The sequence below is a fragment of the Cherax quadricarinatus genome, unplaced genomic scaffold, assembly GCF_038502225.1.
Source record: "Cherax quadricarinatus isolate ZL_2023a unplaced genomic scaffold, ASM3850222v1 Contig1263, whole genome shotgun sequence".
Classification (NCBI taxonomy): Eukaryota; Metazoa; Arthropoda; class Malacostraca; order Decapoda; family Parastacidae; genus Cherax; species Cherax quadricarinatus.
The window spans coordinates 1-72,089 of NW_027196289.1; the positions used below are offsets into that span (position 1 = coordinate 1).

The following is a 72,089-nucleotide window of genomic DNA, read 5'->3' on the forward strand; positions in this document are numbered from 1 at the left end:
GATGACAATCTTTTGTACTCTCCTAGGTAGCATCCTAATGCTCTGTCTATATGATCTTATTGTGATGTCTCAGGATGCATCTCGTAAAACTTGAACAGGTACTGGAAAAATTAGCCAAGACTATTTGCAAAGTCAAGCTCTCTAAATGTCAGTTCCTTAAGAAATAAATAAGATTTCTGGGCCATGTAGTGACAGAACAGCAGTAAGACAGACGGGTCTATACTCTTGGTTGTTCAGAAATTCCCAAGACTTATTATGGCAGATGCTGTTCGTTTCTTCATAGGCCTAGACCAGATTCTACAGCACTTTTTTAGCCAGATTTTCCACCATAGCTACACCTCTGACCCGGTTTCAAAAAAAAGACGTGCCCTTTGATGGATTTGTTATCTGGAAAGAGCCTTTGTTACCTTAAAGAACAAGTTAACATGGATCCTGTTCTTAAATTTCCTGATTTCACCAAGGGGTTTACCTAGAGGATGGATGCCAGCAAAACTGGACTCGCAAGAGTCCATTGGTAAGCAACAGCCAATAGCTTATGCTAGCTGTGGTCTTACCAGATCTGTGATTAATTGCTAAGTGACAGAGCTATGGGCTTTGAGCCATTTCCGAAACATTATTTACCAGTATCCTATCAAGATGTACATAGATCACTTGCTGTTATTGTTTCTCTTTACAAGTAAGAATCTCTTAGGAAAGCAAGCTCAGTGGTCTCTCACTTTCAACGACTCTAGACCAGAAATCTGTTGTGTTCCAAGAAAGCAAAATGTCGTTGCTAATGTCTTGTCGAGGCATATTGCTTTTGTTAGTACAGACTACTCGTTCTCCATTGAGGATCTAGAGAGCCCAATGCCACAAGACCTTCGATTCCTGACCAAAGAGGCTGCTGACTTGCAGGTTAAATCACCTGTACTACTGAGGGACTTAGTTGTCAACTAAGTAGTGCTGTGTCGTGTGACCAAGCTGGTTGATCCTGGCACGACATACCAGGTAAAGTGCATCCAGGTAAATACCGCAGTATCACACAGGCAAGAATGAAATCCTTCTGGTCTAAGATGGCAGCGGAAATGGCAAAGAACATGCATAAAAGTGTGTTGTATGCCTCCAGCACAAAGGTACCGCCACCGATCCAAATCTCATTCTCAAGTATCCCATTACAAAAGAGCCTTGGGAAAGAACTTCTGTCGACCTGCTGACGACCTTCTTGACCTCAAAAAAAGGTAATAAATACCTGCTTGTAATGATGGACAAGTTGACATGGTACTGTGAGCTAGTACCCATTCCTGATAAAACCGCTAAGACTTGCTAATGTCAGACAATGGGTTGGAGTTCATAAATGCCACAATGCAGGCTCTTTACTCTAGATTTGCCATACATCAAGCGCCAGTACCTCCACACCATCTCGTGAGCAACGGCCTTGCAGAGCTTATAAATCACAAAATCCTAAAGGTGCTCAGAGTGACTATCAGTCAGAGTTGTACCACATAGGATGAGTTCATTCCAGATATGCAGAGTACTCTAAACTCTTCGCACAACAACTCGAACACACCCCACTTCGCACTGTATGGCTATGACAAGTGTTTGCCTAATGAAATTCTGTTTGTTCTGCTTCAGCCTGTATATGACACTGACAATGTAACCATCAGCAAGATGCGGACTTCACAGCTTGTCTTTCAGAGAGAACGAGAAAATCTCAAGAAAACAACGGACAAGTTTTCATCTAATCGTAATACTATTGCTAAGGAGAGTAAGGTTGTACAAGATTGCAAAATCTTACGTAAACCCCTCGCATGCATAAGATAGTCCCTAAATTTGTTGGTCCTTACCATGTCCTTAGACAGCTCCATGGCAACAAGTTCGAGGCGAGAGAGATTGCCACAGGAATGATTAAGGAAGATCACCTTGACCACATGAAGTACACTGACGTTGTTAAAGCTGAGGCTGAGCTGAAGGATCGTGCATTGCAACAATGCAACCAGACTAACACTAGAGACAACTCATCTGCAGAAGTTTGTGGTTATAGGAGGGTGGGGGCAGGAGGAAAGAGGAGTGATTGGTGGAATGATGAAGTAAAGGGTGTGATAAAAGAGAAAAAGGTAGCTTACGAGAGGTTTTTACAAAGCAGAAGTGTTATAAGAAGAGCAGAGTATATGGAGAGTAAAAGAAAGGTGAAGAGAGTGGTGAGAGAGTGCAAAAGGAGAGCAGATGAAAGAGTGGGAGAGGCACTGTCAAGAAATTTTAATGAAAATAAGAAAAAATTTTGGAGTGAGTTAAACAAGTTAAGAAAGCCTAGGGAAAGTATGGATTTGTCAGTTAAAAACAGAGTAGGGGAGTTAGTAGATGGGGAGAGGGAGGTATTAGGTAGATGGCGAGAATATTTTGAGGAACTTTTAAATGTTGAGGAAGAAAGGGAGGCGGTAATTTCATGCACTGGCCAGGGAGGTATACCATCTTTTAGGAGTGAAGAAGAGCAGAATGTAAGTGTGGTGGAGGTACGTGAGGCATTACGTAGAATGAAAGGGGGTAAAGCAGCTGGAACTGATGGGATCATGACAGAAATGTTAAAAGCAGGGGGGGATATAGTGTTGGAGTGGTTGGTACTTTTGTTTAATAAATGTATGAAAGAGGGGAAGGTACCTAGGGATTGGCGGAGAGCATGTATAGTCCCTTTATATAAAGGGAAAGGGGACAAAAGAGATTGTAAAAATTATAGAGGAATAAGTTTACTGAGTATACCAGGAAAAGTATACGGTAGGGTTATAATTGAAAGAATTAGAGGTAAGACAGAATGTAGAATTGCGGATGAGCAAGGAGGCTTCAGAGTGGGTAGGGGATGTGTAGATCAAGTGTTTACATTGAAGCATATATGTGAACAGTATTTAGATAAAGGTAGGGAAGTTTTTATTGCATTTATGGATTTAGAAAAGGCATATGATAGAGTGGATAGAGGAGCAATGTGGCAGATGTTGCAAGTATATGGAATAGGTGGTAAGTTACTAAATGCTGTAAAGAGCTTTTATGAGGATAGTGAGGCTCAGGTTAGGGTGTGTAGAAGAGAGGGAGAATACTTCCCGGTAAAAGTAGGTCTTAGACAGGGATGTGTAATGTCACCATGGTTGTTTAATATATTTATAGATGGGGTTGTAAAAGAAGTAAATGCTAGGGTGTTCGGGAGAGGGGTGGGATTAAATTATGGGGAATCAAATTCAAAATGGGAATTGACACAGTTACTTTTTGCTGATGATACTGTGCTTATGGGAGATTCTAAAGAAAAATTGCAAAGGTTAGTGGATGAGTTTGAGAATGTGTGTAAAGGTAGAAAGTTGAAAGTGAACATAGAAAAGAGTAAGGTGATGAGGGTATCAAATGATTTAGATAAAGAAAAATTGGATATCAAATTGGGGAGGAGGAGTATGGAAGAAGTGAATGTTTTCAGATACTTGGGAGTTGACGTGTCGGCGGATGGATTTATGAAGGATGAGGTTAATCATAGAATTGATGAGGGAAAAAAGGTGAGTGGTGCGTTGAGGTATATGTGGAGTCAAAAAACGTTATCTATGGAGGCAAAGAAGGGAATGTATGAAAGTATAGTAGTACCAACACTCTTATATGGATGTGAAGCTTGGGTGGTAAATGCAGCAGCGAGGAGACGGTTGGAGGCAGTGGAGATGTCCTGTCTAAGGGCAATGTGTGGTGTAAATATTATGCAGAAAATTCGGAGTGTGGAAATTAGGAGAAGGTGTGGAGTTAATAAAAGCATTAGTCAGAGGGCAGAAGAGGGGTTGTTGAGGTGGTTTGGTCATTTAGAGAGAATGGATCAAAGTAGAATGACATGGAAAGCATATAAATCTATAGGGGAAGGAAAGAGGGGTAGGGGTCGTCCTCGAAAGGGTTGGAAAGAGGGGGTAAAGGAGGTTTTGTGGGCGAGGGGCTTGGACTTCCAGCAAGCGTGCATGAGCGTGTTAGATAGGAGTGAATGGAGACGAATGATACTTGGGACCTGACGATCTGTTGGAGTGTGAGCAGGGTAATATTTAGTGAAGGGATTCAGGGAAACCGGTTATTTTCATATAGTCGGACTTGAGTCCTGGAAATGGGAAGTACAATGCCTGCACTTTAAAGGAGGGGTTTGGGATATTGGCAGTTTGGAGGGATATGTTGTGTATCTTTATACGTATATGCTTCTAAACTGTTGTATTCTGAGCACCTCTGCAAAAGCAGTGATAATGTGTGAGTGTGGTGAAAGTGTTGAATGATGATGAAAGTATTTTCTTTTTGGGGATTTTCTTTCTTTTTTGGGTCACCCTGCCTCGGTGGGAGACGGCCGACTTGTTGAAATATATATATATATATATATATATATATATATATATATATATATATATATATATATATATATATATATATATATATATATATATATATATATATGTCGTGCCGAATATGTAAAACTGGTCAATTAGCAAGAACTCATTTAAAATTAAGTCCTTTCTAAAATTTTCTCTTATACGTTTAAAGATATATTTTTTTCATTAATGTTGATGTACAAATTTATAATTTTGCACCAAAAGGAATCTTAGAAAACTTACCTAACCTTATTATAACAAGAACAATTTATTTTAGCCTAACCCAACTAAATATATTTTAGATTTGTTTACAATAATTTAATACTAAACAAACACAGTGAAATATATTTTTTTCGTTAGGTTCAGAATGATTTTGGCGAAATTATTGCATACACAAATTTTCACTTGTCCTATATGGCAAGATGAGCGTTGCTATTTAAGCCAAGATCGCAAGTTCTGCCTATTCGGCAACCTCACGGACTGGAAAATAATTTATTATGGGTGAATATAATTATCCCAAGAGGGTACTAAGTCAGCATATCTCAGAAACTGATTGCTGACTGGAATACTCACGTGTGTGGGCTAAAAACCCCGCTCATCACCGAGGTATATGATAATCTGTTCAGCGTACAGAGTTCTTAACTGCGCAGTCAATGGAATCATCACACACTAAACAGACTTACCTGGGTTTGTGTATCGGACCCTTACTCCCGGGTATCGGTGTCTTGATTGAAGAATAATGTTCTTTGAATAATGTCATGCTATACTCTGTTAAGATCGCAACCCTCATTGTTACACTGTTCATCAAGTTTTATTCACTATAATGTCACTAAAGAAGTTGATCACACTTAGCTGTGACTTGATATGATCTTCGAGATACTTTTATGCGAAAAACGCGCGGATCAGTGGTCTTTGTTAGTTATCCCAGCATCAATGTGTCCCCCAACAGGGTCAAAAGCAATCTAACCTCAGACGTCTCCTGCTCCACCTTGCTTGCCCTCTACCATAAAGGAAAAGCTGACTTAGCATATTTCCCCTCCTTGCCAAACTTCCACTATGAAGAAATGCAGAATGCTTGATTCTTGCTATCTTAAGCACAGACAACAATGTACATCTTTAATATGGTAATAAAGTGGGAGCAGCATTTCTTTAATTGTCCTGCTAAGGAAAGAGAATGATTGTCTCTTATTTAAACTACATTAATTGCAACAACGTTCTCTGGCAAAGAGCCACATAACCATATCACATGCCCCTACTGCATCTGGAATCAATTATTTAATGTAGCAGTAAGCAAGATGCTTGCCCCTTCTGAGAGGGCTGGGCCCCTCTGGGCTGAAAGGGAATGAAGGGGGCTGATAACCCCCTCCTGGAGAAAATTTCTCCACAAAATCAAAGTGATGTAAGTCACAGTGATGTAAGTAGAGGTGACGTTCCTCTCATCTCAATGATGTACCTCTCAGCACGTCTCAGTAATGTACCTCTCAGTGATATACCTCTCATTGTACCTCTCAGTGTTGTACCTCTCAGTGGTGTATCTCTCAGTGGTGTATCTCTCAGTGGTGTACCTATCAGTGGTGTATCTCTCAGTGGTGTATCTCTCAGTGGTGTACCTATCAGTGGTGTATCTCTCAGTGGTGTATCTCTCAGTGGTGTACCTATCAGTGGTGTACCTCGAAATGGTGTACCTCTCTATGATGTACCTCTCACAGATGTACCTATTAGTGCTACCTGAACAACAGTGACATACCTATAGGGTTATACATCAATTTGATGTTCTTCTCAGTGATGTACCTCTCAGTGATGCACCTCTCAGTGATGTACCTTTCAGTATTGTACTTATCAGTGATGTACCTCTCAGTGTTGTACCTATCAGTGATGTATCTCTCAGTGTTGTACCTCTCACTGATGTACCTCTCAGTGATGTGCCTCAGTGATGTGCCTCAGTGATGCGCCTCTCAGTGATGCACCTCTCAGTGATGTACCTCTCAGTGATGTACCATCAGTGATCTACCACTAAGTGATGTACTTCTCAGTGATGTACCTCTCAGTGATATGCCATCAGTGATCTACCACTAAGTGATGTACCACTAAGTGATGTTCCTCTCAGTGATGTACCTTTCAGTGATGTACCACTAAGTGATGTACCACTAAATGAATCTTTCCATGATGTACCTCTCAGTGATGTATCTCTAATGCAGCATCAGTGATGTGCCTCTCAGTGTTGTACCATTAAGTGATGTACATCTCAGTGATGTACTTCTCAGTGATGTACCTCTCAGAAATGTGCAAAGTGATGTACACAGTAATGTACCTGTCTTTGATGCATGTCACAGTGATGTACCTGTCAGTGTTGTGCCTGTCAGTGATGTGCCTGTCAGTGATATACCTCTCAGTGATGTACCTCTCAGTGATGTACCTCTCAGTGATGTACCTCTCAGTGATGTACCTCTCAGTGATGTACCTCTCAGTGATGTACCTCTCAGTGATGTACCTCTCAGTGATGTACCTCTCAGTGATGTGCCTCTCAGTGACGTACCTTTCAGTGATGTACCTCTCAGTGATGTACCATCACTTATCTACCACTAAGTCATGTACCTCTCAGTGATGTATCTCATGGTGAAGTACCACCAGTGATGTATCTCACGGTGAAGTACCACCAGTGATGTACCACTATGTGAAGTTCCTCTCATTGATGTATTGCTCAGTGATGTACCACAAAATGTATCTTTCCATGATGAACCTCTAAGTGATGTATCTCTGAGTGATGTAACATCAGTGTACCTCTCAGTGATGTAACTCTCAGTGATATACTACTATGTACCACACAGTAATGTACCTTTCAGTTATGTACCTATCACTGAAGTATCTCTTAGTGATGTACCTCTCAGTGATGTGCTTCTCAGCGATGTACCTTTCAATGATGTACCTCTCAGTGATATACCATAAGTGATCTACCACTAAGTGATATACCTCTCAGTGATGTACCATAACTTATCTACCATTAAGTGATGTGCCTCTCAGTGATGTATCTCTCAGTGAAGTACCAACAGTGATGTACCACTATGTGATGTTCCTCAGTGATATATTGCTCAGTGATGTACCATTAAGTGATGTACCACAAAATGCATCTTTCCATGATGTACCTCTCATTGATGTATCTCTCAATGATGTAACATCAGTTGTGTACCTCTCAGTGATGTAACTCTCAGTGGTCTACCTCACACTGATCTACCTCTCTGTGATATACTACGAAGTGATGTACCACACAGTAATGTACCTCTCAGTGATGTACCTATCATTGATGTATATCTTAGTGATGTACCTCTCAGTGATGTACCTCTGACAGATGTATGTCACAGTCATATAATTAGAGGTGATATTCCTCTCATCTCAATGACGTATGTTTCAGTGATGGACCTCTCAGTGATGTACATGTCAGTGATGTACCTCTCAGTGATGTACATCTCAGTGATGTACATCTCAGTGATGTACATCAGAGTTGCATACCACTCAGTGATGTACATCTCGGTGATATACATGATGGTGATGTAACTAGATGTGTTGTACCCTAGAGTGATGAATCTGAGTGCCACATTATCTACAGTGATGTGCCTCTGAGAGATGTATGTCACAGAGATGTAACTCATAGTGATGAACCTTACAGAGATATAACCAGAGGTGATGAACATCAAAGTGATGTAACTAGAGGTGATGTTACTCTTATCTCATTGATGTACCTCTCAGTTGTGTACCTCTCAGTGATATACCATCAATGATCCACCACTAAGTGATGTACCACTAAGTGATGTATATCTCAGTGATGTATGTCACAGTGATGTATGTCACAGTGATGTATGTCACAGTGCTATACCTCTTAGCGATGTACCTCTCAGTGATGTTTCTCTCAGTGATGTACCTCTCAGTGATGTGCCTTTCAGGGATGTACCTCTTAGTGACATACAATCAGTGATCTAACACTAAGTGATGTACCTCTCAATGATGTACCACTAAGTAATGTACCTCTCAGTGATGTACCATCAGTGATGTGCCTCTCAGTGTTGTACATCTCAGTAATGTACCTCACAGTGATATACCATCAGTGATGTACCTCTTAGTGATGTGCCTTCAGTGATCTGCCACTAAGTGATGTAACTCTCAGTGATGTATCTCTGAGTGAAGTACCATCAGTGATGTACCACTAAGTGATGTTCTTCTCAGTGATGTACCTCTAAGTGATGTACCTCTAAGTGATGTACCTCTAAGTGATGTACCACTAAATGTACCTTTCCATCATTTTCCATCATATACCTCTCAGTGATGTAACACCAGTGATGTACCTCTCAGTGATGCACCTCTCACTGATCTACCTCTTGGTGATATACCATTAAGTGATATACATCACAGTGATGTACCTCTCAGTGTTGCATGTCACTGTGATGTACCTCTCAGTGATGTACCTCTGATAGATGTATGTCACAGTGATGTCACTAGACGTGATGTTCCTCTCAATGATGTACATCTCAGTGATATTCAATTCAGTGATGTACATCATAGTGATATATCTCATGGCACTGTAACTAGATGTGATGTACCTCAAAGTTATGCACCTGTGAGTGCCACATTATCTACAGTGATGTACCTCTCATCTCAATGATGTATGTCTCAGTGATGTGCCACTCAGTGATATACATCACAGTGATGTACCTCTCAGTAATGTAACTAGAGATGATGTACATCAGAGTTGTATACCACTCAGTGATGTACATCATAGTGATATATCTCATGGCACTGTAACTAGATGTGATGTACCTCAAAGTTATGCACCTGTGAGTGCCACATTATCTACAGTGATGTACCTCTCATCTCAATGATGTATGTCTCAGTGATGTGCCACTCAGTGATATACATCACAGTGATGTACCTCTCAGTAATGTAACTAGAGATGATGTACATCAGAGTTGTATACCACTCAGTGATGTACATCATAGTGATATATCTCATGGCACTGTAACTAGATGTGATGTACCTCAAAGTTATGCACCTGTGAGTGCCACATTATCTACAGTGATGTACCTCTCAGTGATGCACCTTTAAGAGATGTATGTGAGAGTCAAATAACTAATAGTGATGAACCTTAAAGAGATGTAACTAGAGGTGTTGAACATCAAAGTGATGTAAGTCACAGTGATATAAGTAAGGTGATGTTCCTCTCATCTCAGTGATGTACCTCTCAAATGTGTGCGTCTCAGTGATGTACCTATCAGTGGTGTACCTCTCAATTGTGTACATCTCTATGAAGTACCTCTCAGTGATATGCCTCTCAGTGATGTACCTCTCAGTGATGTACCTCTCAGTGATGTACCTCTCAGTGATGTACCTCTCAATGCTGCACCTCTCTGTGATATCACTCTCAGTGATGTCTCTCTCAGTGCTACCTGAGCTACAGTGATGTACATCACATTGATGTTCCTCTCAGTGATATACCTCTCTGATATACCTCACATGTTCATCTCAGTGATGTACCTGGAAGTGATGAACCTCTTAATGATGTTCCTCTTGGTGATATAACTGTTGGTGCCTTATGTTCAACAGTGATGTAACTCACAGTTCTTGATGTACTTCACGGTGTTGTACCTCTCTGTGCCACATGATGTACAGTGATGTACTTTGTGATGCACCTCTCAGTGTTATATGATGAAAGTGATGGTCATCTCAGTGCCACAAGATCAGTGATGTACCTCTCAGGTATGTACTTAGCAGTGATGTACCTCTCAGGTATGTACTTAGCAGTGATGTACCTCTCAGGTATGTACTTAGCAGTGATGCACCTCTCCATGAAGTACCTTAATAATATACATCTATGTGTTGTACCTCACAGTGATGTAACTCTGTGATGTACTTCAAATTAAAGTATATGTCACTTATGTAAATCACAGTAATGTAACCAGAGGTGATGTACCTCACAGTGATGTAACTAGAGGTGATGTACCTCACAGTGGTGCAACTAGATGTCAAGTACTTCTCAATCATGTATCTCTCAGTGATGTGCCTCTCAGTGATATACCTCTCAGTGATGTACCTCTCAGTGATGTACCTCAGTGATATACGTCTCGGTGATGCACCTCTTAGTGATGTATCTCTGCGTTATGTATCTCTTTTATGTACATCACAGTGATATACCTCAGAGTGTTATAATTAGAGGTGATATACCTCACATTGTTGTACCTCTCAGTAATGTACCTGTCAGTGATACATGTGTCAGTCATATACATCTCAGTGATGTACCTCTCAGTGATGTACATCTCAGTGATGTACCTCTCACTGAAGTACCTCTAAGTCATGTTCCTCTCAGTGATGAACACTCAGTGATATACCTCTCAGTGTTACATGATCGACAGTGAAGTACCTCTACGTGATGTACCTCTCAGCACTGTACCTCACAGTGATGCATTCCTCAGTGAAGTGCATCTCAGATGTAACTGACAGTGCCACATGTTCTACATTGAGGAATCTCAGTGATGCAACTTTAAGAGATGTACCTCATAGTTATGTACCTCACATTGCATCATGATGTAGGGTGATGTACCTCTCAGTGATGAACCTGTCAGTGATGTATATTACAGTGATGTACCTCACAGTGATGTACCTGTCAGTGATGTATCTCAAGATGATGAACATCAGAGTGATGTACATCTCAGTGAATTCTCTAAGTGATGTACCACTAAGTGATATAATCTCAGTAATGTACTCTAAGTGATGTACATCTCATTGATGTACCTCTCAATGATACACCTCTCAGTGATGTACCTCTCAGTGATATACCCCTCAGTGATATACATATTCATGTACTCTCAGTCATGTACTCCTCAGTCATGTACTTCCCAGTGATGTACCTCTCTATGATGTAAATCTCTGATGTACCTGCAACAGATGTATCTCTCAGTGTAACATAATCTGCAGTTGACAAAGACACAATGGTTGTCCATCTGTCCTCTGTATCGTCAGTTTTCTACCCAAAGCAAACACTGCAAATTAAAAAAAATATTAAGAGAATATATATATATATATATATATATATATATATATATATATATATATATATATACATATATATACATATATACACGTTACTATACGGAATGTAAGATAAAATCTTTATGAATATACTGTTACAGTTGTCATAGCAAGTTTATGAAGAGTGGATGGAAGTTGTTTCACAAAGGCTGTTGGTAATGGTGTGTCAGTTGTTGTTGGTAGAAATGTTACAATGGCTGTTGGTAATAGTGTTACATTGGTTGTTGGTAATAGTTTCACAGTGCATGCTGGTAGCTGTGTCACAGTGGGTGTTAGTAGTAGTGTCAGTTTACGATGGTAGTAGTGTTGTTGTCAGTGGTCAGTGGTGACGAGAACTCATCTCTCTCCTGAGCTGTCTCGGATGATTAGTATGGAGTGTAACAGAGCACCATGACTTGCTTCTGTAGTGTCTTAGAATCTGAGTTCAAGGTGTTGTAGGAGGAGATTCGTCCACTCTAGGAAAATAAGAAACGGAAAATTCGCTGGGAAAAGTATAACAATGTATGTGAGGTGGTTGGAGTTAGTGAAGAGAAACAAGTTACCAGCAGTAAGGAACTGAGAGGCAACTGTTACAAGTAGGGAGAAGTTTTCAGAAAAAGGAGGAAACATCAAAGCGAAGGTTTAATGAGCAGATATGATGGTATGAGGTGTGAGATTCACTGGTAATATATAAAGAGGGTACTTTCTGTAACAGTGATAGGAAGGTGAGACAGAGCATGTGTTTCCCAGAAACTAATGTTCGTGACATAGTCAACAGGTTGGATAATATGTCAGGTAATGGGATCAAGCCCATTATCTGCATCATACTGATGGATGGTAGCAGTGACACAGTGATGGTAGTAATGACACAGTCATTGTAGAAGAGACAAAGTGATGGTAGTAGTGACAGTGATTGTAGTAGTCAAACAGTGAAGTATGGAAGTGATGACAAACGTAATGGTAGTAGTTACACAATGATGCTTGTAGTGACACAGTGATGGTAGTAATAACAGCATAATGGATGGTAGTAGTGACAAGGATGGTGGTAATGACACAGTGTTGGTAGTGGTGTCACAGTGTTGGTAGTGGTGTCACAGTGATGATAGTAGAGACACAGTGATGATAGTAGTGACACAGTGATGGTAGTAGTGACACAGTGATGGTAGTAGTGACACAGTGATGGTAGTAGTGACACAGTGATGGTAGTAGTGACACAGTGATGGTAGTAGTGACACAGTGATGGTAGTAGTGACACAGTGATGGTAGTAGTGACACTGTGATGGTAGTAGTGACACAGTGAAGGTAGTAGTGACACAGTGAAGGTAGTAGTGACACAGTGAAGGTAGTAGTGACACAGTGAAGGTAGTAGTGACACAGTGATGGTAGTAGTGACACAGTGATGGTAGTAGTAACACAGTGATGGTAGTAGTGACACAGTGATGGTAGTAGTGACACAGTGATGGTAGTAGTGTCACAGTGATGGTAGTAGTGTTGCAATGATGGTAGTAGTGACACAGTGATTGTAATAGTCAAACAGTGAAGTATGGAAGTAGTGACAAACGGAATGGTAGTAGTGACACAGTGATGGTAGTAATAACAGCATAATGGAGGTAGTAGTGACAGTGATGGCAGTAGTGACACAGGGATGGTAGTAATGACACAGTGATGGTAGTGGTGTCACAGTGATGGTAGTAGTGACAGTGAAGGTAGTAGTGTCACAGTGATGGTAGTAGTGACACAGTGATGGTAGTAGTGACACAGTGGAGGGTATTAGTGACACAGTGATAGTAGTCATGACACAGTGATGGTAGTAGTGACACAGTTATGGTAGTAGTAGTGACGCAGTGATGGTAGTCATGACACAGTGATGGTAGTCATGACACAGTTATCTTAGTAGTGATACAGTGATGGTAGTAGTGACACAGTGATATATGTTAGTAGTGTTACTATGACTGATGGTAACAGTGACACAGGAGTAGAGGACAGAAGTGTGACATTAGTAGAGGACAGTATTGTGACAGTTGTATGGGATAGTAGTGTGACAGTACAGGACAGTAGTGTCACAGTGGTGTAGAATAGAAGTGCTAAAATTGTGGATAACAGCAGTGCCTCGGTGGTTGAAAGTAGCAGCGTTACAGTGGTTACTGTCAACAGAGATACACTGATTACTTGGAGCAGTGCCTCAGTAGTTACTATCAGCAGTGCCACTGTTGCCATTGAAGTATACTTACTATTAAAAGTCTGGACGGTGTACGGCTTCGGATTATTACTGAGAGCAGCCACTAGAGGATCAGATGATGTCATTGTTGGTCCAAGCTGTCAACACAATAAATTACAGTTATCTTACATGGCAATTTGACTAAACTTCCATAATATTCTGTAAATAAGAAGAGAAATTAAGTTGTCTGACGAAATATTGTAGAATGATAGCTCTAGGCCTTTCGTGTTGCAATCAACACATCATCAGGAGCTTGCAAAATTGCAGAAAAGAGGAGGGTTTCCACGCCAATACGTTCCCAGGGGACCGCGTTCACTGGAGTGAGAGAGGGAGAGAGAAGGAACCAGAAGTGCCCACAGGCACAACAGCCAGAAGGATGAATATTATAGCATAAGAAAAATCCTACAAACATTTATATTGTAACCTAAACGAAATTAACGTAGCAATAATAAATTCAGTCATATTTCTCTATGGCAACAATAACTTTAAATACGTATATATGTCTGTGACATAGGAGTCACTGGCAATTATATACCCTCCACAGGACATCGTGTCCTTTAAATGACGAGAGAAAACCCTAACGTATAGACGGGAGACTGTATATTTATGTAAAGGAAACAGGGCTCATTAACATAAACTCGTTTAAACTGAGGGGAGGCATCTGCAATGACAAGATGGCCACCGATATTCATCCCACACAATCCAGAGGCAAACACTGGCTCAACCTTCAGAAACTGCAGGAAAGACGCCATAATTCCTCGGTGTGGCACATTTAAGACAGTCTGATGCATACGTATAAGAGCCCAATTTTAGACTGTATACTATTGCCTCAACTAAAAATGCATCTAATTTGAACAGCCCATCACTAATATTGTATAATGACTGCCTATCATGCTTAATAATTGCCGATTCTACAATATTCCTTTCAAGCCAGGAGGAACAAGGAGAGATGACTCTTGCTTCCAGCCAATTTTCAGGGTTATTACAAGTTCTAATATAGTTGAAAATCGCGTTCGACTCCTGTGCTATACGCATGGAATAACGGTGATGGGACATTCTCACCTCCAATAACTTTCCAGTTTGTCCCAAATAGGAGAAGCTGCAACCGTTGCAACCAACTCTGTAGACACCACCAACACGTTGTTGTGGTGCACTCTTTATCAGGATGCTTCTAACAGTCCGTGATTTTTAAAAACTACGTGTATATTAAATCTTCTAAGAGAATTCGGTAGGATAGATAAGTTCTCTTTATATGGGAGATCCAGCACATTCTTGGTCTTAGGTGTTATTTTAGGTTCTGTCCTATAATAAGTTTTCTTAGCTGCCAGCAAGGTAGATTCCATAAACATCTTAGGATATCGCAGTTTCATGCCAATGTCAAATATTTTCCTAATTTCTTCATCTAGGTCCTAGGAACTCCGGACTGCACACTCTAGGCTCTCAAAAACATAGTAAGAAATACACTCCTTTTGACTCTAGTCTCATGGGTGGAATAATAGTGAATGTATGAGCACATATTGGTAGCCTTCTTATATACTGTAAACTTAAACTTTCTATCAACCTGGTGTATCAACACATCTAAGAATGGAAGTTTACAGTCCCCCTCTTTCTCCACGGTATCATGACAAACGTACCTTTTCTAAAATAAACCTTATCTTCATGCTAAAAAAAAATAAGTTTCATAACTTTTTTGTCATATTGGATGATGTCGGTCTTGTTATTATTATTATAATCAAAAAGAAGCGCTAAGCCACAAGGACTATACAGTGTCGGTCTTGTTGCCCATATAAATCTAAAAATATTTGGGATAGTTCAGAAAGGTACGTTTGGTCGTGTAAATCAATCATTCTCCTATGTTTGTTGTGAAAATCAAGTCAATTCATTCATAAATAAGGATGCATTCGCCCTAAATAGGTAAATAAGTTACTTTCGAGATATAGGCCGAAGCGCGCGGCACCCCCGCTGCCCGGGAAATAATTTTTTTTTTTTCTTTTTTTTTTTTTTTTTTTTTTTTTTTTCTTCCCCGAAAAATTCGCCTTATTTTACACTTTTTCCGCGACCTACGAGTGTTCATTACAGTTAACCATTGTAAATCCGTTTTCTCTCATCACTGATAATGGCGGTGGCCCGGTGGCCTGGTGGCTAAAGCTCCCGCTTCACACACGGAGGGCCCGGGTTCGATTCCCGGCGGGTGGAAACATTTCGACACGTTTCCTTACACCTGTTGTCCTGTTCACCTAGCAGCAAATAGGTACCTGGGTGTTAGTCGACTGGTGTGGGTCGCATCCTGGGGGACAAGATTAAGGACCCCAATGGAAATAAGTTAGACAGTCCTCGATGACGCACTGACTTTCTTGGGTTATCCTGGGTGGCTAACCCTCCGGGGTTAAAAATCCGAACGAAATCTTATCTTATCTTATCTGGAGGTGTCGGGCATGTTATGCAATATACCCAGGGTAGCTTGATTGGTTACTTGATCATATTAGCTCCGCCCACTCTGGCATGATCTCAGATGGTGAATTTGTATTATATTAGACATAAAGATATAAGAAAACGATAAAAATAACACGGGGAAAAACGTAACAAAAACGTCAACAAAGCTGAGTCAGCGCTTCTTACGCACTATGTCGCGTCAGCACTGTCACCATGCCTGTTATAAATGGCTGTAATTCCTTTTAGAAACATCGTACAAGGATAATAATTATACCAGAGTGTAGCCAGAAAGTTCAGCTATTTTTTGGTAACAATAACTCCATTTTCATATTATTTCGATTTTTTTTTGCACCGCGCGCGTGAACCTGACTGCTCCCTTAATTTCTACATGGCAGGATATCTTTCAACAGTCTAGCCTCGAAAAATTCCATATACAGATTCCTCAATAAAGGGGATAACGGATTACTCATCGGTATTCCTTGTTTTTGAGCACAGTATTTCCCCTCAAACTCAAGCTTGCAATCAACTACACAAAGCTTAATCAATTCAATAATTGTATTTTTATCAAAAAACTAAGAACTCATCTAATTCTTCTTCCAAATATCCTAGCAAGTCGGGAACAGGGACTCTCGTGAACAACGCACTGACATCAACACTCACAAGTGTAAAATCATTAGACGTGTTGATATTTTTCAATTTGTCGATGAGATCAACATTGTTTTTTAAATGGGCGTCAGAAATGTTGCCAAGCAAAGGAGTTAATATTTTTACCAACCATTTTGACAAGAACTATTTATAAGTCTGGCAGGAAAACAGGACTTCTGGGTTTTAATCAAACTGTACATGTAAGGAAATGTCGCATATCTCTGATAATTGTTTAATTCCTCATTACCTCTCAGTAAGGTTCTAAGTTGTTTAATAAATTTACTATTAACCTGGTTCAAAGAGTTCTTATTAAGGAGTACGTAAGTATCCCTGTGTTCTAATAATCTAATTCTATAATCTACCTTGTCCATAATAACCATCACATTTGCAATGTCCGCTTTCGTAAGATGAAGTCGAGCATCTTTCTTTATTTCATGGTAAGACTTAATAAATCTTTGAGGACAGTTCGGTTCCATAGGTCTGAGCACAGCTCCATATACCATGCCTTTGCAGATATTAAAAGTTTCAGGGGATAGGTCCCCTTGTTTTTCCAAATTGCAAAAGGGTTTGGCAAGCTCAACATAATTAGTGCCCCCACTAGTAGGCGCGAAACTTAGTTAACCCATATCCCAATGTTGTCTGCTGGTCACGAGTAAGTTCAACATTCGACAGGTTAATAGCAAACTCCGGGTTAGCATGTTGAGACCAGCCACTTTGTGCTATGAGATTGTTTAGTTTCCTAGTACGTCAACATTCCGTTTACCGTTTCATTATTCTCAGTCCCCTATATATGTAAATGATCTTGCCACTCAGGTGGTACTACGTTGAAATAGTTTTGTTTGGCTTTTCTAACTTCAATAAATAACATTTTCCTTTTGTGTTGAAGCAGATCAATATTCTAAGTAATTACTAACCTGTGGAGCTGATCAAATGGGGTCGACGACAGATTGACCAACCTGTTTTGTAGAAGTGATTTCCATAGTACCTATTCACTGAGGCACTTTCGTAAAAATACTAATTTTAAGGATGCTTTGTGGGCCTTAAAAAGTACAGATCTGTAAGAGGAAACAGCAAAGGAATAAGAAGGAAAAAGTCTAGAGAATTGGGGTAAGATTTGGCAAATGGTATTCATATTAAGCAAATGTCGCAAACCAAGCGATACAAGATGCAAAACAACCACGGGAGGAGTAGAATGATAGCTTTAGGCCTTTCGTGTTGCAATCAGCACATCATCAGGAGCTTACAAAATTGCAGAAAAGAGGAGGGTTCCCACGCGAATACGTTCCCAGGGGACCGCGTTCACTGGAGTGAGAGGGAGAGAGGAGAAGGTACCGGAAGTGCCCACAGGTACAGCAGCCTGAAGGATGAATATTATAGCATTAGAAAAATTATAGCATTAGAAAAATTCCACAAATATTGATATTGTAACAAACGAAATTAACGTAGCAATAGTAATAAATTCAGTCATATACGTATATAAATATTGTCTGACATAGGAGTCACTGGCAATTATATTATACCCTCCACAGGACATCGTGTCCTTTAAATGACGATAGAAAACCCTAACGTATAGAGGGGAGACTTTTATGTAAAGAAAACAGGGCTCATTAACCCAATGGACCATTCAATCCAACAAGAATCTAGCACCCAGCAAAGCTATGTGTTTTACATTGATCCGAGGACATATGGTGGTGTGGGTGCCTCTGATCTAATTTCATTCTACTTCCCATTTGGTGTACTAGCCTCCAAAAGCAGTATATACATTGTTGTAACCACAAATGAGTGCTATTGAGTGGGTTAGCGAGTCATGTGATTTTCACTCACCATGAGGGTGAGGGTTTGGGGAGGTATATTATTCCATGCCTCATGTAGAGCAGCCTCCAACTGAGGGATGGAAATGATATCCTTGTCCAGTAAAGTTCGTTTCACTATCGACCAGAGGATCTAAATGGGGTTTGGGTCTGAGGAATCGCCTGGCTTGTCATTAAAGAACCTCACTTCAGTCCTTAAGCCACTGAACTACAAATCTGACGGTATGACACTGTCCTGAATAAAAACCGTAGTCCCTTGTTTGTCAAACGCCTCAGGTAAATTATCAAACAATAACTCTAGGTAATAATTATACTGGTTCATATACTGGTTTTTGGGAAGAGCAATGAACTCACCAACACTGAGCACTGTAACACCCTCAAACAATGAGCGAATCTGGGTGTTTGGTGGTCCCACAGGTGTAGTGTGGGTCTAGCAGGTCACTACTTCTGGGCCGGAACACATGTCGACAAAGGTTGCAGGTGACAGTGAAGGTTGCTTCATCACTACAAAGTACTCCAGACCACTGTTGAGAATTCCAGTGAAGATATTTCTTTGCATAATCCAGCCAACATTTCTTTCGTGGCTTGGAGAGGATTGGTTCCTTAACCTGGCGGTGACTACTATAGCCCAGTTCTGACACACGTCTGTTAACAGTTCTTACAGACACCTCTGAGAGAAGATGTGGGCTCTTTTCTTTCAGTTCTCTAGCAGTTTATCTTAGGTGTACTCTCTAACTAAGGTACGAACAAATGTCTTCTTCGAGGGGGCCAAACTGAGGTTAGACAGACGGAAACTCGACACCGCCACCAGCCTTGAAATGCTGCACCCAGTGCCTCACTGAACTCTCACACACCAACATTCTCCACAACTTCTTTCGTCTGGTGCCTAGCTTAGTGAAGCCCTATAGCTCAAAAGCTATAGTTTCAAGTGTTACAGACTTCCTTTTACCCATGACCAAACATGTATAGCCCCAAAACAAAAGGGAACACTGGACAAAAGATGGGGTGGATGAGAAACAAAAGTGAAACACTTCTTCTCACCACGGCAGCCAAGTGAACACTGAAGAGTCACTGTCGATTGTGGCGGCAGGACGTGACGTAATGCTAATGGCTGCTACCCGGCATAATGCACTGACGAAAAAAGACATCCCACTATGGTAAGCCTTTGATTATCGTCACGGCAGTATGCCGGGGTGCTCACCCGGCATAATGCAGTGACTAGCACTGCACAACCATCACTGCACAAGATCATAGCCCACATTACAGATGCAGTGGAGTCTTCTTATTCTGGGGAGAGTAGTTCCCCTGAAGCAGGACAAGGTGGCCCTGGCTTGGATACTGAAGATTACTGTGCAGTCCTAGAAACTGCACAAATTATGAACACACCTACCAAAAATTCTTCCCAACCAAAAGCGAAATTGTGTAAATTCTATGTTTGGGGCATCTGTAAGCATGGAATATCAAGAAAAGCAAATGGGACATGCAACTTTGAGCATCCCAAAAAATGTCGTGGCTTCCTGTCTAAAGGAGTGTGTCGTTCTCATTCCTGTAAATTCTTTCACCCAGAAATGTGCCACTCTTCGGTTCTCCAAAAACAGTGCTACAACAGCAATTGCCCTGCATACGTTCTAAAAGGGACCAGGAGGTACAGACCTCATAAGACAAACAATAGTAGTTATGACAGGTGATTTTTTAGTGGCAGGAAACGTAGAAAGAAAGTGGAAGAAAATAAAATTAGTCCTCCACCTTGGAGCCTTGTTACACTGGAGGCACAGCTAGTGGCCCCCCCATGGCTCTCCAGAACCACAACAACAGATGCCCATAACAAAATACCCCCAACAAACACAGAATACAACCTCATTTATATTTGATAATACACAGGGCCGTAAGCCATCCACCAACAACAAAATACCTTTCATTATTTCACTTCTAGAGGAGTCAAATGCGATGTTTGCAGCCTTCACAGACACTCACACAAAAGATCACTTTGACAACGAAATATGGATAAATGGGTACAACCTTTTTAGATGTGACAGAAAGAACAGGCAACTAGTGGGGGGGGGGGGGGTGGCCTGTATGTCAAAGAGCCGCTCATCTGCACGGAGTTGCTGGACACCACAAATGATGTAGTTGAAATTCTAACAATAAAGATCGAGAACCAAAACCTAGTCATCGTGTCTGTATATAAGCCACCAGATGCAACCTCACAACAGTTCAAGGAACAGCTATGGAAAATTGGTTACTGTCTGGAAAGCCTTCCAGGCCCATCCCCAAACATCTTACTGCTTGGTGATCTCGATCTATATATACAGAATGGAAAAAATGTAGTATATAATGTTATAGCAGAAACAATCCCTGGAGGCAGCGCAGGTGAAAGGTCACACACTAATTCTCTGCGATAAACACACCATAAGTCAGCAGATATTGGAGCCAACAAGACTGGAAAACACACTTGACCTTATACATTCACAAATAATGAGGACCTGGTAAGAAACATAAAAATATAAAAAAACAACTAACACTGATCACAGTCTAATCGATGGTCAGGCTTACATGCGCAGGAGTCTTGATCAGCAAAATGCACGTAGCTGTGAAGGTGTCTACATCAAATACAACTTCAACATCAAGAACATCAACTGGGACCAGGTGAACCATGTCTTAAAACTTCCTGGCAGCTGAAGTATGTTCAAGACAAATTTCCCTAAGAAGAAGAGAAGAACTGGAGAGAGAAAGACGCTCCCTCTCCAGAAGACGACGAAGAATCACTGAGCTCCTCATTAATGCTAGATTATCTGATACATAGAAGGAGGCGCTGACCAGGGAAGTGGAAAGTATCGAACTTTAGTTAAAGGACTCATGCAAGATCCAAGAGAGACAGGAGTTAAAAGCGAATCGTGAAATTGAAAGATATTCGAAATATTTCTTTTCATATGCTGAAAACAAGGCAAATACCACATCTAGTATCAGGCCCTTGCTTAGACAAGATGGGACTTACACAGATGACAACAAAGAAATGAGTGAGATACTGGAATCCCAATATGGCTCTGTGTTTAGCGAGCCACTACTCAGTCTAAAGATCAACAATCCAAATGATTTTTTCGTAAATGAGCCTCAAAATTCCATCAATGTATGCTAGATTTCCGACATGCTCTAACCCTGAGAGACTTTAAGAAAGCAATTGACAACATGCCCATGGACTCAGCCACAGGCCCAGACTCGTGGAACTCAGTGTTCATTAAGTACTGCAAGAAACCACTTTCTCATGCCCTAAGTATACTATACATAAGGAGCTTAGACATGGGTGAAATTCCACAGTCACTAAAAGCAACGGATATAGCCCCACTCCATAAATGTGGCAGCAAAAATTTCCTCCCACCTACACCCACTCATGTATTTATCCAACCTATTTTTAAAGCTACACAACATCTTAGCTTTTATAACGTTACTCGGGAGTTTGTTCCACTCATTCACAACCCTATTACTAAAACAGTGCTTTTCTATACCCTTCCTGTATCTGAATTTTCCAAACTTAAAACCAATGCTGTGAGTTCTGTGTTGGCTAGATATTTTTAGAACGCTATTTACATTCCTTTATTTATTCCTCTTTTCAATTTATTCACCTCAGTCTTATTCCCCCCCAGTTCAACGCCTTTCTAGAGAGTGCAAATTCAGGGCCCTCAGTCTCTCCTCATAGGGAAGATTTTTGATACATGGGATCAACTTTGTCATCCACCTTTGAACGTTTTCCAGAGCATTTATATCAATTCTGTAATACGGTGACCAGAACTGAGCAGCATAATCTAAGTGAAGCCTAACCAAAGATACATAGAGTTGAACATTATTATTATTATAATCAAGGGGAAGCGCTAAACCCGGAGGATTATACAGCGCCTGGGGGGGGGGGGTGGAAGGCATTCAGGCTTAATTCGGAGAACTGGAGCACAGATCCAATTTCCTAAATCAAGAGCCCCTCACCAACATCAAGGAACCTTCCTTGAGGGGATAGAGTTCAACAACAACCTGACATCTCCTATTATTTATGCCAAGAATTCTGTTCGCTTTATTGCGAACACTTATGCACTGTTGTCTTGGTTTTAGATTACTGCTAACCAGAACTCCCAAATCTTTTTTGCAATCAGTAATATTAACAACTACATTATTTACTTTAAATGTGGCATGGTTATTTTCTTATCCAATGTTAAGAACTTTGCATCTGTCTATAATAATCGGTATCTGCCACTTCTCCGACAACTGCATCAGTCCATTCAAATTTTCCTGGAGTGCTCTAATATCCTTATTAGAATGAATTTGGCGACCTCTTTTGGTGTCATCAAACTTGCTTATGTCGCTATTTATTCCCTCATCAATGTCATTTATATAAATTGTGAACAACAAAGGTCCAACACTGATCTCTGCAGAACACCCCTCGTGACGCGCCCCGACTCTGATTTCTCCGCCATTGATGCAAACTCTCTGCTGTCTATCTTTCAACCACACCTCTACCCAGGTTAAAAATTTTCCTGTTCCATGTTCCTTAATTTTCCTAAATAGTCTCTGATATGGAGCTCTATCAAAAGCCTTACTGAAGTCCATATACACGATATCATATTCAGTGCCATTATCTACCTCCTCAGTTACCTTAGTGGAAAAAAATTAGTAAATTCGTCAGGCAGGAACGCCCCTTTGTAAAACCATGCTGAGATTCATTAATCAATATATGCCTTTCAAGATGGCTACGAATTGCCTCGGCAATTATTGATTCCATAAACTTTCCCACTATGGGGGTAAGGTTTATTGGTCTGTAGTTCGAAGCTCAGGACCTGTCTCCTGTTTCGCAAATAGGTATTACATTTGCCATTTTCCAAATGTCTGGCACCATGCCAGTTTGTAGTTATAAATTGAAAAGATTAGCAAAAGGTTTGCTAAGCTCTTCTTTACATTCCTTGGAAGCAGTTCATCAGGGCCTGGGGATTTGTTCGGTTTTAATTTCTCTATTTGTCTGAGGACCATGTTACTATTTACCCTAATCGTGTAAAATTTATTATCATCCTGTTCTACATAATTTATTATTTCTGGAATTTCACTAGTACCTTCCTGCATGAAAACCGAGAGGAAATAAGAATTAAAATTTTCACACATTTCCTTATCACTGTCTGTTATTTGACCTAAGTTAGTTTTGAGTGGGCCAATCTTGTCCTTAATCTTACTTCCATGTACCTGAAAGGAACCTCTAGGGTTAGTCTTCGAATTCCTTTCCACTTTAGCCTCATAATCTCTTAGCTTTTCTTATTCTCTTTTTTATTTATCTCTTTAATTTAATATATTGATTTCTTAACTGCACATTCCCTCTTTTGATATGCCTATATATGCCTCTCATTTGACCAATGAGATGTTTTAATCTATTGTTTATCCATTTGGGATAAATTTTGGTATATCTAATTTCCCTACTTGGAGCATAAGTTGTCTGAGCAACTAGAAGTATGCTCTGAAAAACGTCATATTGGCAACCAACACCCCCTACCTGACCCATAGTTAGGTTGATCCAATTTATCCCACCCAAGTAATTTCTCAGTCCCACGAAATCGGCCATGCAGAAGTCTGGGACAGAGACTTGATTGCAGTTATTAGGGAAATTCCATGATATGTTGAAACTAAGTGATTTGTGATCGCTTTCCACAACCTCATCATTAACCTCAAGATTTTTAATTAGTGATTCTTTGTTGGCAAGAACTAAATCAAGAACATGATTTCCTCTATTTGATTCTCTCATGAACTGTTTTAAAAAGCAATCCTGAAACGATTTAAGTCACTAGACTCAAGATTTCCTGTCACATTGTTCCAACCAATTTGTCTGTTTAAATCTCCCATTAGCACAACAATTTCATATCTAGACGCCTTATGAATTTCGTCCCATAGCATATTACTGCACTCTCTATCAAGGTTTAGGGGCCTATAAATCACACCCAAAATTAATTTATCACTACCCTCGAGAAACTGTAGGCAATCAGATTCTGTGTCCGATGTTTCTTATCTTATATCTTGTCTAATACAAAAATTTAAATTATCTATAACTTACATCGCCACTCCACCACCCTTAATTAACGTTGACCCTATCATTGTGGAATAGCTCATAGCCTAGTATGTGGCATTCAGAAGGCATTTGTCTATCTTTCAGATTGAATCAGGTCTCTGTTACAGCAATAATATCTATATTACCTGCATATGCAAGTAATCTTAGCTCATATATTTTATTTCTTAGACTCCTATAGTTAGTATAGTAAACCTTAAGGGAGCTATTCACTCTCTGTCCTATTCTGTCTCTCTTTGTTTGTTGTTCAAATGCTTTATCTTTACTAGCAACTTTATTTTGTATATAGTCTATAAAACATATCCCTGTGGTATCCTCGTAATATCTTCTGTTGTCTGTCCTTGTACTGCAGCTTGTTTCCCACACACACTCATACCTTTATCATCTTTCATTTTAAAGTTCTAGACAAGTCAGCAATGGGCCCCTCAATCGAGTTGGCTAATGCAACCACTCAGGCCCCTGAGAGATGTACTCCATCCCTTGCATACATATCATGTTTGCCATAAAATATGTCCCAGTTATCAATGAATGGGATTGCAAATTCCATGCAGTACCTGTCAAGCCAGCAATTTACACCAGCTGCCCTAGACATCCATTCATTGCCCGCTCCCCTTCTAGGCAAGATGCTACATATGATTGGGATCCCTCCCTTAGACCTAATTACGTCTATGGCTGATCCGTGCTTATCCAGCAGTTCTTTTCTCCTGCCCTTTCCAAAATCATTTCCATAAGCAGCAAGACAGATGATGGGCTTGTTCCCAATACCTGACATATTACACACACACACACACACACACACACACACACACGTCAAGTTAGAGAAACTACAAAGGTTTGCAACAAGGCTAGTCCCAGATCTCAGGGGAATGCCGTACGAAGAAAGGTTGAGGGAAATCGGACTGACGACACTGGAGGACAGAAGGGTCAGGGGAGACATGATAACGACACACAAGATACTGCGGGGAATAGACAAGGTGGACAGAGATAGGATGTTCCAGAGAGGGGACACAGAAACAAGGGGTCACAACTGGAAGCTGAAGACTCAGACGAGTCACAGGGACGTTAGGAAGTATTTCTTCAGTCATAGAGTCGTCAGGAAGTGGAATAGCCTAGCAAGTGAAGTAGTGGAGGCAGAAACATTACATAGTTTTAAGAAGAGGTATGACAAAGCTCAGGAAGCAGAGAGGGGGAGGATCTAGTAGCGATCAGTGATGACGCGGGGCCAGGAGCCGAGTCTCGACCTCTGCAACCACAATTAGGTGAGGTGAGTACATACACATGCCATGAAGACGGGATGAACAAGACACGAAGACTTTCGTGACTGTCGTTAGTGGGTACGCATTCTACCCACCAATTTTAATAACCCGAAAAACCAGCTTTAAGAATATTCGTGGTAAATGTTCGTTTTTGTTATATTCATCATAAACACTTATTAAAGAGTAATTCTTTATTGGACTGGTATAGTCATATCAGTCAGTATTTTCCAGTCATTCTAGAGTAGACTGGCACAGTTAAATCCCCCTGTATTTGTAATGACGTTGACTATCGAATCTACTCTCGTTTTTTGACTGGGGTGAAATAGACAGCAGAAAGGAATATCACCAGTCATGAGTGTTGAAAGATATTTAAGAGACAGGAAGAATATTTCTCCGCGACCAGAATATCTGGACATACACGCTGAAAGATTAATGTAATACCTGCATTACAGGTTAAAGTAATCTCTAAACACGGTGAGAGATTACTTTAATAACTGCTTTTGGAATTAAAATAATCTTTGTAAACAATGAGATAATAATTTAATCCCTGTTTTATAGATTAAAATAATTTGTTCACGGCGAGATATTAATTTAATCCTTCGTTTTAGGGTTAAAAATAATCTCTCTCTGCAGGCTGAGAGATTACTTCAGTATTTATTTAGGGACCTGTAAATAACTACATAATGTTTTGTAAATGGTTAGTTAGACTTACGTAGATGTTAGTGTTGATAGCGAGAGGAGGAGGTGCAAATGAAGTGGTGACCTGAACAGAAGTGACGTTTTGAGCATACCCCAGGTCGATTCCTACCCAGTTCCCACTGCCAGGGGCTGAACAGGGACAGTCTGTGGCCTGTTTACATGTAGCGCCTGAAAACTATTCCATTTAGTGAGTTAGAATGGCTCACGAAATCGGAACACTATTGCAAATGAATCAAGGAACGGGAAGGAGTCGAACCCATGGCAATTGAGTGTTACAACTCAAACACCAGTGCATTAACCACTGGGCCACCTGACTTAAATAAGATTCATATAACTAGTTGTATATCTGTGTACCATAGAGAGGTTCAACCACAACAGTGACCTCACATACAGATTTTTACAAATTCATTTATCGTAGGTTCAACATTCACCCATTATCTAATTCAGTGAGCATTTACATGCGAAATTAACTAAAAACATCGCAATTTATGTGTGCATCAACATTTCTCGTTGATAAACACCCAAGCCAAATATTTCTAATATTAATAACAATATTAGGTAATATCCAAAGGAAAGATAAACCTTGTCAGTGGAGAGAATTAACCCTAATGGAGCCAACACAGAGAATATTCCCACTTCCAGTTACTATCTTCTTGTGGCTTAGTATTAAACATTACATAATAAATTATCTAAGCACATTATGGAGACAAAATTAAGTTTAGAAGTAGTTTCAAGCAAGAAACACAATTATTGCTACACAAAACATGTTTATCAGTTATAATGAGTGATAGAGGATTCCCTTTTGTTTCAGATCATGCTAATATCATGTTAATATTATGCTAATTCTATGTTAATATTTTGCTGTATGTTAATTTTATTCTAATATTCGAACATTATGTTAGTATCTTGCTGATTATATGCTAATATCATGCTAATGTTATGCTAACATAATGATAACAATATGCTAATATTGTGGTAATATGTTAATATAGTGCTAATATAATGTTAATATGATATAAAAGCACATAAAAGCACCAGGAGCACTGCAGAAGGCCTACTGGCTCATGCTAGACAGGTTCAACTCACCCACCCACTTGTCTAACCACGTTTTTAAGTTAGAAGCAGAGTAGAAGTTGTCAACTTACCATCATGGGAGGGATGATGGTAATCAACTTACCATCATGGGGGGATGATGGTAATCAACTTACCATCATGGGAGGGATGATGGTAATCAACTTACCATCATGGGAGGAATGATGGTAATCAACTTACCATCATGGGAGGGATGATGGTAATCAACTTACCATCATGGGAGGGATGATGGTAATCAGCTTACCATCATGGAGGGATGATGGTAATCAACTTACCATCATGGGAGGGATGATGGTAATCAACTTACCATCATGGGGGGATGATGGTAATCAACTTACCATCATGGGGGGATGATGGTAATCAACTTACCATCATGGAGGGATGATGGTAGTCAACTTACCATCATGGAGGGATGATGGTAGTCAACTTACCATCATGGGGGGGATGATGGTAATCAACTTACCATCATGGGGGGGATGATGGTAATCAACTTACCATCATGGGGGGATGATGGTAATCAACTTACCATCATGGAGGGATGATGGTAATCAACTTACCATCATGGGAGGGATGATGGTAATCAACTTACCATCATGGAGGGATGATGGTAATCAACTTACCATCATGGAGGGATGATGGTAATCAACTTACCATCATGGGAGGGATGATGGTAATCAACTTACCATCATGGGAGGGATGATGGTAATCAACTTACCATCATGGGAGGGATGATGGTAATCAACTTACCATCATGGGAGGGATGATGGTAATCAACTTATCATGGGGGGATGATGGTAATCAACTTACCATCATGGGGGGATGATGGTAATCAACTTACCATCATGGGGGGATGATGGTAATCAACTTACCATCATGGGGGGGATGATGGTAATCAACTTACCATCATGGGGGGGATGATGGTAATCAACTTACCATCATGGGGGGGATGATGGTAATCAACTTACCATCATGGGGGGGATGATGGTAATCAACTTACCATCATGGGGGGGATGATGGTAATCAACTTACCATCATGGGGGGGATGATGGTAATCAACTTACCATCATGGGGGGATGATGGTAATCAACTTACCATCATGGGGGGGATGATGGTAATCAACTTACCATCATGGGGGGGATGATGGTAATCAACTTACCATCATGGGGGGATGATGATAATCAACTTACCATCATGGGAGGGATGATGGTAATCAACTTACCATCATGGGAGGGATGATGGTAATCAACTTACCATCATGGGGGGGATGATGGTAATCAACTTACCATCATGGGGGGGATGATGGTAATCAACTTACCATCATGGGGGGGATGATGGTAATCAACTTACAATCATGGGGGGGATGATGGTAATCAACTTACCATCATGGGGGGATGATGGTAATCAACTTACCATCATGGGGGGATGATGGTAATCAACTTACCACCATGGGGGGGATGATGGTAATCAACTTACCATCATGGGGGGGATGATGGTAATCAACTTACCATCATGGGGGGGATGATGGTAATCAACTTACCATCTTGGGGGGGATGATGGTAATCAACTTACAATCATGGGGGGGATGATGGTAATCAACTTACCATCATGGGGGGGATGATGGTAATCAACTTACCATCATGGGGGGGATGATGGTAATCAACTTACCATCATGGGGGGGATGATGGTAATCAACTTACCATCATGGGGGGGATGATGGTAATCAACTTACCATCATGGGGGGATGATGGTAATCAACTTACCATCATGGGGGGGATGATGGTAATCAACTTACCATCATGGGGGGGATGATGGTAATCAACTTACCATCATGGGGGGATGATGGTAATCAACTTACCATCATGGGGGGGATGATGGTAATCAACTTACCATCATGGGGGGGATGATGGTAATCAACTTACCATCATGGGGGGGATGATGGTAATCAACTTACCATCATGGGGGGGATGATGGTAATCAACTTACCATCATGGGGGGATGATGGTAATCAACTTACCATCATGGGGGGGATGATGGTAATCAACTTACCATCATGGGGGGGATGATGGTAATCAACTTACCATCATGGGGGGGATGATGGTAATCAACTTACCATCATGGGGGGGATGATGGTAATCAACTTACCATCATGGGGGGGATGATGGTAATCAACTTACCATCATGGGGGGATTATGGTAATCAACTTACCATCATGGGGGGGATGATGGTAATCAACTTACCATCAGGTGTGTTTTAATAAACCAGAGGTAATGGTTGATGGTACTTACCAAGTTTCCCCAGCCCGGGTAACCCGAGGCAGTGGGACCTGAATTGATACCCAGGCAATTGACAGATACATCGGTCCACACGGGTGTCTTCCAGCCATGCACGTCAGTGTTGTCTCCCTTGGCCCAGAACTGACGATTGTAAAGAACGCAAGTTGAACCTGCAGAAAGTTAGAAAGTAGTTAAACCTGGAGGGAGAAAGTTAAAAAGTAGTTGAACCTGGAGGGAAAAAGTTAGAAAGTGGTTGAACCTGGAGAAAGTTAGAAAGTAGTTGAACCTGGAGGGAGAAAGTTGGAAAGTAGTTGAACATGCAGGGAGAAAATTAGAAAGTACTTGAACCTGGAGGGAGAAAGTTGGAAAGTAGTTGAACCTGCAGGGAGAAAGTTGGAAAGTAGTTGAACCTGCAGGGAGAAAGTTGGAAAGTAGTTGAACCTGCAGGGAGAAAGTTGGAAAGTAGTTGAACCTGGAGGGAAAAGTTAGAAAGTAGTTGTATCTGAAGGGAGAATGTTAGAAAGTATTTGTTGCTACTTATATCTCCAGTTTAAGCGCTTCCTAACTTTTCCTTCCAGATACAACGGCTTTGTAACTTTCTCCTCTGCTACCCACCGGGTACAACAGCTTTCTTTCTCTCGCCTTGATAATCTCCAGATACAAGTACTTTCAAACTTTCTCCTTCTCTCCATAACCTCTCTGTATGAGTACTTTCCAACTTTCTCCTACAAATTATTATTATTATAATCAAAAAGAACCGCTAAGCCACAAGGGCTATACAGCGCTGCTTCTCCTACAAATACTTTCCTACTTTCTCTTTACAATTATAAATACAATTATCAATACTTTTCACTATTGCGGTAACTAGTGACATGGTCCTCAGACAAATAGAGAAACTAAAACCTAACAAATCCCCAGGTCCTGATGAACTGTTTGCAAGGGTGTTAAAGGAATGTAAAGAGAAACTTAGCATACCTTTGGTTAATCTTTTTAACATGTCACTACAAACTGGCATAGTGCCTGATAAGTGGAAAATGGCAAGTGTAATACCTATTTACAAGGCAGGTGACAGGTCCTTAGCTTCGAACTATAGACCAATAAGCCTTACCTCTATAGTGGGAAAATTTATGGAATCAATAATTGCCGAAGCAATTCGTATCCATCTTGACAGGCATAAATTGATTAACGAATCTCAACACGGTTTTACAAAAGGGCGTTCTAGTCTTACGAATTCACTAACTTTTTTCACTAAGGTGTTTGAGGAGATAGATCATGGTAATGAATATGATATTGTGTATATGGACTTCAGTAAGGCTTTCGATAGAGTTCCACTTCAGAGGCTATTGAGGAATCTTAAGGCACACGGAATAGGAGAAAAATTTTCCTGGATAGAGGCATGGCTGACAAGTAGGCAGCAGAGAGTTTGCATAAATGGGGAGAAATCAGAATGGGGGCACGTCACAAGCGGTGTTCTGCGAGGGTCAGTGTTGGGTCCCTTGTTGTTCACAGTTTACCTAAACGACACAGATGAAGGAATAAATAGCGACATAAGCAAATTTGCTGATGACACCAAAATAGGCCGTCCAGTTCATTCTAATGAGGACACTAGAGCACTCCAGGATCATTTGAATAGACTGATGCAATGGTCGGAGAAGGGCAGATTATTATAATCAAAAAGAAGTGCTAAGCCACAAGGGCTGTGCAGCACTGCAGGGTAGGAAAGGAAGCGAGGGTATTGGGCGGCAGAAGGGGGAAGGGTTACAGAAAACAGCAGGGCAGGGGATAGTGCAGGGTAGAGGGTAGCAAGAGATCGAGGTAGAAAGGGCTGAAGGTATCATCAGAGTTTGTGAAGTCAGTTGTTAAAAAGTCAATTAGAGAGACCGGTTGAAAGGTGGGTCCATCAGCGAGAAGGGAAGGTAAAGAGAGAGCAGCGGAGCGAAGACGACGTTGGAGGTAAATTCTGCGTGCTCGTTGATAAAGTGGGCAGTCTTACAGAATGTGGCTGACCGATAATGGAACCTGACAATTCTCACAGAGAGGAGCAGGGCACCTCTCCATGAGATATCCATGAGTAAGACGAGTATGGCCAATGCGGAGACGGGAGAGAGTAGTCTCCCAACCTCGGCACTGGTGACAAGAAGACGGCCAGTAACCTATACTCGGTTTAATAGATTGAACTTTGTTACCGAGTAGAGTAGACCAACGTTGTTGCCAACGGGTGTGAAGGTGGGAAGATATTGCAGCAAAATAGTCCGTAAATGGAACACCTCTATATGAAACTGGTAGGTCATGTACTGCTGACCGCGTAGCAGTGTCTGCCTGTTCATTGCCCTGTACGTCAACATGACCAGGGACCCAACAAAAAACAATATCTTTATGCTTGGTAGAGATGCGGCATAGCCAAATTTGGATACGGAGGACTAAGGGATGAGGTGTATCAAATTTCTGTATAGCCTGTAAAGCACTAAGGGAGTCTGAGACAACCACAAATGATGACACAGGCATAGATGCAATACGGAAGAACATAAGAACGAAGGAACACTGCAGCAGGCCTACTGGCCCATGCGAGGCAGGTCCAAGTCTCCTACCGGCTTAAGCCAATGCACCCAACCTAGTCAGGTCAGGTCACCTTGACTTAAGGGAGGAACACGGCAACCGTCCTGGTAGCACAAGCTAATCAGGTCCAACTCACACCCACCCACACCCACTCATGTATTTATCCAACCTATTTTTAAAGCTACACAACGTTCTGGCCTCTATAACTGTACTTGGGAGTTTGTTCCACTCATCCACAACTCTATTACCAAACCAGTACTTTCCTATATCCTTCCTGAATCTGAATTTTTCTAACTTAAAACCATTGCTGCGAGTCCTGTCTAGGCTAGATATTTTCAGCACACTATTTACATCCCCTTTATTTATTCCTGTCTTCCATTTATACACCTCAATCATATCCCCCCTAATTCTACGTCTTTCTAGAGAGTGCAGATTCAGGGCCCTTAGTCTATCCTCATAGGGAAGGTTTCTGATACATGGGATCAACTTTGTCATCCTCCTTTGTACATTTTCCAGAGCATTTATATCCATTCTGTAATACGGTGACCAAAACTGTGCAGCATAATCTAAATGAGGCCTAACCAAGGATGTATAGAGTTGAAGAACAACCTGAGGACTCCTATTATTTATGCTTCTTGATATGAAGCCAAGGATTCTATTAGCTTTATTGCGAACACTTATGCACTGTTGTCTTGGTTTCAGATTACTGCTAACCAGAACTCCTAAATCTTTTTCGCAATCCGTAATATTAAGATCTACATTATTTAGTTTATATGTGGCATGGTTATTGTCCTGTCCAACATTTAGAACTTTGCATTTGTCTATATTAAACTGCATCTGCCACCTCTCCGACCACTGCATCAGTCTACTCAAATCTTCCTGGAGTGCTCTAATGTCCTCGTCAGAATGAATTCGACGGCCTATTTTGGTGTCATCGGCAAACTTGCTGATGTCGCTCTTTATGCCCTCATCTATGTCGTTTATGTATATTGTGAACAGCAGGGGGCCCAACACTGACCCCTGTGGAACACCGCTCGTGACGCTTCCCCACTCTGATTTCTCCCCATTTATGCAAACTCTCTGCTGCCTATTTGTCAACCATGCCTCTATCCAGGAAAAAATTTCTCCTCCTATTCCATGTGCCTTAATTTTCCTCAATAGTCTCTGATGTGGGACCCTGTCAAAAGCCTTACTGAAGTCCATATACACAATATCATATTCATTACCATGATCTACCTCCTCAAATACCTTAGTGAAAAAAGTTAATAAATTCGTAAGGCAGGAACGCCCCTTTGTAAAACCATGCTGAGATTCGTTGATTAATTTATGCTTTTCAAGGTGGCTACGAACTGCCTCGGCAATTATTGATTCCATAAATTTTCCCACTATGGAGGTTAGGCTTATTGGTCTATAGTTCGAAGCTAAGGACCTGTCACCTGCTTTGAAAATAGGTATCACATTTGCCATTTTCCACTTATCTGGCACCATGCCAGTTTGTAGTGATATGTTGAAAAGATTAGCCAAAGGTTTGCTAAGCTCCTCTTTACATTCCTTTAGAACCCTTGCATACAGTTCATCAGGGCCTGGGGATTTGTTAGGTTTTAATTTATCTATTTGCCTAAGGACCATGTCACTTGTGACCCTAATCGTGCACAGTTTATTATCGTCCTGTTCCACATAATTTATCATTTCTGGAATATCGCTGGTATCCTCCTGTGTAAAAACTGAGAGGAAGTATGTGTTAAAACTTCTACACATTTCCTTATCACTGTCAGTGAGCTGACCCGAGGAACTTTTGAGTGGGCCTATCTTGTCCCTGATCTTACTTCTGTATACCTGAAAGAATCCTTTTGGGTTAGTCTTCGAATCTCTTGCAACTTTAACCTCATAATCTCTTTTTGCTTTTCTAATTTCTTTTTTTATTTCTCTCTTTAACTGAATATATCGATTTCTTAATTGCCCCTCTCCTCTTTTGATTTGCCTATATATGCCTCTCTTTTGACCAATTAGATATTTTAATCTATTGTTCATCCATTTAGGATCATTTTTGTTTGATCTGATTTCCCTATTTGGAACATAATTTGACTGAGCAGCTAGAACTATGCCCTGGAAAGCGTCATATCGGCATCCATCACCACCTACCTGACCCTTAGTCAGGTCATTCCAGATCAGCCCACCTAAGTAATTTTTCAGTCCTATGAAATTAGCCAAGCGGCAGTCAGGGACAGAGACTTGATTGCCATTATTAGGGGAATTCCATGATATATTAAAACTGAGTGATTTGTGATCACTTTCCCCAAGCTCGTCATTAACCTCAAGATTATTAATTAGTGTTTCCCTACTGGCAAGAACCAAGTCAAGGAGGTTATTTCCCCTAGTTGGCTCTGTTACAAACTGTTTTAAAAAACAATCCTGGATCGTATCAAGAAAGTCACCTGACTCTAAATTTCCTGTCAAATTGCTCCAGTCAATCTGTCTATAGTTGAAATCTCCCATTAGCACATTTTCGTATGTAGATGCCTTACGAATTTCGTACCATAGAAGTTTACTGCACTCCCTATCAAGATTTGGGGCCCTGTAAATCACACCCAAAATTAGTTTTTCTCGGCCCTTGAGAAAATTTAAACCCATGTGTGGTGGCCCAATTGGAAACACGGTCGACCGCATGCTGGAGAGAAACTGTAATGAGGTGACAGTCAGCGCCTGCACAGGCAATAGCGAAGCCATCAACAGAGTGACACATTATTAACCCGAAAACGGAAATGTATGTCAGTTAAAAAGTTCTTAAGGAAGGATGGTAGATTGCCTCGAAAGGCCTAAGGAGTGGGCTTGGGCCAAAATATTATACCTCCAAGTTGTGTCATATGCATTCTCAAGGTTAAAAAATATGGCAATAACCGAGTGGTTATTCGCAAAAGCATTACGAACACATGTATCCAAGCATAGTAAGGGGTCTATGGTAGAACGGCCCTTACGAAAGCCATATTGACGAGTGGAGAGACTGTTGTGCGTCTCTAAATACCACACTAAACGTCTATTTACCAGGCATTCCATCACTTTGCAAACTGCACTGGTAAGAGCAATGGGACGATAGTGGGAGGCTTCATGTCCCGTAGTACCCGGTTTGCGGAAAGGGAGAACAATGGCAGATTTCCACAGCTGTGGAAGAACTCCTTGTGACCAAATAAGATTGAAAAGGCGTAATAGGACTGCAAGGGCTGACTGATGTAAATGTTGTAGCATACGAATATGAATGTCGTCGGGCCCAGCTGCCGATGATCGGCAAGCTGAGAGTGTTGCCTCCAGTTCCTGAAGTGTAAAAGGCACATTATACTGTTCTTCTCTGAGAGAAGAAAAGTCCAAGGGTGCTAACTCTCTGGCAGACTTTGAGGAAAGAAACGAGGGGCATAGATGGAGCCCCTGAGAAATATGGACCAGATGATTGCCAATTTCATTGGCAACATCTAGTGGGTTTGCTATATCAACACCGGCAACCCGCAGAACAGGAGCCGGGTCAGGAGAATATTTACCACTCAGTTTTCGTACTTTTTTCCAGACTGCACTCATAGAGGAAGCAGAGGTGATGGTGGAGACAATCTCGCCAGCAAGTGCATTTAGCGTCACTGATGATATGGCGAGCGATTGCATGCTTCTGCTTAAAATCAAAAAGCCTCTCCGTGGTTCTCTTGTACCGGTACCTGCCCCACGCAGGGCGTTTCAAACGTACTGCACGAGCACAAGCAGGAGACCACCAAGGCACGCATTTCTGAGAATGCCTGCCCGAAGTTTGGGGTATAGAATGAGAAGCTGCGGTTAAAACGGAGGACGAGAAGAGGTGTAAAAGCTCATCAATGGAGGACGAAGAAGGAACCTCACTAAAAACAGTTAGTTGTGAGTAAAGGTTCCAATTTGCCTGATCAAATTGCCAGCGTGGGTTACGAAGAGGTGGTGAATATGAAGGGGAAGTAAGAATGATTGGGAAATGATCGCTGTCATGTAAATCCGGGAGAACAGACCAGGTGAAGTCTAATGCGGCGGAGGAAGAGCAGACTGAGAGATCGATGCAAGAGAGAGTATGAGTCCGAGGATCAAAATGGGTGTGAGTACCTGTATTTAAAACATGGAGGGGGTGGGTAGCAAGAAAAGCCTCTAACTGAATGCCACGGGAATCACAGTGAGACCCCCCAGAGGAAATGATGGGCATTAAAATCGCCAAGTAACAGAAGTGGTGGCGGTAATGACGAAACAAGAAAGGCAATATCTGGGATAGATAATGCCCGAGAAGGAGAGAGATACAAAGAACAGAGTGTATACCACCTATGCAAGTGGATACGGGCTGCTGTGTAATGCAGCGAAGTACGAACAAATAGCTGATGGTATGGAATATCAGTGCGTAGAAGAAGGGCACTTTCATTAAAGGTCCCATCAGGAAAAGGATCTGAAGAATACAATAAATTATAGCCTGAGATGGGATAGATAACGGCAGAGTGTAATTTTGGTTCCTGTAAGCAAACACCAACAGGGGAAAACTGGGAGAGCAACATCTGAAGCTCACCCCGATTACCCCTGAGGCCGCAAATATTCCACTGTAAATAGGCCATGATTGGCAATGATAAAGATACCTGAAATCTGCAGGTAAGGGTACCTATGGACTAGAGGGGTTAGAAAAGTCCACATGCGGTGGCAAAGGAAAACGTTCAAGTAGCGAAGGAACGGTGCGTTGTGAAGAAAGGAGTTGCGCAGATGGAGAAGAGGAAAGAGAAGGAACAGAGGGTGGATCAGTGTCCATTGATGGTTTGGTCTCTGCAATATATTCAGAGATTGCTTCAAGTGTTTCGGAGTTCAGAGACATCGTATGGGAGACAATATTGGAGATGGAAGGAGGAGGAGTTTGAGTAAAGATCGGAGCTGTAATGGACTGTACCAAGGTGGGGGGAGGGCGAAAGGCTGGAGGGAACTGTAGAAGTGTGGGAGGGGACAGAAGAGGCAGAAACCTGGGAGGTGGCAGAAGAGGAAGAAACTTGGGAGCGGACAGGGGAGGAAGGCACAGTACGAGGAGGAGGATGAACCTCCACACTTGTAATGGAGCCAGTGAAAGGGAAGACCCAGGTACAGAGACCGGGAAGGTAAAATGTTGAGGTGGATGAAGGGAAGGAGGGGTTTAAGAAGATTTGTTGGACCTCTGAGAATAGAGGGACGAGTGGGAGGAGGTGTCGTACGAGGTCTTGTCGATACCGGAGTTTGTGAGGGAGAACACGAAGAAGTGAGGACAGACTGAGGAGTTGAAGTAGGGACGTCTGAGCCCAGGACAGCAAAAGAATTAGATACAGGAGTGACTATGGGACTGGCAACCGCAGAGGAGGCTGCAGAAGATGTGACCCCAGAAGTGGGGGGACGCTTTGAAACACGAGAATAAGAAACACGGGGCAGTCTCCCTTGGAGGCGGAGATGAGAAACTGCCATAGCATAAGGGAGACCTTCTGCCTCTTTGAGGCAACGAATTTCCCGCTCATTTAAGTAGACCTGGCAACGGCGAGAGTACGAAGGGTGAGCCTCATGACAATTAAGGCAAGAGGGAGTTCGACTGCAAGATGTATTAGAATGGTCATCGGCACCACAGACTGGGCATTCGGCTATAGATCTGCAATATTTTGCTGGGTGGCCAAATCGCCAGCAATTCCTACACTGTTGCGGTGTAGGGATCACCTTCCAAACTTGTAACCGATGTCCTGCTACATAAACAGAGGATGGGAGTTCACAGCTGTCAAAAGTTAAATGAGCCACATTGCAAGGGTATCATCTTCGCCTGCAGGCAGGAAGAACATAAGTGTCTACCTTGAGAATTGGGAGATCTTGGAGTTCCAGCTGTTCGAGAATGTCATTGCCACATGTCTGGAAATTCTGTTGGACTATGGTATGGGGCAGAATAACAGTACCACTACAAGAATTGAGGGAATGATGTTTTTCGATAGTGATAGGAATAGTATCGATATGTGAAAGAAGAGAAAGATCATGAGCTTGGGTAGAATTCTGGACTGTGATGATGCATGTACCACTCTTAAGAGCATGAAAGGAAATATCTCTACCAACGTGGCGTAGGAGCGCTTTGCCAATACTATGGTCGGAAAGATAGGCAGTAGAAGAAGTCGGTCTTAAAGTAAAGAATTTAGTCCATTGTGTGGTCCGAAACTGAGTGTGGAGAGGGAGTGCATGACGTGTCGGTCTTTTCCGAGTAGAATGGGAAGGTAACGAAGTAACATCATCAGGAGATTGTCGTTGGCGTTTAGAAGTGGGACCAGAGTCGGTCCGACGTGGGACGGGCTGGCGATTCGAAAATCACCACACCATAGAGGGAGAAGCCGGGAGCATAGTCAAAGGAGAGCAGAGGTCAGACAAATCGAAGGAGTTAGTGGAAGCCCCGATACCTGAAGCAGGTGAGGAAACAGCACCAGCAGGAGGTACAGGGGCCTTAGGAATGTCCAAAGAGTGGCCAAAAGATGAGGCGAGGTCAGAATGGGGTGCGGTAACAATAAGGGGCCCTGGGGTAGCGGAGTCATGGATTGGGGACTCCATGGTTAGGTTACTTCTTTGTTTTTGATTTTAAGAAAAAAAAAAATAAAATAAAATAAAATAAAAATAAAAAAAGAATAAAAAAGGGGGGGGACCGGGGAGGGATAGTTCCTAGGAGGAATGAAAGGGCCAGGAATCTCTCTCCGTGCCCAAGAGGACCTCAGCACCGCAAGTAGCGCAGATGCAGCATAGAACCCGTGCCATACCCTACCCTTCATGCCAGTAAACCAGCAATCCGGGATAGCAACCTCACATCTGCCGAGCTACCTCGGTGGACAAAAGAGAGGGCGGCCGGATATCTGCCACAAAGCATACCTCCTTCGGCCACCACCCCCAGAATCCGAAAGGTGGCTTCCAGAGATACACCCGTCGCCCGAAAGACACCCAAAGCCACTCTCCGGGATACCGGAGAGGGATCGGGACACCCCCAGGCGATCCAGATTCCACGGCAAACTACGCCACCGCCAAGAACCTCAACGGAATGGGATGGACCCCGGTACTCTTCCCCCTACCTATGAACTAGTGTGCCTGTGGGAAAAATCCCAAAGGCCAAAAAAGGAAGGGCAAAAGGGAGGGGTGGGGAGGAGGAGGAGGAGGAAAGGAAAAGGGGGGATTGGGGGGTAATTAGGTTATGTCTGAGGAAGGAGACCGACAGGTCTAAGAAGGGCAGATGCAGTTTAATATAGACAAATGCATAGTTCTAAATGTTGGACAGGAAAATAACCATGCCACATGTAAACTAAATAATGTAGATCTTAATACTGATTGCAAAAAGGATTTAGGAGTTCTGGTTAACAATAATCTAAAACCAAGACAACAGTGCATTAATGTTCACAATAAAGCTAACAGAATCCTTGGCTTCATATCTAGAAGTATAAATAATAGAAGTCCTCAGGTTGTTCAATTCTGTATATCCTTGGTTAGGCCTTATTTAGACTATGCTGCTTAGTTCTGGTCACCATATTACAGAATGGATATAAATGCTCCGGAAAACGTACAGATGAGGATGACAAAGCTGATCCTATATATCAGAAATCTTCCCTGTGAGGATGGACTGAATCTGTACCCTCTCAAAAGGTGTACAATTAGGGGGGATATGATCGAGGTGTATATAAGGAAAGCAGGAATAAATAAGGGGGATGTAAATAGCGTACTGAAAATTTCCCGCCAACACAGAACTCGCAGCAATGGTTTCAAGTTGGAAAAATTCAGATTCAGGAAGGATATAGGAAAGCACTGGTTTGGTAATAGAGTTGTGGATGAGTGGAACAAACTCCCGAGTACAGTTAAGACTAAAACGTTGTGTAGTTTTAAAAATAGGTTAGGTAAATACATGACTGGGTGTGGGTGGGTGTGAGTTAGACCTGACTAGCTTGTGCTACTAGGTCTGATGCCTTGCTCCTTTAAGTGAAAGTGACCTGACTAGGTGGGTCATTGGGCTAATCTGGGGGGGAGGGGAAAGACATGGACCTGCTTTGCATGGGTCAGTAGGCATGTTGCAGTTTTTCTTCTTTCTTATGTTCCTTGATATCATCCAAGGATAATTACTTTCTAATTTTCCCATTCCTTTGATAACCACTTTCTAACTTTCTCTGTCTTTTCATAAACTCCATTTATTATGAGTTAATTGGTGGTTCTTGGTAGCGGGGAGTAATGGTAAGGCTTCAGAGGCTTCTTACTTTATTTGCAAGATAGTAGGTACACTGGCCGTGCATTTGTGCCAATAGCCCGGGAGGGCCATGCCCAGTGAGGGAGAGACTGAGTAGACCTGTTGACTGAGTGAAGTGAGCTGCCAGAGTGCAGTTATAATGTATAGAAACAAGTCTGGGGATGCTTAAACTAACCTCTGCTGTAACTCCAACTGCCGAGAGAATGACACTCGTCAAGCCGCAGTTAGACCCTGACGGCAGGCACTGTATCAGCCTTGTGTCATAGCTTCAGTGAGTAGCCTGCACAAAGATGATGTCACTTTGACTGCTAGTCCGCTCACTGCAGTACAGTGTATGATGTTACGACTCCCAGATGTTTCGCCGAGTCGTCTCTGCCACAGTCCATGCTTGCCAGCAGTGAGAGCCCCCAGCGACAGTACCAGTTGAGAAATGTCCTGAGTCGCTTGCCAGAAGTCCTGCCAGTGGCCGATTACCGACGATGCCTCATTCGAGAGCACCAGCAAGTTGTGGCCCAGGTTGAGTGAAACCTGCAGCAACTCCTACACTGGCTGCATCACCGTTCGTGAGGAGACCGTACTCTGTTACGTCACAGCTCAGCTGCAGCGATGTCTCCTATGTTGCAGTATCCGTCCAGACGCAGGAAGGCGTGCAGTGATCCCCATCTACGCTCACTGCCTATGACCACGAAGTTTAGTACACCCCACCTGTTTTTTTCTTCACTTCCCATAGGAAGTTTTTTTTTCTCATGTCCATGTATGTATATATTTGTTTTTACTTTGTGTTCTGTGCCTTGTTCCGGCGAGAGAGAGACAGTTCTTTTTTACAGCCAGTCATGGTCAGGGGCGATCATGGGGGTGCATGGCCTAGCGAATGTAGATAGCCTGTACCGTCTGCATAGACAGCCTATGCTGTCTGCCAGCTGAGTTCATATTTTGCATCCTGCTCGTGACGCCACCTATAGGCCTATGCCACTTCAGTATGCCCAGACCTGCCTCTCACTCTCTCAGCGGCCTTCACTCAGTCAACAAGGCCTACTCCTCTCTCCCTTGCTGGCCATGGCCCGGGAGGGCCATGGCCACACAAACACATGGCCTGTGTACCCACTGTCTCACAAATAAAGAAGCCTCCAAAGCATTATCATTACTCCCCGCTACCATGAACCACCAATTACCTATAATATCAAGTTACAAGTAATAACTTTCTCCTTCCTTTCATAAACTCCCGTTACAAGTACTTTCTAACTTTCTGCATCCTTTCATAACCCCCAAGAACTACTTTCTGACTTTCTCCTTCCCTTGGTACCCTCCATGAACACCACTGTTCACGACAGAGCTGAACACCACTGTTCACGACAGAGCTGAACACCACTGTTCACGACAGAGCTGAACACCACTGTTCACGACAGAGCTGAACACCACTGTTCACGACAGAGCTGAACACCACTGTTCACGACAGAGCTGAACACCACTGTTCACGACAGAGCTGAACACCACTGTTCACGACAGAGCTGAACACCACTGTTCACGACAGAGCTGAACACCACTGTTCACGACAGAGCTGAACACCACTGTTCACGACAGAGCTGAACACCACTGTTCACGACAGAGCTGAACACCACTGTTCACGACAGAGCTGAACACCACTGTTCACGACAGAGCTGAACACCACTGTTCACGACAGAGCTGAACACCACTGTTCACGACAGAGCTGAACACCACTGTTCACGACAGAGCTGAACACCACTGTTCACGACAGAGCTGAACACCACTGTTCACGACAGAGCTGAACACCACTGTTCACGACAGAGCTGAACACCACTGTTCACGACAGAGCTGAACACCACTGTTCACGACAGAGCTGAACACCACTGTTCACGACAGAGCTGAACACCACTGTTCACGACAGAGCTGAACACCACTGTTCACGACAGAGCTGAACACCACTGTTCACGACAGAGCTGAACACCACTGTTCACGACAGAGCTGAACACCACTGTTCACGACAGAGCTGAACACCACTGTTCACGACAGAGCTGAACACCACTGTTCACGACAGAGTTGAACACCACTGTTCACGACAGAGTTGAACACCACTGTTCACAACAGAGTTGAACACCACTGTTCACAACAGAGTTGAACACTACTCTTGACAACATAGCATATAGTTAAGATAAGTAGTATATCAGAATATATACCAGATAGGGAATGTATCGGAGTATTTACTGAAGATAGGGACTATAACCTAGTATATAATTGTTACGGTTCGAATCTTAATCTTTAGCCTGGTTAGTTCACTCTGTTACAAAACACTTCATAGAATGAAAAGAGACTTTTAAACTCAGAAATGTAAGGCACAAATAGTAGTTACTCAGTCTTTTCTTGTTTCTTTTTATTTAGAAGCTTAAATAGTTCTTAGATATTCATAAATATCTATTAAATATCACTTCGTCAGAAACTTTCATTCACATAAGAAAACACTTAAATAGAATGAACATCATAGACCCCTTCCAGAGACTGTCATTATGGTCACTACACTTGTTAATGATCAGAGGAATAGGACAGCTTCCTCATTAATGACACATTCTTGAACGTGAGTATATACATTGAGAAGAAACACTTTCACTGAGTAACACACTGACATAAGGTAAATATCACTTAAAGTTCTAAATATGACACAGGTCGTAACATCGTAATACTGAAGGTAACCGTATATAACTGTCCGCAGACTTCACTTTAGAATGTACCTCCAGCCGGTTCAGGAGTTTCTACAACACAATTATCTATCCAAGCGAGTATAAGGCGGAGTACTAGAGGTATTGCTTAGCCAATGCTCACTGAGTCGGCAGAGAGAGCAAACTGAATTAACACAGTTAACCCCTTCATGACGTCTATTCGTCAAAGGGGTGAGGGTAGACCAGACTAAACTACCCTCCCAGGACATACCTTGTTGAAGCTCTTAGCCAGCTGTTACCTACCTACTTAACACATTACTAAAAATACATAAATATATATTTACACATCATACCCTGGTAAAATCGTAATAATACATATAAACTAGTGGAATCTTTAATTTAGCTAATATTAAAGAAACCCCTAGTATATATATATATATATTTTTTTATTTTTTTTTAGATCGACGCCATGCCTAACCTTTCTAGGGTAGGGTAGGTGCCTGAGCCCGAGCCTTTAGCTCATAAGACTGTCATTCCCATTTGCCCCCTTGGGGCGGGGATGGCAGACCAGAGAGGCCTAGCTTGTGGCTAGGCCTGGGGACAGTTGGTCCCAAAGATGAGGAGGTACTTGTGCCTCCTCCCATGGGAGACTTAGGTCTCAGACACTCCCTAAAGAGGGAGCCAAGGCCGGGCCACCACTTGGAAAAGGCCCGGGCCGGGAGAATACCGGCTAATCTTTAATAATAATAAATTATTTTTTTATTTCATCGACACCATGCCTAACCCTTGTAAGGGACACCTCCGTGATCAAAACTGGACTGGAGATTCATAAGGATTATCGACTGGACGAAGATTAGAAAACAGTGTGTGTTGTGTTCGCAAATCTGTGTTAGTTTACGCACAGATTAGCGTCGTTCCTGGTGATCCTTGGACTGTGTTCAGTGCTTCAGAGCAGTGAGCCACGAGAGGGTGGCTACGGGCCCCGACTGGGGCTCTGAGCCTCACAGCTCTGCACCCAGTGTGGGCGGTTGTGAGGTCACAGGCAGCAGCTCTGCTGCTGGCTCTGTCCCCACACCTACAGTCACCATGACAGATCCATGAGAGTGACCTAAACGTTCATTGGAATGCGTGGACGAGCTGGAGGACGACTTGGGGCAGGTGGGAGCCCCCAACAAGAAGGCCAAGGATGCAGTGGAGACTACTGTATCTACAAATCTGCCACTAGGTCCGTCGGCAGCCCCTACCCAAGGAGACTTGCACCCCCAGATGGCCATAGGGGTCGTGGAAGGAAGCCAGGAGGATGTAGCTCCTCAAGTGGCAAGGATGGAGCCATCCCAGGTCCCTACACCAGTTGCGCCGGCCTCCACAGTGGACGGGGACTGGCTGACTCCACGTGGAAGGAGGAATTCCCGCTCAGGTCGGGCACAAGCAACCAGGGCCTTCAACAAATTTAAGGTTCCCAACTACAGGTTTGTAAGGTATCTGGAAGATCTACACCACCTCAAGTTCCACTGCGAGTTCACTCCCAGGAACAAGGTTCTGGTCATTTCTCGGACGAAGACTCTTACAAGGAGTTGAAGGGGCTGGTTGTGACCCATCCCAGCATGGTGGAACTGGTTGCTTCGGAGGTGTACAAGGGGATGCTCTAACACGTCCCTGTGCCACTCCCACTGGACCCCATTTTGGAAGTGCCCAATATTGTCAAGGCAAAGCGACTCACTGCAACAGTGAACAAGGTGCCCACCAACCAGGTGCTGATCCACCACAAAGGTCCACTTCCCACGCACCTGGACCTTGGGGTCTGGGGAAGATTCAAGACCCGACCATACCTGTCAGGCCCAGTACAATGCTTCAACTGTCAGGGGTTCAATCATATTGCAGCCACCTGCCAGCTGAAGAAGTGTGGTGTGTGCAGCAAGGCACACGACTTGAAGGACTGCATTGCAATTCTCAAACAGCCAACTGGCGAAACCCTTCGGCCAGAGCCCAAGTGTGCCAACTGCTCAAAGAGGCACCATGCCTGGAACCGGAGCTGTCCTGTGACGATGCAGCACTGGTAGCAGGTTCGTCATCGGAACGAGCCGACAGCCCCGACGCCACCCAGCCTTGGAACCGCCCAGCAACAGTCAGTATGGGCTCCAACCATGGTTCCCCGGATACCGCAGGTGGGCAATACCAGCGAGTTCCCAGCACTGGGCTTCCAGCGGTGGCATCAGGGGGCAGGCACTGGTTTGCAGCAGCGCGGTCAACTGCGGGGTCAGGTGGCAAGGTGGCCACAGGCCAGGCACACTGCCCAGCAGGTCCCAGCTGGGCACCAACATTCCTTGCCATACCGCCAGCAGGCCTCTTCCCAAGGGCAGGCCCCTAATGTGAGTGGCCAGAGTCAGGCAGAGGTTCCCTGCCGGGAGACCCGGAAGCCCATGGCCACTCAGGCCGGGCCCAGGGTGCACCCAGCTAATGCTGCTGCAGTGTCGACAGCCACCCAGACATACCCAGTGTCCCAGCCCTGACCCGACGGGTCGTCCAGCTCAATGCCTGCAGAGGTAATGGTCGAATCATTTCCAGATCGACTGAAGAAAACCATCGGGGTCATCTCAGCGCTCCTCTGTCGCCTGCTGCCGTCGGCAGAGGACAGGGGCGCCTGCAGACAGCTCCTGTCATGGATGCTGGGCGTGGTCCTACTGGACAGGAAAGACTCAATGGAACTTCAAGCCATCATCCAGGAGTCCTTCCAGTCTGTGATGGAGGAGGCCCCGGAGTCGCCAACAACGGACAACGAGTCTCAGGCAGAGATGGAATCAGAGGGCCACCTCTGCGGCCCTTGAAGATCCTCCAGTGGAACATTTGTGGGCTGTAGTGGAAAATTCATTTAGTGATTGAAGCTGCAGTTCAGGATGAGGTTGATGTCTTCCTGTTCCAGGAGACACTTACCAATTCATCACATCAAATGCATCCACGTATTCCGGGATTCTCGGCCTATCTTCAGCGCTTGGAAGGGACTGACAGGGACACGGAGATCTATGTCAGGACCACTATCCCTCATTCAATCTCCAAGGACTCCATCAACTGTGGGGAGGGCGTGGAGGTTCAGGCTGTCACCTTACACCTGCCAGATGGACCTCTCATGGTTTACAACATTTACAGAAGCTCTCGGTACACCCTTGACATTTCAGAGGTGGCAGCACTCGCCCCACGGGAGGGTCTTGTTGTGGCTGGGGATGTCAATGCCCACCACCCAATACTTTCTTCTGTCTCTCCTACCAACGCAGCTGGGAGGCACCTTGCGGCTGTGCTGGAGGAGGTCCCTGAGATCGCCCTCCTCAATAATGGTGAGCCAACCCATCACTATGGTGGCCGCTTGGACGTCACACTCATCTCTAGGCAGTTGCTCTCGAGTGCGAGATGGGAGGTCCACCCCCGTCTCACCAGTGATCACTTTGCAGTGGTCACCACGCTGATGGTCCAGCGGTGCCCGCTCCCCACACCTACCCCCAGATGGAATCTAAAAAAGGCCGACTGGCAGTGCTTCCAGGAGGTCATTGAGCGCTGGTGGGCAGAGTCTCCTCTTCCGGAAGACCCAGATGAGGCGGCTCAAAGCTTGCAGGTGGCCTTCACATGTGCAGCGGAGGCAGCCATACCTAAGATTACAGGTGGAGGGTCATATAAACGTGACTCGTGGTTTTACAATGAGGACATCAGGGAGCAGAACCACCGCATCAATGTCGTACGCAAGATGCACAGGCGTAATCCCACGGTTGAGTCCATGCGTCTGCTCAGGGAAGTGGTGCGGCATGCACGCCATGTCTCACACAGGGTCCGGCAGGCTAAATGGTTCGAGTGGTGTGCCTCCTTCAGCTACTCCTCCACCTTATCTGAGATTTGGACCAAGTTACGATTGGCCACTGGGCAGTGTCGCAGTGTGGCTCGGTTGCACCCAGACCCCGCAACGGAGGCAGAACGTCTGGTGGACCTTTTCACCTCCAGAGCGGCCATGGCTCAACTGCCTCAGGATCTCCAGGACCTCCAAGCCACCCTCCTTCCTAGAAGGATGATGGTGATCCAAGCGGCATGCCAGGCTAAGGACGTCACGGATGAAGACTTCACCGACCAGGAGCTCCAGGCAGCCTTCACATCTCATCGGGACACTGCACCGGGGCATGATGGTATCACCTATGGCATGATCACTCGGTCTGGCCATTCTGGACATTCAGCTGTCCTGGGGGTCGTCAACCGGACTTGGCGAGCTGGCAAACTCCCTGTCGTATGGAAGGAGGCTGACATCATACCGATTCCTAAGCCTGGGGATCCTGGCAGTGTGAGACCCATCTCCCTCACCAGTTGCATCTCGAAGGTGTCTGAAAGGATGGTGTTGGAGCGCCTGAGGTGGAAGCTTGGCCCTCCTCATAAACACCTCTATGGCTTCACCAGAGGAGTGGGCACTTTCGAAAGCCTTACCACTCTACTGGCCGGCATTGGGTCGGACGCCCAAGCCCACATTGTTGTCTTTCTTGACCTCGAGAAAGCTTTTGAGCTAGCCAGTGCACCTGCCATCCTCTCACTCTTGGCCCGCAGGGGGGTTAAAGGCAGGCTGCTTTCATGGCTTCGTTCCTATCTCCAGGACAGGCGGGCCCGGGTACGCTTCCAGGGGCATGCCTCTTCTCTCAAGACCCTGGACAACGGCACTCCACAGGGCGGGGTGCTTAGTCCCACCCTGTTCAATGTACTGATGCACCAGCTGGTGTGCCTGCCTTTCTCCAGAGGCACCTTCCTCCTCAGCTATGCCGATGACCTGGCACTTGTCGTACCTAGGAAGCGCCGGCTTTTGCAGCGTGCCCAGGAGGACCTCGATCTGCTGGCTTCCACTTGCCGTCACTTGGGGCTCAAGATATCTGCGGCAAAATCCAAAGCCATGATCCTTCGCACCAGGGTACCCAGTCAGAGGCTGCGGGTCCTGGGCATCGACCTGGAGTGGGTTCACAGTTATAGGTACCTTGGCATCTACATTGACAGGCACCTCACCTTCCAGAAACATGTGCACCACATTAAAGAGAGGGCTCTGCAGAGGGTCAGGGCATTGAGTGCCATGGCCAACCCTAGGGTTGGGGCCAGCCTCGAGGTCATGAGGTTGTTCTACATCCAGGCAATACGCTCCCTCGTTGACTATGGGGCACTTGCTCTGGTTCACGCCAGACCCACAAACATCAAATCCCTCTGTGTCATCCAGAACACAGCTGTACGGGCCATGCTGGGGGCTCCTAGGTGGGCCAATGCAGTGGCTCTGAACCTTGAGGTGCAGCTACAGCCTCTTGAAGACAGGATCCAACTGGTAGCTGCCAAGAGGATCGCAAAGTATCTCCGACTCCCAGGGGCTGACAAACTGATGAGAGATTTACGGGTCCGCCAGGGACAGGTCATTCCACTGCATCCCGGCCGCCGATGGATGTGGTCGGTAGCAGATGCCACACGGAAGCTCCTGCCCATGACATTGCTCCAGGCGGGAGGCTGCGACAGACTGGCAGCGAACTACACGGTGCCACCCCCTTGGGCACCAGAGCTGTTTGCGGTGCACTGGACAACCCTACCAGACAGCAAGAGGCATTGCACCCAGGACATTCTGCAACGACTTGCCTCGGCTAGCATTGTGGGTGCGGAAGGCCCAGGGTGTGTGCCATATTACACCGATGGCTCCAGAGACCCAGTGGCAGGCCGCACAGCTGCTGGGATATTCCACAGCAATCTGACAGCAGGTTGGCGCCTCCCAGACCATTGCACCATCCTCCAGGCTGAACTCTTTGCCATCCAACAAGCTCTGCAGCATGCTCTTGCAGACCATCAGCATCCCCCCATCATCCACGTTGATTCCAAGGCAGCGATCCAAGCGCTTATGCACAGAGAGCCAAAGGACAACATACACTTAATCACATCCATCCGGGGTGACCTGCAGACTCTCATGGCCCAGGGTCGCAGGGCTACCATCAACTGGATCCCGAGCCATGTGGGTATCCCTGGCAATGATGCTGCAGATGAGGCTGCTAGGACTGCAACCCTCGAGGCACAGCCACGTGCTGCAATCTCCATCAGCCTCAGCCAGATTGTACTGTGGGCTGCCGGTGCAGCCAGGCGCCCACTTCCTGACCCTGGGGATTCACGGAGCCTCCGCTGGTATATCAGGGCAACCCACAGGGTGCCCCCTCCAAGTATTCGAACACAGTCCAGAGAACTGAGGGTGCATATCCACCGCCTACGCTTAGGGTATCCCACCACTGCGCGGATTGTTGAACGGGCACGAGAGGAGCTCTGTGCCCATTGTGACCGAATGGTTCCGAAGCCCTTGGTGCACTACCTGTTAGACTGCCCGGCTACGATGCCCCTTCGCCGTAGACACTTCCCAATGACCCCAGTGGGGCAGGCCCGAGAGGATGAGGCAGCACATCTTGTGTACTTAGCTGACAGGGACTTGGAAACCTTACTTCCAGTCATTGCACGTCTTCCGCCCCCCACTGAAGTTGCTGCGAGGGCCTGCTTTGGGCCTTCATTGCACTGTACACCAGCCGCCGTTAGTGCACACTAACATTTGGTACATCATCTGGCCATAGAGCCGGTGAGGTACCCCCCCCCCTTCCCGCTGAAGAACTGCCGCGCATGTGCAAGAAAAGATAAACGACACTTCCCTACCCGGGGAGCCAATGCCGGGTCACCAAACTGGAAGAGACCCGGGCCGGGATACCATACCGGGGAATCAAATAGAATAGAATAGAATAGGGCTCTGGTCAAACAGTAAATCACTCGACTCACAGCTCCCAACACTACTGTAAGTACATGCCTGCCTTGTATTCTAGTGGATTTATTGGTTGAAAGCTTCACTTTGGACCAATAATAAACTTAGTCTTTTCAGCCTTGCTCTAAGTTGACTGTTGTAATAATCACCACGTCTTTTAGGTATTGTACTTATCATGGAGAGTGATTATTTAAGCAGTGGGTAACCTGTCTATCTTTTCAGCTTGGATGACAGAGAGGGTCACCTGTCAATCAACGAGAAAAACTGAAGGAGATGGACTAACGTCCTGGAGACGTCCCATATTGGATTTACTTGCCTGTGCACTTGTATGAAGAATCAGGACATAACCCCTCATCATTACAGCAGTCAAGAACCTGATCTCCTGTCATCGGGAAAGATTAATTACGGCCACTAGAACGAGCCAGTGGGTTGTCACCAACAACTGCGACCCCCCCCCACATCATCAGCAACGGCTTCTATTGCAACAATACGCAGTGTCACCAACACCAGATACCCAAGTTTTTGGCGTTGAATTCAGATATCATTTATATTTTTAATTTTTCATTTTCTTTCATGTAGGATCAGTATTTCATATTTAAGTGTTTTATATTTCATATTTCCAAAATAATAAAGTGTTTATATTTGTCAGTTTTAGTTCTTTTTCTATTCATTAATTTTCCTGAGGAGGAGCCAGCCTTAGTAATACTGACTGAAGTTGTTACAGGGCTGAGTAAGCCTTCACAGTGCACCAGAGAGTGAATTCTGTGGGCATTGAGCTCATTAGTTGGGCTTTAACGCCTACATCAGTCGAGGTGTTATTGCCCAAAATTGTAAGAGGGACATACGGCATCAGAGACGAGGATTTATATGGAGTGGCACTAAATGGTGTTTATAGAATATTCGTGAAAGTGCTAACAGTTCAAGTGTATGAGGCGTTGGTGGATCGTTACCAAGATGTCAGCATTAACGTAACACCAGCAGTGAGGGTCAGGTTGGCAGATGTATCAAGACATTATTCGTGGGTCAAGCTCCGCAACGTGCCTTTTGAGGCTGATGAAGCAGACATCAGAAGTGTTTTCGAAAGATATGGGACTGTACATCTAGCCCAACCTGGAAAATGGGTAAAAGGAGCTTATGCAGGATTTCCTGAGGCTACTTTCAATCTCAAGATGATGGTGTGACATCCTATACCCTCGTATGTATATCTCGAGGAGTTTAAAACCCAGGTAATGGTGGCGTATGTTGGGCAGAGGCGTACGTGCCGACTGTGTGGCGAATATGACCATATGGCGGCAGATTGTGGCAAGCAGAATATGGCTCCTGGGCCAGCAAGAGGCGGAGCACCTGCGCATGAGAAAACGATGCCTGAGGAAGAACGGAGGCAAGGAGGAGGGTGTGGTTGCATGAGGAGTGAAGAGGTGGTGGGTCCTCCTGTGGAATCGGAAGGGGACGTGGTGAGCCATGAATCGCCCAGCCCATTGACAGTACAGTTGTCGAGTGAGGAGGTGCAAGTGGGCACAGAAGTGAAAGCTATCGAGGAGGAGTTGGCGACGGTGATACAGGCTATGCTATAGTCTATGGAGATGGAGAGTCGCAGCGAGCAGGAACCTGGGATTGGGGCGGATGGAGGTGTGTGCGGGATGAGGGAGGACCAGGTGGCACCTGTGATGGACAGTGCGAGTTCCATGGAAGGACACGGAGGCGAATTAAGGGTGACAGAGGTGCAAGTCCATTGTGAGGACTCCCAGGACACAGATATGGAGACTGAGGGAGCAACGAGGAAAAGGGCGGGCGCATCAGATTCGGACGATGTTCTGACGCCGGCGCAAGGGCCAGGGAAAAAGTCATGGGGTTATGGTACCCAGAGTGACTCTAAGAGAGGGCCACAACAGAAGGGGGGGGGATGGTTGGGAAGGAGGGTGGAGTACTTGGCAAAGGCAATGCCGAGGGGAATGGTCAGATAAATATTAATGGTCTGTGTGATGGTGTAAAACGTGAGTGCTTCCAGATGTTTTCGAATAGATGCAAGGTTGACGTGGCTTTTGTGCAGGAACACAATTTTAGACTTGGTCGTGAATAAGTGGTGCCTGGGTACCAGGCTTATGTGTTGTCGTCTGAGCATTTAAAAGGAGGAGTGGGTGTGTTGATCAGGGAGGCGAGCCCATTTGTATTGCACAGGAAAGGATGGTGGATGCGAGAAAGTGGCATTTGTGTGTGTGTATGCCCCAGCAGAAAGTGACGTGAAAGTAAAGACGGATTTTGTGCGGAACTTGTGTACTTCCTACACACGTTACCGTCTGTGGCGATTGTGGGGTGGGGGATTGGAATTGTGTAGTTAAGAGGGCAGATGTGGAACCCAGAGGAGTGGGATATTTTTCCTCAGTTTTGGGGGGCCTGTTTAGAGATCTTCAGTTATGTGATGCTTTTGGGAGAGGTCTGTCGGAGGTGGAACATACTTTTATAAGGCGGGGATATGTGGTTCATTTGGACAGGATATATTTATCTCAGAGGGTTTTGGTAGAGTCTTTTAAAACTATTGAGATGGTGTCTTCTGATCATAGGGTGGTAATAGTGGAGGTGAGGTGGGAAGATTTGGCTCGTAGGCAGGGAAGCTATTGAAAACTGAATACGATGGTTTTGGGGGATGGCGAGGGAGTGGAAGGTCATGTTAGCTTTGGGAATACCTGTGCAGGAAGCACTCAAAGAGATGATGGTAGGATAGTGGCTACTGTAAGAATACGTCAATTTTATGTGAGGGAGGGCAAGAGCATTAATCAATTATGTATGGTTTGTCATATTTAGGAATGTAGATTACGGATTGTTATGCGGGGTGGGCGGTGGCGGGGTGTACCCCACGGAGGAAAAACAAATGTTGAAGGATAGGATGTGCTGATTTGCGGCAAAGAGTGTTTTGCAGCGGTACAAGCATGCTGGCTGGACAAAGCATTTCAAAGTGACAAGCCATCGGCTTGTAAAGGCGAGGACAGAAGGTATGACAACAAAACAACTAAAATACCAGGATTGCAAGTCATTTTCTCGTGGGGTTTATCGAGAGGGTCAGGTATTACAGGAAACAACGGGGATGAGTGCCTGTGCAGGAGAGATATTTGAGGAGAAGGGGAGTAGTAGTCGTGGATGGCGAGGTTCCTTGGGCAGGTGAAGGTATGTGCCATGCAAACTGGGAGAGGATCGAGGCAATTGTGGGGTCATTGAGGATTAGAAATATAGAGAGTCCCTTGGTGGACATGAGGAAGGAAAGGTGCCTATAGATGGTTTACCAAGGAATTTTATGCACAACACTGGGTCTGCTAAGGTTTTGTATGTTAATGAATTTCCATGAAAGACGGAGGTAAGATGAGAATCGCAGGCAAAGAAGTGGTGGTGTTAGTAACCATAGTGTAGTGCTATATACCCTTTGGGATTACTGAGCCATTTCTGCTGCTTTTTGTGCTAATTATAAGCTTGTTCATGAAAATTCTTGGGAATAGGCTCTAAATGTGTTGTTGGGAGGGTGGTGTTTGAGTCTCAGTTTGGGTTGTTGCAGGCCAATGGAAGGAGGGCCACGGGACTGTAAAGGGTTCTTGGAGTGACATGGAAGGAGGCAGAGGGGTGTTGTTGGCATTGATTGGCAAGTGACTTATGACAGGGTGGGAAAGAGGGCTTGCAGATATTTCAGACAGGGGTTTCATGGGCAGTCAGTGGTGGGTGGATACGTTGTACTCAGGAGCAAAGGTAAGGGTGCAAATCAATGGGTGTGTGGGAGGGAGTCAACATGGAGTGGGGTCTTCGGCAGGGTTGTCCAGTATCACAGCTTTTGTTTGCATGCATTCAGGATCTTTTTTATAGGATGGTCGAGGATTGTCTAAGGAATGGGGTTGGTAGATGGTGTGCAGAAGCCTTAGCCTGGCTTGGCGGGCTATGTTGACAATACAACTATTCTGCTGTGTGAGGAGATACTGTTAGGAGTTTTAGAGGAAGTTGTACACATGTTTGGGAGAGCTACTGGGATGAAGGTAAATCTGGAGAAGTCAATGATAATGGGGCTGGGAGAGTGGGCAGGGAGATTAGAATGGAGATATGATGTCGTGCAGCGTCAGGCTGGTAGTCTAAAAATCTGTGGTGTCATATATGAGGCTGACCTGAGTGCTGCAAGGGTCAATAATTCGAATAAGAATGTGGAACAGTTGCAGCGATGTTTGGGAATGCTGCGACCTCACCATTTAACCCTTAGACAACGAGCAATTGTCATCAATGTACTACTATATAGTAAAGTCTGATTGTTTACAGTGTTACGTTAACAGAAACGGCTATCTATATTCTTAGAACGGTGTTCAAAATTCTCTGTGGGTTCAGGCAAACTGGCTGTGAAGAGAGGCAGTGACATTGCCGGTATAAGGGAGGGTTGGGTTTGTTGGACTTGAGAAAGAACGTGAAATGTATTTTCATTAAGAGGGAAGTGATGCGTGCAGGTTTAAGGAGGAAGGCACCACTAACTATTGGTAACATCATTAAGTTTTTGATGAGGTCAGAGGACCCTAAATTAGGATGCTTAATGGTAGTGTTTCTAGAACGGAGAATGTAAATATTTTTTTTTGGGAGAAGTGTTAGCTGTGTGTCTGCACTCACACATCATTGTAAAAGGAGGGGTTTGTAGGATAGGTTGTGGGTTGTGTATCTGGTTGTAATATGGCCATTATCTATAGTGTTTATTTTCTGTACTGGGATTGTGTAATAGAGGTTATTGTTAATATCCAGTGTAGTTTTTACTTTTGTTATACTCCTATATATCCTTGAATTTGTTCAATGTTTTAAATAAAAATATAAAAAAAAATAGAAAAATATATATAACAATGGTACTAGTTATATAATAAATTAACATTGTCACTACTTAATCTTACTGGTCAATGGTACTAAATCAACCTAAGACAGCCTACACTCAGCTTCCACGTGCACACAATGCCACGCAAGCAAAGGTTTTTATAAAATAACATAATGGTACAAACACAGTATTGCTTACACTCCTCCCCTCCCACAAGTGAAAACTGTCCAGTTTCACTTGGCTATACACACTATCAAAAAAACCGTTCACTTAATCATGTATGATGAACTTATGAAAAACATCTGTAACAATACATAAGCAAGAACTAACCCAGGCAATATCTTACATTATATATACAATACCTAAACATACCACTACTTGAAAATAGGTATAAATGCCTCATTATTGTCACAATGTTACAATGTTTATTTTAAATTATGCACAAAATACATATATAGGTAGACACGTGTGGTTACAGGTAACAAAATCTCTACTGGCATGACTCCAGTCCAATCATAATGGCGCTGTTCCTCCCAAACCACACCATCCACACCCTTCCTCTAAATACCCTATGATACAATCAAAGATGTGTATATACTAACATGCTTACATACATCCTTACAATACATTAAGGAATAACCTTAAGTAAATATATAATCATTGGTGTTCACAATAACACCAAGACACATTACACTGAATATCAAAAATTAAGCAAAGTGTGTTAGATAAGGATATAACACAATGTCACCTCAACCAGGTGACAATAACTGCCAGTGATAATACTTCTTACACTTCAGTGCAGCAGCATTCCAACACACTCGCAATCACCACAATGACATCTTAGCAACTGTCGCGAGGGGACCAGCTATTCCCTGACAATCTCTTTCAGTAGCACACACCATCTCTGACCCTGTTTCTCTCCTTCGAATTACAGCCCATCAAACCCTGTAAAGTTCTTCATTCACTGAAAAGGCCTCCCTTCCTACCTCCTACTACAATGACGCTTCCGCCACCTCGCTACCCTCCCCACAGCACGATATGCAGGTCTACCATACGCCACAGCTCACTATTATTGCCTTCAGTCACACAAAACAGCATCAGAAATGCCTTGCCAGTAGTCTGGCGTAGCACACTGAGCCAATTGCCTCCCGACGCCTCCTGAATCTCTCACATAAATACACTATCGTGGAATGCTGCGAATCTCTTCCTGTTCACATAACTCACCCCCTCATCACCTGTTCATCCCATAAAACAGGGGCCCCATGCAAACACAGGTCATTTTCACGCTCACAGGGGATGTGGTTCATCCTCTGACACCAGACAGCCTCAGTCATACGGGGAAAATTCTTCGAGGTGTGCCACTGGAGCCTCTCCTGTCTGGTCATCTGTTACAAGTTTGGCCTAGCAGCTTTCAGATCTGCCAGAGCTCAAAACAGCCTGAGCTCACGTGCCTTCTACCTCAGAGGTTGTTTCACTACTGTGACTCTACCACCTCATTTTTCTCACTTCACGAAGAAACATTTGACCCTCCACCTTAAACTATCAAACTTCCCTTTTGGCGCACAGGTAACACACACATCCCTTTAGTTGGACTTGTCTGAACCTCACGCAAGAATTCTAAAAACCTTCTAAGTATGTTCGCAAATTGCCGTCCCAGCAAGAGAACATGGCTGCCATAAAATATACTTCCACTATACACAAGGCGTTATCAATGCACTTCCATAAGCGTCAATGAGTGCAGTTAACTCCCAAGCAACCTGTGTATCTGTACCCAATACTTCCAATTGAGTTTTTCATTACGTACAAACATCCAGATTTAAATGAGTAAGACCACAAAATTCTTAATAAAACACTGTTCTGTCACGACTACACTACTCCACTGAATTACTGCTAAAGCTCTCTAACCTCATGACCATGGATTCTTTCTGAATTACTCATACCACTGCATCTCTATGCAGCATGCTAGCCCCCATCTAGTGTTCATTTTCAACCAGAATAGTAGTAGTCATTTTCACATAGCCTTACAGGGAATGGCCAACCTTCAACTTCATTCTCTCCCCTTCACACAGGCCCAGCACTCTAGCAAACCATGCACGCAGTCACGCTCGACAAAGGACACCTCTCTTGTCGACAACTTCATTACAATCTTCCGCCACCACCTTCCATTGCTCCGTACCTCCTCGGCCATTTCCCACGATAGCAGTCGTACTCACCGATCTCACCATTTCGCCGCACCTCGTCCTCAGTAGCTGGTCAGCGCCTTCCACTCCCACAACAGATTCCGTGTTGCATAAAGTGCTCAAGCCCCCCCTTCCTTCCTTCCACTCGCCAAATCTTATAGTAACTTCATGCTTCCTCCACACCACATAGACACTCCTCTTTCAGGCACCCCAAACTGAGTTCAATATGACTGTTTCACACACACACTTTCTTAAACATATTTCAAAATTTTAGGTAACAACTTATAATTCATTTGATAACAAGGTTCGATACAGCTCAGTAGTCCTCAAGCGCATGCCTCACTTGATAGTCAAGCTGCTGTTTCATTTGCCTACATCTCAGTCATCAAATTTACACCTTTGCCAACAAAACCCCTCACTAAGCTTCAATGCTGATACAGAAAAACAGTTGGTAACATCGATTCCTGAGCGCAGCTAAGTTCTTTGTGCATTTCAGTCCCATATTCAGCTTCCATCTGCAGCTTCTCATCACTGTTATTGAACCCATTAGGCATATCAAAAAATTTCAATTTCAATACCTGTTCTAAATTCCCAGCTCCTACCCCTTCCTCTTGCCAATACTGCTCACATCACTTATCTGCAAACGCCCCCATCCCATCTGTAGTTTGTATAAGCTGACCCACCCTATACCCACCCACCAACTCATGAACCTCCAACCATAGAATAGCCATTGCCTGCTGTCGTTGTTTTTGCCTACGCAAGGGTATCTTCAACTATATCACTCTACAGACGTCCACTCTCTCGTTTCCCGTGGGGCTCTCCACAACGGCATCCACACCTGTAACTGGTGCTCCACCAGTCTGCATCATCCCCCTCCTTTGTTGCACACATGTCGCCGCCATGTGATCATACTCTCCACACAACCTGCACGTACGTCGTTGCCCAGCATAAGACACAAGAATCTGGGTCTGGAACTCCTTCATCACAACGTAAGACAGAAGCGGGTGCCTCAGAGTCAAGTGGGCGGCAGGTGAATACATGGAACGTCCGGAGGGTATGTTCTCCCTCAAAATGACTCTGAGGCATCCAGTCCCATCTTATGCTGTGATGAAGGAGTCCCGGACCCAGATTCTTGTGTCTTATGCTGGGCAACGATGTACATGCAGGTTGTGTGGGGAGTATGATCACATGGCGGCGACGTGTATGCAACAGAGGAGGGGGATGGCACAGACTGGTGGAGCACCAGTTAGAGGTGTAGAAGCCGTCGTGGAGAGCACCATTGGCAAACGAGGGAGTGGACGTCTGTGTAGTGATATAGTTGAAGATACCCTTGTTGTGAATGATGGGCCTGCCATAAGTTGTGTCGAGCCAGAAATGGCCACTTTGCCGGTGACAGGGGCGGAAGTGCTTGTGCAGTAGGAGGTGATGGCGCTGGAGGAAGAGCTGGACGAGGTTTTGAAAACTTTGGCTCTGCCTGGGGAGGATGACGTCTCTGTACGGGAGAATGTCTCTGAGTTGCAAGAAAAGAGTGTCGGGACATGCATAGGAAGGAAGGAGGAGATTAGCAGGCACAGGGAGGTGTCGCCGTGTTCTGTGCAACATGAAATGGTAGAGGTTGAGGTTCATTGTGAGAAATCCTCGGAAGACAACATGGCAGTGGAGGGCATCATGAGGAAGAGAGCGGCGGCGTCAGACTCAGACGATGTCCTGATGCCGGCGCAGAGGTCTGGGAGGAAGGACGAATATTCTCGAGGTAGCCAGGATAAGAGGCATCGAAAGAAGGAGGGCAGGGTGGATGGTGTGAAATCGTGTGTTGGCCCTGGGGCAGGAGGCCCTGGGAAGGAGAAGATGAAGGGTTGGAAATTTTAAGAAGGCCTTATGCGCATGACTGTGAATGTGAATGGACTGTGTAATAATGTGAAGAGGGAATGTTTTTGTATGCTTCTGTGCAAATATAGAGTGGATGTAGTGTTTCTACAGTAACATAATTTCAGGGAGGGAAGAGTGCTAGAGGTAGCAGGGTTTAAGGTAATGACTCTGCCATCTGCACCTCTGAAAGGTGGTGTGGGTTTATTGATAAAGGAGGCGAGCCCATTTGTGTTGATACGAAGTGAGGGGGGAGGGGAGAGGGTTTTGCTTGTGGATGGTTGGTGGATGGGGCAGAGGGTAACCTTTGTAAGTGTGTATGCGCCAACGGAAAACGATGTGAAAGTAAAGCGGGATTTTGTATGTGATGACCTAGTTTTCTCCTTACGTGGTTTACCTGCGCTGGCCATCGTTGGTGGGGACTGGAATTGTGTTATTAGGAAGGCTGATGCGGAACCACAAGGGGTGGGACACATGGCAGCCTAACGAACTCTCGTGGTGGATGTTCAGTTGAGGGATGTGGTAGGTGGGGGGGGGCGTGGGAGGCAGAGCATACTTTCGTAAGAAGGAGTTATGGGGATAGGTTAGATAGGTTGTACATATCTCAAGGGGTTTTGTCAAAGTTTGTCAGTGCGATAGAAGTAGCTTTTTCAGATCACTGGATGGTGTGGGAGTCACTAGCTGGTATCTCTAGGGGATACTGGAAGTTAAATATGAGTGTGTTAGGAGATAAGGAGGGGTTGGAGGGTTTTACAACACTATGGGAGGGGTTAAGTGAGGAGGTAAAAGGGGTGGAGGATGTAGTGACATGGTGGGATGGTGTGGCTAAAGGACGGATTCGGCATTATTACATGAGAGAAGGGAAACTAATCAGTTCTTTAAAATATGGGCCTGCTAACTATTTGGAGGACAGGTTAAAGGATTGTTATGTAAGGGGGGCAGTGGCGGGTACTTATCCTATGGAAGACATTATGGTAATTAAGGGGAGACTGTGTGAAATCCAGGACGAGATGTTCCAAGCAGTGAGGGTAATGGCAGGGGTGGAAGAGGTGTTATGGGGCGATAGGCTGTCGTCGTGGGTATTGTGTAGGCAAAAACGACAGCAGGTAACGGCTGTTTTATGGTTGGAGGTTCATGAGTCAGTGGGTGGGTATTGGGTGGGTCAGGTTATACAAACCACAGATGGGATGGGGGCGTTTGCGGATAAGTGGTATGAGCAGTATTGGAAAAGGGAAGGAGTAGGAGCTGGGGATTTAGAACAGGTGTGTGGGAGTGTGATATGTCGGTTGGGAAACAGTGATAGCGAAGCAATGGGTGGGGAAATAACTGAGGGGGAAATATGTAGGGCTTTAAGTGAAATTCGAAAGGGCAAAGCGCCGGGAATCGATGGACTACCGGCAGACTTCTATCAACAGCATTGGGAGCTAATGGGGGATTTTTGGTAATGTTATTAAATTTAATGAAGGAGAGGGGCAAGTTGGGAGAAAAGCAGGCAACAGCTGTAGTAGTCTTGGTATCGAAGGGTAAGGGGCAACATACACTTAGGGACTACCGGGCAATATCGTTGTTATGTGCAGATTATAAGTTGTTTGCTAAGATTTTAGGAAATAGGTTTAAGTGCGTAGTAGGGGTGGTCGTATCGAAAACTCGGTTTGAGTTGCCAGGGAGGTCTATGGTGAAGGGGCATGAGCAACTATGGGATTTTGTGGAAGCAAAAGGGGGGAAGGGGGGCTTGGTTGCACGAGACTGGCAAGGGGCAAATGACAGAGTGGAGCGAGAAGCATTGAGAGCTATCTTTAGGGGACAGGGTTTTGGGGAAGAAATAGTGGGATGGGTAGATGTGTTATATCGTGGGACAACGGCGAGGATACAGATTAATGGAAGATTGGTGGGGAGGACTGTAATGAGTATGGGACTTCGACAGGGGTGTCCTTTGTCAGAGCTATTGTTTGCGTGCATACAGGACCCCTTTTATAGAATGCTGGAGCAGCAAATGTGCATTAATGAGGGAGAAGGGAGTGGAGTTGGGAAGGTTTGGCCAGTTCTAATAGGGTATGTAGATGATATTACTGTTCTGGTTAGGGAGGGGATGTCAATGGATGCCTTAGATGGGATAGTCAACATGTTCGCAGGTGCAACTGGTATGAGAGTGAATTCAGAAGTCTATGATCATTGGGTTAGGAGCTTGGGCGGGGAGGGTTGAGTGGGGTAGTGCAGTCGTGACGAGGTGGGTGACTGTTAAAAATGTGTGGTCTTATCTATGCAGACGATCTGGATGTTGCACATGTGGAAAACTCGATTAGGTTGGTAGACAGGATTCTGGGTCGCTTGGGAGCATTGCAGCCTTATCATTTGACCCTTGTGCAGTGTGCCATTGTTATTAACGTCTTATTGTATAGTAAGGTATTACACGTAGCAGCCGTGTTCCTTTTAACTGGGACGGTAATTGCCAACATACTTAGAAGAGTTTTTAAATTCTTGTGGGGTTAGGGCTGTGATTGGCAAGGGATGTGGTAATGTTACCTGTGCGTCAGGGGGGGGGTTGGGTTTGATGGATTTAAGGTGGAGGGTTAAATGCATCTTCATTAAGAGGGAGGTGATGAGGGAAGGTGTGGGTGGGGGGGGGAGGTTTGGTCAAGAAACACGGTAGATTGAAACATATGTATACTGGGGCAGAGTTGCGTGAGTGTGAAACTGTTTTGAGGGCTCTGGTGTTGGCTCGGGATCTGGGGAAGGTAAAAATAGGTAGGCTGTGTAGGATGTTAGTTGAGAGGGTAGTGGCACCAGTGGAGGGGATTTTCCCCATGTATGACTCGGGAAGTATATTTGGTAGGTTCAGTAGGTTGAGGTTACAACCCCGTGGGCGTGAAGTGATGTATCGTTTTTTTGCATGGGATTTTACCGTCGGGTGTGGTTTTACTGGATAGACGGGTGGTTGAGGGAAGGGGGGTCTGTGGAATATGTGGAGGGGAGGATTCGGCGTTCCATGTAGCGTATTTTTGTGAGGGGATGGGGAGCGTCAGGGGTTGATTGAGCAGGGTGCTGCATAGGGCAGGGGGTAAAAACATTTCTGTTCTGCGGGCATTAAGTCTTGACGTGGGGGGTATGGATGAGAGTATCATTAGGGCTGTGGGCTACATTATGGTAAATTATATATACAAATCGTGGGGAATGAGGGGGAAAGGTTTTAGCGAGGTGAAGCGGCGAGTATTAGCGGATACGTTTTACAAAACGTTGTGTCGAAACAGTGATATTTATGGGCGGCGATGGGAAAGGGATTTTCCAGTGGAATACAGAGAACTTCCGTTAGGGGTTTTGTTAGACTTGTAAATCAGGAAGAAGGGGTAGGATAAGGATGGTGTATGCTACTGTGGGAAGGGATGTCAGGGGTATGAAACGGGGTCGCCTCGTTAGGGTTGACAGTTGCTAAGGATGTGTGTGATTTGCTGGGAGTGCGAGTGTGTTGGAATAACGTACTTTTTCTGATGTGTAACGCACATGTGTTATAGGATGGGTAAGGGCATGTGAAAATTGTGGCTGTCTGTGCCAGCGGCCAGCTTGAGTGTAAACTGTGTTTATCCTGTACCCTATGTGTATTCATAGACACTTTTTTTTGCATGATGGAAGATGTCCACATATAAGCGGGACATGCGACTGTCATCATGGGGAATACTCTTTTAATTAGTTATTTACGGTAGAAATGGTAGGGTTACAATTAAAGTATATATATACGTTGCTTAGGGTTAAGTTGAATGTGACTGTTGTAACGTTCCTAGAAATATTTATCACTGGCTGTTATTGTCACCTGGTTGAGGTGACATTGTGTTAGATAAGGTTATAACACACTTACGTTAATATTTGATATTAATGTACTGTGTCTTGGTGTTATGGTGAACACCGATGATTATATATTTCCTTAAGGTTATTCCTTAATGTACTGTAAGGATGTAAGTATGTTAGTATATAAACATCTTTGATTGTATCATAGGATTATTTAGAGGAAGGGTGTGGATGGTGTGGTTTGGGAGGAACAGCGCCATTATGACTGGACTGGAGTCATGCCAGTAGAGATTTTGTTACCTGTACCCACACGTGTCTACCTATGTATGTATTTTGTGCATAATTTAAAATGAGCAATATAACATTGTCACAATAATGAGGCATTCATAATTTTCAAGTAGTGGTATGTTTAGGTATTACTTGTATATATAGTGTAAGATATTGCCTGGGTTGTTTCTTGCTTATATATTGTTACAGATGCCTTTCATAAGTTCATTATACATAATTAAGTGAAAGAGTTTTTGATATTGTGTATAGCCAAGTGAAACTGGACAGTTTTCACTTGTGGTGGGGGAGGGGGGGATAGGAGTGTAAGCAATACTGTGTTTGTACCATTATATTATTTTATAAAAACCTTTGTACTTGCGTAGCATTGTACGTGGAAGCTGAGTGTAGGCTGTCTTAGGTTAGTTTTAGTACCATTATTCAGTAGATTGAGTAGTGACAATGTTGATATATTGCTCATAACTAGTACCATTGTTACGTATTAATATATGTACCTACCTATATATATAATATTGTACATCAAGTTTTAAATAAAATATATATATATAAAAAAAAAGACAGGGAGCCTAGGCCGGGCCACGACTCGGAAAGGCCCGGGCCGGGAGAATGCCAGCGAATCTTTAGCAATAATAATAATGGATACATATACATTCTGTGTAAGTCAATCTCCAAATGACCTTGGTCATAACAATAGTACAGAGAGTATATTAAAGTATAAGAGAGTAGATTCGAGTACATAGTATCAGAGTATGTCGTAAAGATAATTAGTATGTTAGAGTATATTTTTAAAGACAGGGAGCATATCAGAGTATATAATGAAGATAAGAAGCATATCTTAGTGTGTACTGAAGGTATATGAAGCTATACCCTAAAAGAATATGCTCTAAAAGTATACTCACCATTACGGTATACGAACTGGCAGCCTGGGTTCTGAGAGCACACTAGAATGCAGTAGGAATCCAAATTTTTGTTGAATATTGGTTTAGGGATAGACAGAGTTCCCATCATGTAACAGTTGTCAGGACTCGACACAGTCTGTGAAGGCATCAATTATCAGTAGTCGTCTCATGTAGGCCTAATTCAATGTTATTAAATATATCTATTCGTATCTATTTCCTTTAGTATTACATAAGTTTTCAGTAGTCGTCCCAGATACCAACTGAATGTTGTTATATCTATCTTTTCATAATAATAATAATAATAATAATAATAATAATAATAATAATAATAATAATAATAATATCTTTATTTCTACAAGTACATGTACAAGGTACACAGACCAGAGCTGACATCAATGACATACTACTGTAACAGACCAGAGCTGACAACAATGACATACTACTGTAACAGACCAGAGCTGACAACAATGACATACTACTGTAACAGACCAGAGCTGACAACAATGACATACTACTATAACAGACCAGAGCTGACATCAATGACATACTACTGTAACAGACCAGAGCTGACAACAATGACATACTACTGTAACAGACCAGAGCTGACATCAGTGACATACTACTATAACAGACCAGAGCTGACATCAATGACATACTACTATAACAGACCAGAGCTGACATCAATGACATACTACTATAACAGACCAGAGCTGACATCAATAACATACTACTATAACAGACCAGAGCTGACATCAATGACATACTACTGTAACAGACCAGAGCTGACATCAGTGACATACTACTATAACAGACCAGAGCTGACATCAATGACATACTACTATAACAGACCAGAGCTGACATCAATGACATACTACTATAACAGACCAGAGCTGACATCAATGACATACTACTATAACAGACCAGAGCTGACATCAATGACATACTACTATAACAGACCAGAGCTGACATCAATAACATACTACTATAACAGACCAGAGCTGACATCAATGACATACTACTATAACAGACCAGAGCTGACATCAATGACATACTACTATAACAGACCAGAGCTGACATCAATGACATACTACTATAACAGACCATAGCTGACATCAATGACATACTACTATAACAGACCAGAGCTGACATCAATGACATACTACTATAACAGACCAGAGCTGACATCAATGACATACTACTATAACAGACTAGAGCTGACATCAATGACATACTACTATAACAGACCAGAGCTGACATCAATGACATACTACTATAACAGACCAGAGCTGACATCAATAACATACTACTATAACAGACCAGAGCTGACATCAATGACATACTACTATAACAGACCAGAGCTGACATCAATGACATACTACTATAACAGACCAGAGCTGACATCAATGACATACTACTATAACAGACCAGAGCTGACATCAATGACATACTACTATAACAGACCAGAGCTGACATCAATGACATACTACTATAACAGACCATAGCTGACATCAATGACATACTACTATAACAGACCAGAGCTGACATCAATGACATACTACTATAACAGACCAGAGCTGACATCAATGACATACTACTATAACAGACCATAGCTGACATCAATGACATACTACTATAACAGACCAGAGCTGACATCAATGACATACTACTATAACAGACCAGAGCTGACATCAATGACATACTACTATAACAGACCAGAGCTGACATCAATGACATACTACTATAACAGACCATAGCTGACATCAATGACATACTACTATAACAGACCAGAGCTGACATCAATGACATACTACTATAACAGACCAGAGCTGACATCAATGACATACTACTATAACAGACCAGAGCTGACATCAATGACATACTACTATAACAGACCAGAGCTGACATCAATGACGTACTACTATAACAGACCAGAGCTGACATCAATAACATACTACTATAACAGACCAGAGCTGACATCAATGACATACTACTATAACAGACCAGAGCTGACATCAATGACATACTACTATAACAGACCAGAGCTGACATCAATGACATACTACTATAACAGACCATAGCTGACATCAATGACATACTACTATAACAGACCAGAGCTGACATCAATGACATACTACTATAACAGACCAGAGCTGACATCAATGACATACTACTATAACAGACCAGAGCTGACATCAATGACATACTACTATAACAGACCAGAGCTGACATCAATGACATACTACTATAACAGACCAGAGCTGACATCAATGACATACTACTATAACAGACCAGAGCTGACATCAATGACATACTACTATAACAGACCAGAGCTGACATCAATGACATACTACTATAACAGACCAGAGCTGACATCAATGACATACTACTATAACAGACCAGAGCTGACATCAATGACATACTACTATAACAGACCAGAGCTGACATCAATGACATACTACTATAACAGACCAGAGCTGACATCAATGACATACTACTATAACAGACAAGAGCTGACATCAATAACATACTACTATAACAGACCAGAGCTGACATCAATGACATATTACTATAACAGACCAGAGCTGACATCAATGACATACTACTATAACAGACCATAGCTGACATCAATGACATACTACTATAACAGACCAGAGCTGACATCAATGACATACTACTGTAACAGACCAGAGCTGACATCAATGACATACTACTATAACAGACCAGAGCTGACATCAATGACATACTACTATAACAGACCAGAGCTGACATCAATGACATACTACTATAACAGACCAGAGCTGACATCAATGACATACTACTATAACAGACCAGAGCTGACATCAATAACATACTACTATAACAGACCATAGCTGACATCAATGACATACTACTATAACAGACCAGAGCTGACATCAATGACATACTACTATAACAGACCATAGCTGACATCAATGACATACTACTATAACAGACCAGAGCTGACATCAATGACATACTACTATAACAGACCAGAGCTGACATCAATGACATACTACTATAACAGACCAGAGCTGACATCAATGACATACTACTATAACAGACCAGAGCTGACATCAATGACATACTACTATAACAGACCAGAGCTGACATCAATGACATACTACTATAACAGACCATAGCTGACATCAATGACATACTACTATAACAGACCATAGCTGACATCAATGACATACTACTATAACAGACCATAGCTGACATCAATGACATACTACTATAACAGACCAGAGCTGACATCAATGACATACTACTATAACAGACCATGGCTGACATCAATTACATACTACTATATAGAAAGTCCCTTGTTGTGCTGAGTATATTGGGCAAATTAGGTCTATTTTGTTCCAGGATGTGATCCACTATAGTCAACTAACACCCAGGTGCCTATTTTATACTGATGGGTGAACATAGACAACCGGTGAATGGAAACACGCCCAATGTTTCAACCCTCAATGGGAATCGAACCCGGACTCACCCTGTGAAGCGAGAGGTTATGCCACCAGGCCACGGGCCATCTTCTCATACAGTCCTAAATGAATGTTGTTATATCTATCTATTTATATATTTCTGTATCACATAAGTTATCAGTAATCGTCTTCCACAGACCTAACTAAATGTTATGTCTATCTATCCAAATCTATTTCCCTTCTGTATCACCTAAGAGTTTAAGTAATATTACTTCCAGCAGTTTTTAAATTATAAATTATAAGTTTATCAGGTGGACTGAGTTCCGTGGATCAAGTTTAATTTATACAGTCTATTCATACAGTGGACTTAAAACCCTGTACATATTTAATATTTCCCAATACGTAGAAAATGCAGATGAATTCGTTCCCTTAATCTTTTAAATAATTCAACTTAGTCATATTTACATTAAAAATATTTTTTGTTATATTATTGATTAAATTTGTAAAATAATTGAAGTCGGTGCTAGTTATGAAGAATTTTTGTAAGTATCGTGAGAATTTGTTCCAGAATAGAGACAGTATTTAAGTGTATGAATACTGATGATAGCATTACGAAAGGTTCAGCCAGATATATGGCTAAAGTTTGTTTGTAAAGTGTAGTAACTATCTGTTCACTGTCTGTTAAGTTGAACGAAAGTAACAGACACAGTTACCTGACAGAACAATTACTGTGATGTTGAATTATGTGCTTAAATGATAAGTACAATAATGATAGATAGAGGATAGATGTGATTCGCCTTTGTGGTTCTGTCTAATGTGTCTAGAAAGTTAGAATTGATATATAGGACAAATAGATGAGTTTTTCACTTCATACAGGTGATGTATACCAGAGTTCAACTAGGCAGTTGAACTGACATTTACAGGAGAACAAATTGAACTTTTACTAATATGACAGCAAGTTCACTTCTAAAAATGTTCAGGCCTATTCTGTCAAAAAGCAAGTCGCGAAAAGATATTTTCATAGTCTTCCTAGAAGTCTAATTCATCTCAGATCATCAAATTCATCAGTCTTGTCCAAACTCTAATTGTATCAAAATAACATCATTATTCTGCCCATTGACCATTAACGTAAATTTCTCAGAAGCAAGAGTAATATACCATTGTTTCTCCCAGAGAGATATAAATAAATGGTATAAAATACCGACACAATGGCAATATAAACACAAATGCAGTATAATATGATCCTTTATTGACTACGTTTCGCCCACACAGTGGGCTTTTTCAAGTCACAAACAGAACTACGTTCTGTTTGTGACTTGAAAAAGCCCACTGTGTGGGCGAAACGTAGTCAATAAAGGATCACATTATACTGCATTTGTGTTTATATTGCCAGAGAGATATAGCTGGAAATAGATAATTGTGCGAATTAGGAAAGTAACTTTTTAAAGTAGATTTTAGGGTAAAGTCATATGCTTAGTCAATACATATCCTGGAAATAGGGGTAATTAGGTATCTCAAACAAAATAGAGATAATTAGACTTCTCCCAAAAATAGGGGCAATTAGGCTTCTCAAAAAATAGGGGTAATTAGGCTTATCAAAAAATAGGGGCAATTAGGCTTCTCAAAAAATAGGGGTAATTAGGCTTCTCAAGAAATAGGGGCAATTAGGCTTCTCAAAAAATATTACCTGGAGTTTACCTGGAGAGAGTTCCGGGGGTCAACGCCCCCGCGGCCCGGTCTGTGACCAGGCCTCCTGGTGGATCAGAGCCTGATCAACCAGGCTGTTGCTGCTGGCTGCACGCAAACCAACGTACGAGCCACAGCCCGGCTGGTCAGGAACCGACTTTAGGTGCTTGTCCAGTGCCAGCTTGAAGACTGCCAGGGGTCTGTTGGTAATCCCCCTTATGTATGCTGGGAGGCAGTTGAACAGTCTCGGGCCCCTGACACTTATTGTATGGTCTCTTAACGTGCTAGTGACACCCCTGCTTTTCATTGGGGGGATGTTGCATCGTCTGCCAAGTCTTTTGCTTTCGTAGTGAGTGATTTTCGTGTGCAAGTTCGGTACTAGTCCCTCTAGGATTTTCCAGGTGTATATAATCATGTATCTCTCCCGCCTGCGTTCCAGGGAATACAGGTTTAGGAACCTCAAGCGCTCCCAGTAATTGAGGTGTTTTATCTCCGTTATGCGCGCCGTGAAGGTTCTCTGTACATTTTCTAGGTCAGCAATTTCACCTGCCTTGAAAGGTGCTGTTAGTGTGCAGCAATATTCCAGCCTAGATAGAACAAGTGACCTGAAGAGTGTCATCATGGGCTTGGCCTCCCTAGTTTTGAAGGTTCTCATTATCCATCCTGTCATTTTTCTAGCAGATGCGATTGATACAATGTTATGGTCCTTGAAGGTGAGATCCTCCGACATGATCACTCCCAGGTCTTTGACGTTGGTGTTTCGCTCTATTTTGTGGCCAGAATTTGTTTTGTACTCTGATGAAGATTTAATTTCCTCGTGTTTACCATATCTGAGTAATTGAAATTTCTCATCGTTGAACTTCATATTGTTTTCTGCAGCCCACTGAAAGATTTGGTTGATGTCCGCCTGGAGCCTTGCAGTGTCTGCAATGGAAGACACTGTCATGCAGATTCGGGTGTCATCTGCAAAGGAAGACACGGTGCTGTGGCTGACATCCTTGTCTATGTCGGATATGAGGATGAGGAACAAGATGGGAGCGAGTACTGTGCCTTGTGGAACAGAGCTTTTCACCGTAGCTGCCTCGGACTTTACTCTGTTGACGACTACTCTCTGTGTTCTGTTAGTGAGGAAATTATAGATCCATCGACCGACTTTTCCTGTTATTCCTTTAGCACGCATTTTGTGCGCTATTACGCCATGGTCACACTTGTCGAAGGCTTTTGCAAAGTCTGTATATATTACATCTGCATTCTTTTTGTCTTCTAGTGCATCTAGGACCTTGTCGTAGTGATCCAATAGTTGAGACAGACAGGAGCGACCTGTTCTAAACCCATGTTGCCCTGGGTTGTGTAACTGATGGGTTTCTAGATGGGTGGTGATCTTGCTTCTTAGGACCCTTTCAAAGATTTTTATGATATGGGATGTTAGTGCTATCGGTCTGTAGTTCTTTGCTGTTGCTTTACTGCCCCCTTTGTGGAGTGGGGCTATGTCTGTTGTTTTTAGTAACTGTGGGACGACCCCCGTGTCCATGCTCCCTCTCCATAGGATGGAAAAGGCTCGTGATAGGGGCTTCTTGCAGTTCTTGATGAACACGGAGTTCCATGAGTCTGGCCCTGGGGCAGAGTGCATGGGCATGTCATTTATCGCCTGTTCGAAGTCATTTGGCGTCAGGATAACATCGGATAGGCTTGTGTTAACCAAATTCTGTGGCTCTCTCATAAAAAATTCATTTTGATCTTCGACTCTCAGTCTGGTTAGCGGCTTGCTAAAAACTGAGTCATATTGGGACTTGAGTAGCTCACTCATTTCCTTGCTGTCATCTGTGTAGGACCCATCTTGTTTAAGTAGGGGCCCAATACTGGACGTTGTTCTCGACTTTGATTTGGCATAGGAGAAGAAATACTTTGGGTTTCTTTCGATTTCATTTATGGCTTTTAGTTCTTCCCGCGATTCCTGACTCCTATAAGATTCCTTTAGCTTAAGTTCGATGCTTGCTATTTCTCTGACCAGTGTCTCCCTACGCATTTCAGATATATTGACCTCTTTTAGCCGCTCTGTTATTCTTTTCCGTCGCCTGTAAAGGGAGCGCCTGTCTCTTTCTATTTTACATCTACTCCTCCTTTTTCTTAGAGGAATAAGCCTTGTGCATACATCGAGTGCCACCAAGTTAATCTGTTCTAGGCATAAGTTGGGGTCTGTGTTGCTTAGTATATCTTCCCAGCTTATATCGGTTAGGACTTGGTTTACTTGGTCCCACTTTATGTTTCTGTCATTGAAGTTGAATTTGGTGAATGCTCCCTCGTGACTAATCTCATTATGTCGGTCTGGGGCTCCACGCATACATGTCTGAACCTCAATTATGTTGTGATCTGAGTATATTGTTTTTGATATGGTGACATTTCTTATCAGATCATCATTGTTAGTGAAGATGAGGTCTAGTGTATTCTCCAGTCTAGTAGGCTCTATTATTTGCTGGTTTAAATTGAATTTTGTACAGAGATTTAAAAGCTCGTGTGAGTGTGAGTTTTCATCAGAGTTGCCTCCTGGTGTTATTACTGCAACAATATTATTTGCTATATTCCTCCATTTTAGGTGCCTTAAGTTGAAATCCCCCAGGAGCATGATGTTTGGTGCAGGAGCTGGAAGATTTTCCAGACAGTGGTCAATTTTTAACAGCTGTTCCTGGAATTGCTGGGATGTTGCATCCGGAGGCTTGTAGACTACCACAATGACTAGGTTTTGGTTCTCGACCTTTACTGCTAAAACTTCCACTACATCATTTGAGGCATTAAGCAGTTCTGTACAAACAAGTGACTCTGCAATGTACAGGCCAACCCCCCCCCCCCTTTTGCCTGTTCACTCTGTCACATCTGTATAGGTTGTAACCTGGGATCCATATTTCGTTGTCCAAGTGATCCTTTATGTGGGTCTCAGTGAAAGCCGCGAACATTGCCTTTGCCTCTGCAAGCAGTCC

General features: G+C 43.5%; 1 protein-coding gene across 1 annotated transcript; it reads right to left on the reverse strand.

Annotated features, from left to right (window-relative positions):
- Positions 1-9,552: 9,552 nt before the first annotated feature.
- LOC138851622 (uncharacterized) lies at positions 9,553-45,709 on the reverse strand. The gene is made up of 5 exons (XM_070080924.1): positions 45,379-45,709; positions 29,924-30,081; positions 26,560-26,721; positions 13,628-13,712; positions 9,553-11,368 (listed from the first exon to the last, which is right to left on the reverse strand). Exons 1-5 carry the CDS (start codon positions 45,707-45,709, stop codon positions 11,283-11,285), a joined length of 822 nt encoding a protein of 273 aa, XP_069937025.1. The 3' UTR covers positions 9,553-11,282.
- Between the last annotated feature and the right edge of the window lie 26,380 nt (positions 45,710-72,089).

Bases quoted from the DNA above. Each gene is read 5' to 3' on its own strand.
- LOC138851622 (XM_070080924.1), bottom strand. From the start codon at position 45,709: ATGGCAAGGAATGTTGGTGCCCAGCTGGGACCTGCTGGGCAGTGTGCC. The intron at 13,713-26,559 runs GTAAGTCTAACT...TTGTGTTGACAG, and splicing joins CTATCAACACTAACATCTAC to CTTGGACCAACAATGACATC. The intron at 11,369-13,627 runs GTAAGTATACTT...TTTAATTTGCAG, and splicing joins CACCGTCCAGACTTTTAATA to TGTTTGCTTTGGGTAGAAAA.